The 71910-nt window shown below is 44.5% G+C and overlaps 1 protein-coding gene, 1 long non-coding RNA gene and 1 pseudogene across 3 annotated transcripts; 2 read left to right on the top strand and 1 right to left on the bottom strand.

Moving 5' to 3' along the window:
• Positions 1-12678: 12678 nt before the first annotated feature.
• Positions 12679-69086, bottom strand: ADRA1B (adrenoceptor alpha 1B). The gene is made up of 2 exons (XM_009241239.3): positions 67714-69086; positions 12679-13806 (listed from the first exon to the last, which is right to left on the bottom strand). The coding sequence occupies exons 1-2, from the start codon at positions 68660-68662 to the stop codon at positions 13199-13201; spliced, it is 1557 nt and encodes a 518-aa protein (XP_009239514.2). The 5' UTR covers positions 68663-69086; the 3' UTR covers positions 12679-13198.
• Positions 34292-35244, top strand: LOC112133424 (glyceraldehyde-3-phosphate dehydrogenase-like; annotated as a pseudogene).
• On the top strand, positions 47633-53925 carry LOC100435993 (uncharacterized). Of its 2 annotated transcripts, none has more exons than XR_008525599.2 (3): positions 47633-48006; positions 48354-48521; positions 51696-53925. It is a non-coding gene; the product is annotated as an uncharacterized LOC100435993 (long non-coding RNA). The 2 variants fall into 2 exon arrangements; XR_008525600.1 differs by lacking the exon at positions 51696-53925 and adding an exon at positions 49365-50256.
• Positions 69087-71910: the final 2824 nt, after the last annotated feature.

Raw genomic sequence — 71910 nt, 5'->3', positions numbered from 1 at the left:
GGAATCGCCACACTGACTTCCACAATGGTTGAACTAGTTTACAGTCCCACCAACAGTGTAAAAGTATTCCTATTTCTCCACATCCTCTCCAGCAAAGTGTGGATTTTATTGTGATGGGAAATCACTGGAGGGTTCCAGCAGAGGCATAGTCTCATTTACTTTACTTTTCTTTTCTTTTTCTTTTTTTTTTTTGAGATGGAGTTTTGCTCTTTTGCCTAGGCTGGAGTGATGTGGCCTGATCCTCACTGCAACCTCCCCCAACCCAGGGTTCAAGCAATTCTCCTGCCTCAGCCTCCCAAGTAGCTGGGATTGTAGACACCTGCCACCATGCCTGGCTAAATTTTTTTTTGTATTTTTAGTAGAGATGGGGTATTGCCATATTGGCCAGTTTGGTCTCGAACTCCTGACCTCAGGTGATCCATTTACCTCGGCCTCTTAAAATGCTAGGATTACAGGCATGAGCTACCACATCCGGCCTCATTTACTTTTCAAAGAGATCATTCTGGTAGCTGGGGAGGAGGTGCAAATTGACAGTTTTCTGAGGTGGAAGCACAGAGGTTAGTTAGGGGGCAACTGCAGTTGTTCAGGCTGGAGAAGATGCGGTGATGGTGGCAGTGGAGGTGGTGCAAAACGGATGGATTCTGGGTAGCTTCCAATGCTTGGTGTGGGGTTTAAGAGTCAGAGAGAAGTCAAGAATGCTCTAGGATTTTTTATTTTGTGCAATCAGGTGAACATTGGTCCATTTCCTGAGATGGGGGAGCAGCCATTGTGGGAAAGAAACAAAAGGTCAGTTTGGAACATGTTAAGTTTGAGATGCCTATGAAAAGCCTGAGCTGGTGACATAATTTGGGAGTCACCATTATGGATAAACTTAAAGTCATGGGAGTGGAGGAGGTCGCCAGGGAGTGAAGAGAAAGGCCTAAGGACTGAATCCTAGAAACCTCAACATTTAGAGATTGGGAAGAGGAGAAGGTTCTCCACTGAGAAGGAGTGGTCAGCAAGGTTGGAAGCAGTGTGAAAGAAGTCAAAAATAAAAAGCAGTGTATCAGTCACACCAAATGTTGCTGCGAGGTGCAGGAAGATGAGGCCTTGGCTCCGGCAGCATCAAGGCCCTTAATGACCTTGACAAGTAGGGTTCTCAAAGCGAAGTAAGGATGAAAGCCATCTTCAGTGGATGGCAGAAAGAACCCGGGGAGGGAAAGTGGAGTCAGGGAATATAAATGTGGAGTGCTTTAGTTAGGGGAAATACCAGAGTAGTTTGGTAGCTGGAAGGCAACATGGGTCAACAGAGGAAGAAAATGAGAGATCAGTGATGCTAGAAAAAAAAGATCTTGTCTCTCTGCCCCCAGAGACCCACCTGCAAAATTCCCCTTCTTGCAGAATCCTGTGACCCACGCGTGCCATTTTATGCAAACAGATGTTTGGGAGGACCTGTGAGTCACTAATGCCGCAGACACAATCAAACTTCAAATCCTAATTTCGGTTCGGCTGGCACCCTTGCCACATTCCCACTGCCAAGGCGGTGATGAAGATCCTTGTTCATCACTGTATCTTAAGTGCGTCTGGCTGAGAAGAGGCCCCAGTGGCATGCGGTGAGTGGGTGTTGAAGGAATACCTGTCTCTGTTACCTTAGTAATGAGAGTGAGAGACTGTGGTGCCAGAACACATGGGGTTTAAGGCTTGTAATGGGGAGAATCCTAACAGAAGGCATCTGGTGCTCTGTGACATCTCTCTGCAGGAGTTTTCTGGGTGGGGATGGGGGATGTTGGAGAGGAAAGCCTTGTCCAGGGTATTCTCTTGGACAGATCACAGCCCTGGACTGGCCGGCCCTTGGGGCTTTCTGAAGCAGCAGAGGGATCTGGTTGGGATAGGGAAGTCCTACTCACTCTGCCCTGGTGGGGAAGCCACCAGACTCTGCCTTTGGAACCCCTTTATGAGAAACCTTTGGGCTCATCCTGGGTCAGGTTGAAGGGGAAGGAAGGTGGTTACTTTCAACCCTGAATTCTGCAGCAGGTGCTTCCTCATCAATCCCTGCACTACATAAGCTTTTGAGGAGTGGCCTTCAGCAGGATTAACTGAACGTCATCTACATCAGATTGAGTCAGAGCCACGTCCTGCATGTGTGTGCACGCACGTGCAGAGCATCTTAGTAACTGCCTTTGGATAGGGACTGATGAAACATTTAGGTAGTGAGTGTCTGGATAATATTTTGTGATATTCATTCATATTTCTGCCCCCACCCATCCCTTCCCTGGATTCAATCAGGTAGCAGGCTTCGTGCCTCCCTCCTTCAGGTGAGGTGTGGTGGAGGGAGGGAAGCAGGAGAAACTTGCAAGTTTTCCTGGCTTTTGTTTTCTAAAAGCTAGAGACCAGAAAGAGGGCAGAGATAGGTGGGAGCTTGGAGAAGCAGGAGGATGAGAGGAGCATCCTCCCAGGTACAAAGGAGGATTGTCCAGGCTGGGGGTGTGCAGAACAAGGCTGGTTGGCTGCATGACTCAAATCCTGGCTCTCTGTCACCTAGAAGCCATGTTATCTTGGACTAATTACCTTAACTTTTCTAAGCCTAAAAATGAGACAATAATAATGCCTACCTCATTGATGTGTTGTTCTAACATTGTGGTTTTAGTCCCAATGTTCTGGGTTGTTGATATTAAGCTTTGGAAGTCCCCAAGACACAAAGCTGCCTACCTAAATTGGATGAGAAAAAAGTCAAACAAGAAAGCATATCTCTTCCTGGCTTTATGCCCTCTGACTCCTTTGCAAGTCAAGACCAGAAGATACCAGACCTCAAATATTTCCCATCATTTCATTAGCTCTGTCAAGACAGAATCAACATTTCTAGGGCACCTGTCAGGTGCCCAATCATTTATTATTGTTACTTTCATCACCATTATGGGGATTGGCTGGGTTCAGCTAGTTGATTCTCACTTAGGAGTTATTTACATGTCTGACAGTTGAGGCTGACTGTTGGCCGGGACCTTAGCTGGTAGGAACATTTCCATGTGGCCTCTCCATGTGGCTTGAACTTTCTCATAGAATGATAGATGGGTTCCAAGGGTGAGCATTCCAAGAAAGAAAGACAGGTGGAAACAGAATCACCTTATATGACTTTGGAAGTTCCACAGGTCACTTCTGCTGCATTACATGCAAGGCGTGGGTGATTAGGCTTCACCTCTTAATGAGAGGAGTGCCAAAGAATCTGCAGAAATATTTTAAAACCACCGGACCTTTCTAAGTATGCATCATTGGATAAGTTACTTAGCTTGTTAGAACTTCACTTGCCTCATCTGTACAGTAATGATAATAACCATAACACCTTGTTTATAGAAACAAAGTGAGAACTAAATGAGCAAATCTGTGTAAAGTCCTTAGGACAGTGCCTATCACATAGTGATGGCTCAATTAGAGTCAGTGCTTATTTTAAGAATTATCTCATTAATGTCCACCAAAGCCTTTGAGATAGGCATTTGACCCCCATTTTGCAGAGGATGAGACAGAGGCCCTGAGAGGATAAGTATCTTTCCCAGCCCAAACATCTTCCCAATTCCCAATAGGGGCTCTCCTCTGGGAATGACAGGGGACATTGGAAAATAGTTACAACTGAGTTCTTCAGTGCCTGGGATAAGTAGAAACCCTCACCTGAAATAGTGCCCCTCAAAGTATGGTTCTTACAGTGTAAAATCAAGTTAGTGGGCCGCAATTGGCACTTTTATTATTATTGTAGTTATTATTATTTTTTGTAGAGACAGGGTTTCACCATGTTGGCCAGTCTGGTCTTGAACTCCTGGCCTCAAGTGATCCACCCACCTCAGCCTCCCAAAGTTCTGGGATTATAGGCGTGAGTCACTGTGCCCAGCCCCAAATTAGCACTTTTAAAAAAGTGACATCTAGGCCGGGTGTGGTGGCTCACGTCTGTAATCCCAGCACTTTGGGAGGCCGAGGCGGGTGGATCCCGAGGTCAGGAGATCAAGACCATCCTGGCTAACACGGAGAAACCCCATCTCTACTAAAAAATAGAAAAAATTAGCTGAGCGTGGTGGTGGGTGCCTGTAGTCCCACCTGCTTGGGAGGCTGAGGCAGGAGAATGGCATGAACCCAGGAGGCGGAGCTTGCAGTGAGCCGAGATCGCGCCACTGCACTCCAGCCTGGGCGACAGAGAAAGACTCCATCTTAAAACAAACAGACAAACAAACAAACAAACAAAAAATGACATCTAATAATACAAAATGGGAACTATTAGAGTACATTTTGTAAATATGGATAACCTTCATGAAACTTTTGTTTCTTACATCTCTATCCATCAGTGGTTTTCAATTGGGGGCTATTTTACCCCCCAGGAGGCATTTGGCTGGAGACAATTTTGATCGTCACAGCTGGTGGTGGGAGATGCTGCTAGCTTCTAGTAGGTAGAGGTCAGGGATGCTGCTAAACATTCAATAATTTGCAAAAAGTGCCCACCCCTGCCCAACAAGTAATTCTCCAAATCAAAATTTCAACAGTGTCGGGATTGAGAAATCTTGATCTATGTCTATAGCTATATCTGCATATCTGTATCTCTCTATGGATACTGGGTGGTAATGTAAAATGTATTTCATCCTGTGGGTCACAGTTGGAAAGTTTGAGGGCCCCTGGCCTAGAAGTCTCTACATGAGTCCAGCTCCTGGACCTTGTTTTACCCCCAACATTTGCTCATCAGCCCCAGTTAGCATCTGCCCTTGCTCAGATGATTTGGATTTCTGATTTGTTTTCTTCCGGTTTTCTTTTATTGTGAGGTCTCCCAAAATAGTACTTATCTGAGGAGAGTTGAAGCATCTCATAATGTACCCTCGAGAGAGAATCCTCTAATACCTCTTACCCCTGGTTCAGAGAGGTTTGTGTTTTCCTGATGGCTAATGCTAAGACTCCATTTTCCCTGTTTCCTCATACTAGATAATGCTATCACTAATACTGTTGGCTATTAGTTGAGCATTTCCTATATGCCCAGTACTTCTCAATTCTATGCATTGGCTCATTTATTTCTCATAGCAACTTTCTGAAGAAGATTCTATTATTCTGCCAGTCTTACCAATCAGGAAACGGAGGCTGAGAGAGGTTAAATCACTTGTCTGGGACCACACAGCTGGCAAGAAGCAGAACCAGGATTTGAGTGCAGTTCTTTCTGACCTCAAGCCCAAGTCCTGATGACCAGGCTGTACTACTACTTGTCTGAGCTATGTTTTGGGCATCATAATCTGCGGTTGAAACACATCTGTCACATAGAAAGATCTAGTAAAAGAAAAAAATGTCTCAGTTGGGGCCAGGCAGTGTGGAGTCTTGTTCTGGCTCTCCCTCACACTAGCTATGTGACCTAAGAAAGAAATCTTTTAGAGTGTCATTTTCCTCCTCTTTTGGGTGGAGATTATTGTATCTGCTCAGCCTGTCACATGAAAACCGTAATGGGGCAACTCTATGGACATGGAACCTCTTGGGCCAGTTCTGTGGCCACCCACCCAGTCACCTTTCACAGATCTCACCTTGAAATTCCCTGCTTGAATCCTCATTGTTGGCCAGTTGTCAGGGCCCCCTAACCACCCTCCCAGTCTGGAGTCCCTCCTTCCACCTTTCTCTCTCTTTTGCTGCCCAGTGGACCCCGTGAAACAAGACCTTCCCTCTTCTATGGTAAATCTTAGGCTCTCCACACATGATGGTCCACTTACATTGGTGGGGCTCCTTCGGCTGCCTTGATCTGCCTCTGGCTTCCTTTCCCAGCCCCATCTTCTCCTCTTCCTCATCACCTCATCATGCTTTGTCTCCTCTGCTCTCCTTCTTGTCCTCTCTACTTGGCCACATCTTTTTTTTTTTTTTTTTTTTTTTGACGGAGTCTTGCTCTGTTGCCTAGGCTGGAGTACAGTGGCACCATCTCGGCTCACTGCAACCTTCTTCTCCCAGGTTCAAGTGACTCCCCTGCCTCAGCCTCCAGAGTAGCTGAGTTTACAGGCATGTGCCACCACGCCTAGCTAATTTTTTTATTTTTAGTAGAGACGGGGTTTCACCATGTTGGCCAGTCTGGTCTCGAACTCCTGACCTCGGGTGATCCGCCCACCATGGCCTCCAAAGTGCCGGGATTACAGGCGTGAGCCACCATACCCAGCCGGCCACATCTTTTAGACCCATCTCAGATGCCACTTCCTCCATGAAGCCTTTCTGATTCTGTGCAAATGGACATGAACCCTTGGATTCCCAAAGCCCTTTATTGGTATGCCTACAATGGTGCTTAATAACTTCCATTTACTGAACAAGTACCATGTGCCAGGTACTGTACTAAACATGCTACATCCCAAGTGTAACTGATCTTCATGACAACCTTTTAAGATAGGTATTATTCTCATTTCACAGAATAAGAAAACTGACCCTCTCAGAGGATAGGTGCCCAAGAAGACACAACTAATAAATGGGAAAATCAGGATTGTCAGCCAGTTCTAGCTGATTCTATGGTTCTAATACTTAACTCGTGTGTTACACAAATGTCTTTCTACCTTGTATGTAAGGTTTTTCTAAATTAATTCTTTTTTTTGGTAGAGATAGGGTCTCACTGTGTTGCCCAGGCTGGTCTCGAAGTACTGGCCTCAAGCAATCCTCTTGCCTCGGCCTCCCAAAGTGCTGAGATTACAGGTGTGAGCCACTACATCTGGCCATTTTGAACGACTGTACAATCTCCCCTTTCAGAATGAAATTTTCATGAGAGCAAAGACAGGGTTTGCTCAAGTCCTTGGCTCCAAGTTTTGTGTAGGTGTTTAAGAATAGTTTGTAGAATGAATGAATGAAAAAACAAATGAGTGAATGAAGTACTGTACAGGTGTCAGTGGTTGGTTGGGTTTCAAGTGGTGTTTGGTGACGACATAGCATGCTTCTGATAGTAGTGGCTGACACAATATTTGAGAGCATTCACTAGATTTTAGCATTTTCCTCTGCTCCCAAGCAGTTTTGTAAATCTCTTGTGAAGATGCTGTTTCTCTGAATAAGGCCATGAGCAAGGGCCAAAGCTGTTTGTCTTACTAATCCCAATGAAGTTGTCTCCAAAGATAGCTTATCCGAGGACTGTGCAATGAGGAGGGGAGAACAAAAGCTGGAGTGACAGATCCGCAGAGCTTAGCTGTTGTCTCTGGCTTAGTACAGATAATAGACAGAGCCCTAGAAAGGGCCAGGGACTTAGGGGCTAAGCCAGAATCAGACGGCAGGCCTTCAGACTCCATCCCCACTTAGGAGCACAAGGGAGAGCACTAACTATGGAAACACCAGGGTTGCCAGGCCATGAGTCCCAGATGACATTCATCAGATGCCACTTCTTACAGGAAGCCCTCCCTGACCAGAACTGCTCCATCAATTTAGAGGTAGGACCCCCTGCCATGTGCTTCCCATAGCACTCTGTTCTGCTATTATAGCATTTTCACAGTCATGGCAGGGTAGTACACATTTATTCATTCAAGAATATTTAGTGAACACCTGCAATGTGTCAGGTACTACATGAAGTGCTGAGAATACACAACAGTGAGCAAAACAGACAAATATCCCCACTCTCATGGAATATACATTTCTAGTGTGTGTGTGGGAAAACAGACAATACACATGTAAATAAGTTTAAAAAATATATGTTAGGTGGTGATAAGTACTATGGAGAAAAATTAAGTGGGAAAGGGCAATAGGGAGTGCTGGACACTGTTGGCAGTAGGGAAGTCACTTTTAAACTAGACAGTCAGAGAAATCGGATGATCACCGAGAAGGTGACATTTGAGCAAAAAGGAGAAGGAGGTGATGGAGGAAGCCACATGGAAAGAAGGGGCTCCAGGCAGAGGGGACAACAAGTGCAAAGTCCCCGAGCGGGGAGTCGTGAGGCTCCCCCTGCTCCTATCATTTGAAGAGTAGCAAACAGGGATGGTAGGAAAGAAGATCAGAGACGGAATAAGGGCAGGTCATACCTGTGTGCCCCCTCCTCACCCCAACACCCACACTGCAGTGAATTAGCTTGGACACTAAACCTCTGACTCCAGCCAAGTCGGCTGGAAGTCAGCCACTCATTGCCCAAGGGAATGGCTGTCAACGGGAAGCTGAAGAAAAAAGTGTCAAATTCTTGGCTCTTAACTTTCAAAAGGCAGGTCCAGGTATATGCTGGGAAAACTGTGGAAGGATGCAAATTCTTCCAAATCCAACCAATCTTGGGGGGCAACCTCCTTGCAAGAGCCCGGAGCACTTCACCATCACCCCCATCCCTCCAATGGGAGATGGAGCCTGACACTGGGGTCTCACCAAGTGAAGACTCCAGTGAGCCACCCTCTAGCTTTGATGCACTTGAAGGGATTGCTTGCTGACCTGTTGCCTCTCACCCAGGCTGAGTTCCCTGAGCCTGGGTCTTGGTCTCCTTCCGTGTTGTGTTCACATGTCTAACACAGGGCCAGATTCATCACTCTTGTATGTTCTCTCCGGCTTCTTCTATATATTGAGGAAGCCATAGTTGTTGAAAAGTTTATAACCTGGGTTCCATGTGTCCTTTGGGAGATTTTGGGGGGTGGGAATAATAGGTGAAGTCTGGGCTTGCTATGTTCATTTTTCTTTAGCTTTTATTACATTCTTAAAGGAACTGCTGATTCAGGAAAAGTTGAGAACTGCTGGAATGGAGGATATACAAGGTCCCCCATAGTTAATAAAAATAGTGCCTACTCTGTGCCAAGCTCTTTCATATTTTGTCTCATTTATTATTTATCCCAACCTTGTGAAGTAGGTGCTAACCGCATCCCCAATTTACAAGCAAAGTGGTTGGCCCCAAGAGGGTAAGTGCTTGACTTGGGTAGGAGAGCTGGGCCTTGAATCCAGGTGCATGCTCAGGGCCACTGTCCTGGTCCCCTCCTCCATCTCTTCTGACACAGGATGTGCTAATCCTAACACATGTATGCTTCCCTTACCTATTTTGGTTTTGTCACCTGGAATGTTCCATAACTTTTATTAAATGTTTAAATGTTATTTTTAATTTTAGTTTGGACCGATGACCTTTTTAAGTAATGTGTCTTCATGCTGTAGGACAATTTTTGTTTTTTTTTTTTTTTTGAGACAGTGAGATAACTTGTTCTGGGAGTTATCTCGGCTCACTGCAATCTCTGATTCCCAGGTTCAGGTGATTCTCCTGCCTTAGCCTTCCAAGTAGCTGGGATTACAGGTGCATGCCACCACGCCTGGCTAATTTTCATATTTTTAGTAGAGACAGGGTTTCACATGTAGGCCAGGCTGTTCTCGAACTGTTGGCCTCAAATGATCCCACCTCAGCCTCCCGAAGTGCTGGGATTACAGGTGTGAGCCACCGCACCCAGCCAACAAAATTCTTTTACTCTGTGATAAACTTATGTCTTTCTTCTTCGGGGTGGACCCTAAGTCCTAAAACCTGGAATCTGACCAAAAAAACCTGAATTGTTTTGTCTCTATATCCAGATTTTCCAAATTTCATATATCCAAGTAAATAATTGAAGAATGACTACCTCTGTTAATAGCTACTGTTCATGGGATGCTCACTGAGTGCCTGGCGTGGTGTCAACCGTTTTAGCCTCATGATCTCATTTGATCCTCCCAACGTCCCTATGAAGTAGTTAGTATTATTATCTCTATTTTATAGTTAAGGAAATGGAGGTTTAGACCCATGATGTAAGTTGCCCAATGTCACACAGCTACTAACTGGCAGAGGTGGAATTTGAGTCCAAGTCTGGAAAATTAACTAGTATTCCACTTGCCAAGCCACTGGCCTCTTGACTGGGGTTGGCAGATTTGTTCCTGTGCATGCTTCAGTGGTGACAATGACCCAGCAGTCTGGGTGGCTGGAGAGGAAAAAGTAGGGCTGCTTTGCTGCTAGTTGGGAGATCAGAACGGAGAGGACCTGTCTGCCTGAGGGGCTCTTGGTGAACTCTGGGTGGTCCCAGGGCCTGGCTACAAGGAGGTGACTTGGAAAGGCCAGCAAAATGTAGACTCTGGCTAGGGGCAGACCTGGACCCTAGCACCCTCTAGGGGATGTAAGCCACTGCTTGGCCAGTCTTCCTTCTGGAAAGAAACAGGAGGCTGCTACTGCCTCTCTGTGCTGCCTGGGTGACCTCCAAACACCAGTAATGAATGAGATCATCAGAACTGAGCAGCTCAGGAAATGCCTTTGATGCCTTATGGCTTCAAATATCCAAGGTCCAAATTATAACTTGCATCTGCCCAGTGATTTACATTTCGGTGTTTATACTATAATGATCTCATTGAATCCTTTGTGTGTCTTGGTGGGCTGTGATGATCATGTCCATTTGCTAGACCAGAAGAGGCAAGATGAACTGCCCAAGGTCATGCAGAGCCAAGACTTGAACCAAGGCCCTACTGACTCCAAATCCCATTTACTTACGCTAGACCAGTGATTTTTAAACATCATTCTGTGGAACCCCGGGGTGATTGGGGCAGGCCAGAGCAAGTGTCTCAGGAAGAGGAGGAGGCTGAGGAGGCTCTGTCTTCTTCTCTCCACTCCACTATGGGCTGATCTTATATCAGATTTCTGTGTAAGATTTGTTGGAAGATTTGTGATCCTAACAAAATGTTTTCAGAACTTCCCCAGATGATTCCTTCTTCTCTAGGAATGGAGTTGGGCCTTTTCTTTTCCTAGGGCCCCCTTTTCTCCATTTGGGCAAGAAGAGGACTGCTCTCTGTTGGAGGATGTACTTAACTACAGGATGGTTACACAGGGGAATGTAAAAGGTACTGGACAAAGAGGCAGAAGACCTGGGTTCTACAGCTTTGGTGTGACCCAGTCAAGTTATTTACCTCAGTCTCCCCATGTGTAAAATGGAGGGAGTTGGCCTAGATAATTACTAAAATCCAGTTCAGAGCATATAAACCGTGGATAGTGAGATCTTACACAGGGGTACGGCATCTAAAATTGAATGAAAATGTAATTTTTTTTTGGTATGTGCATTTTTATGGAAAGAGAGTTTATAGCCTTCATCAAAGTCTTAAGGGGGTTTGTTATACAGAATCTCTGGCTTCCTAGGATTTTTGTTTTTGTTTTTGATGGAGTCTTGCTCTTGTTGCCCAGGCTGGAGTGCAATGGTGTGATTTTGGCCTACTGCAATCTCCACCTCCTGGGTTCAAGCGGTTCTCCTGCCTCAGCCTCCCGAATAGCTGGGATTACAGGTGCCCACCATCACGCCCAGCTAATTTTTTGTATTTTTAGTAGAGATGGGGTTTCACCCTGTTGGCCAGGCTGGTCTTGAACTCCTGACCTCAGGTGATCCACCCGTCTCGGCCTCCCAAAGTGCTAAGATTACAGGCGTGAGCCACTGCACCCAGCCGATTTTCTTTTTCTTTTTCATTTTTTGACAGAACTGCTGGGCAATCTTGTTTCTCCTTTTGGGGGTATCAAGTTGTAAGAATGTTGTGAGGAAGGCATTTGCAATAAGGAAACTAGGGTAATACACGAAGATAAGCAGAACTAAAAGATGGAAGCTACAGGAAGGAGTAAGAGACTGTGAGTAACTTGACAATCTTGTTTGTGCCCCTGGATCCAGTACCTGAAACCCCTATACTTTTCAACTACATCAATCATTGGTTCTTTCTCCTTTAAGTATTTTCTCTCTCAATCACCTACAGAGTGAATGATTGATGTGCTAATATTATTGGAAGAGGTTCTTGTCATTTGCAAAATTATGAAGCTCAACTTAGAAAAGCAAAGTAGAAAGAGAAAAAGGGATGGGATGGGGGAAGAGCGTTCCTCCTAGGCTTTTCTGAATCTCTGAAGAAAAATGTTTCATATTTTGCCCAGTGTCCTTTATTCTGTTTTCAAACTAGGGGCTTTCAGAGGCAGCAAAGACCTTAGAGTCAACCCCACCATTACACGGATGGGGAACCAAGATCCAGAAAGGGAAGTAATTCTCTGCTCTTCATACAATAAATCAGTAGTAGGACTGACACTAGAACCCAAGTTATCGACTCCAAAGAATGCTCCACCTTTCTGTGTGACCTTCCTCAGTGCTTTTTTCCAGGCAGGGTCACAAGTCAGCAGAGCTTGGGAGGGTTCTTGTGACCCTGTGTGTTGCTGGGCCCCAAGGATCCATATCTTATCCAGAAACGTCTGCAGTTTGGAAGTCTTTTCAAGTTCTGTGGGCACAGGCAAACAATCAGTGGAGTGTGGGCCTGGGGATGCAAAGGCGAGGGGAAGGGAACCAGCCCCTCTCTCTGCCTGGGCTTCATCATCTTTCAGGAAACAGGCCCATTTAGGGGACTGGCCGGGGAACCCCAGCGGGGGTTGGGGTTCTAGGGATCAGGACCAAGCCAGACATTGCTCAGTGTTGGTCACAGCAGGAAGCAGCTGCAGGAGGATTCAGATTCTGCTAAGGGTCAAAAGCAGGTAAGCAGGATTTATTAGGCAAGTCCAGGGCGTCACGTTCAGCCACAGGGCCAGATTGGTGCAGCCCCGTAGGTCAGTAACCGCAAAGGCGTAAATGGGACCTAGGGGAGCCAGCACTGATTGTCCTCAGACATGGTGAGAGCGGCTCTTCTGGGGTGGAGACTGGAGGGCACGGGAAAGGAAAGCGGAGAAGGACCCTAAGACCTAGGACGGGGTCAAATCCGAAGCGGAAGGAAGAGGAAACGCAAGGCTCTGCCTGCCGCTCGTCCACAAATCACTCAAAGCCGAACAGGAGAAATGACCTTTAATGTCGACTTTGTTTCCAACCCCACCAAAGTGCCATCCTTCAGTGAAGTACAAGGAGGGGCTTGAGAGGTACGAAGTCACGACACACACAACGTCCCCGGCTGCCTCCTGGGCGCACACTCGCCCCGCCCCCACAGGGCGGCCCCACGCACACACACAAGCGGAACACACGCACACCGCACAGACACACTCACGTGCACCCACGGTTAAATACAAGTAGAGAGGGACTCGTTTATATATACACAGAGGGAGAGAGAGAGGTAAATCCCGGCGGCGTCGGGTCCCCCAGGCTCTCAGCATGCTCGGCCCGGCTCTCCGCGTGGTACCTGGCACCCATGCCCCTGCCAGAAAAGCAGCTGCCCCTCTCCCCGGCCCTCCCCCCGGTTCCCCTTGGGGCGCGCGTCTACCGGGCGTGGACGCTCCCCTCCCCCCTCCGCCCCGCCCTCCCCTCCCCCCCACGATGTTTTCCTCCCCAGGGAAAGGAAGCTGCGCACGGGGGTCCTAAAACTGCCCGGGCGCCAGGGGCATGTTGGTTTTGAAGCCCGGCTGCCCGTTGGCCACGTCGGCCGCGGCCTCGCAGCCTCCGTTGCTGGCGCCGCCGTCGGTCCCGGGGCTCTCGGGCTCGGTCAGGAGCTTGAAGGTGAAGAGCGGGCCCGAGTCGTGGCGGCCGCGGCGGCCGGGGGGCTCAGGCGCCGGCAGGCTCAGGAGGGCGCCGGGCGCCTTCCATTCGGGGAAGGCGCACAGCTCGACTGGCGGCGGCGCGCCGCGGCCCAGGTAGCCCGGGCTCGGCGAGGCCGAGGGTAGGGTCCGCTGGCTGCCGCTCAGGCAGCTGCCGCTGTCGTCCAGCGAGTCCTTGCGCGACTGCGAGCGCTCCAGCGAACCGCCGCGCGTCCACGGCCGGTAGGTGTAGGCGCAGCCGCCCAGGCGACGGCGGCGGCGGCGTCGGCGGCGGCCGCGGCACTGGCACCCGAGGATGCGCACGAAAGCGCGCTTGAACTCCTTGCTGGAGCATGGGTAGATGATGGGGTTGAGGCAGCTGTTGAAGTAGCCCAGCCAGAACACCACCTTGAACACGGCGTCGGGGGGCTTCAGGGTGGAGAACAAGGAGCCTGCAGTGGGGAGGGGGGTGGGCACGGGCAGAAAGACAGCAATTTGTGAGTAGTCAAGCTCTCGCCCCAATATGCTTCTCCTCAACATTGTCAACCCGCAGCGTTCCTGCCGCTAGGCCTTTCCCCGAGCCAGTTCCTCTGCCCGGAATACTTCCCTTTGCATTTCAAAATGAATGAATCCTACATTCATTTTTAGGGCCAGCCTCAATAACTTCGCCTTTGTCCATGAAACATTTCTTGATCTAGTTAAACAGCATCTAAGCTCCTATAATTTCCTCCTGCAGCACTTGCCACCTTCAATCTAAGTGATAACAATAATCGCCCACAATTGCACATCTCTTTTGGGTCAGGCACTGTGCTAGGTGCTTTCCCGATATTAGTTTATCCTTCACAAAACGTCATGAAGTAGATGCCGACTTATTTCCGTGGAAAACAGAAGGTGTATTAAAGACCTAAAAGTGAAAGGTAACGTTTTAAAGGTAAAAGAGAACAACATAAAAGACTATTTTTTTTGATCTAGGGGTGAAGAAAAACAATACTTCAAAAGGACGAATCATGAGGCAAGAATCTGAGAAGATATTTACAATGACCAGAACAGTCAAGGGACTGATATTTAGAGCATGTAAGGAACTCTTACAAATCAGCAAGAAAAAATGTTCGCAGTAGAAACGTGGGCAATGGAAATTAGCAGGAAATTTACAAAATAGGAAACGCAAGGGCTAATGAACATATGAAAAGATAATCAAAATATTAGGCAGTCAAATAAAATAAAAACCGCAAAGAGGCCGAGTGCAGTGGCTCATGCCTGTAATCCCAGCACTTTGGGAGACCAAGGCAGGAGGATCACTTGAGCCCAAGGGATTGAGACCAGCCTGGGTAGTACAGGGGGACCCCGTCTCTACAAAAGAATTAAAGTATTAACCAGGCATGTTGGTGCGTGCCTGTGGTCCTAGCTACTTAGGAGGTCGAGGCAGGAGGATCCCTTGAGCCCAAGAGTTCAAGGCTGCAATGAACTATGATCATGGCACTGCACTCCAGCCTGGGTGTCAGAGCAAGACCCTGTCTCTCAAAAAACAACGAAAACGAAAACCACAAAGGGACATATCTGATAGGCTGGCAAAAATTAGGAAGCTGGATAGTTCCAAGTTCACACAGGGGTGTGGGGTGTGGGGACACGAGGAGTTTTGTGCATGGCTGGTGGGGGCACAGGCTGTACACACATCCTGGAGATGACTCTGCTAGCACTTGGTCTAATTAAGTGTACATACACCTTGTGACCCAGCCATTTTGCTCCAGGACACAGATCTCAATGAATTTTCACACAAGTCCATAAGGGTTCATATATGAGGGGGCTCATGGCAATGTTGTCTGTAGTGACAGGAGGTGGGAGACAACCTGGATGTCCCTCCCTGGGAAAAGTAGAATGGGGTAGATGCATTCTTAGATACTATGCAGCATTTAGAGGCCCAGGGTGACATGTCCACATGACCACGTGGAAGGATCTGAAATACATGGTTCTTTGTGAAAAAAGTAGGAAATAGAATGAGATTTATGACATAATACCATTTAAGTAGCTCACCAAACAACCACATGCATTTTGCAAAAACACATTCAAATTAACAAAAACATATTAAAGACAGAATGCCTAGGGGTGGAGGCAGAGGGAAATGGGAATGGGAATAAAAGGAAATAAATCAATATAATAAGAGAGAGGCCTGGCATCGACTCATGATGATGAGACATTATGAATAAGAAACACGATTAACTCACCCCTCTGAATTTGAGATCCCAAAACATTTTACGGCAATATTAAATTAAAAACAATTTCCATTTTAAATATAAGTCAGCTGAAACTTGGAGAGGTTAAATGACTTGCCCCAGGTCACACAGCATGCTTGTAATATATCTGGGATTTAGACTAACTTCTATTTGAATAAAAATGTGTTTTTTTTAAAAAAAGATGCAATTAATAATACTCTGTGTAAAGATGAGAAAATATAAAAATGCAAAAAGAGAAACTATTTTAAAAGCACATATAACTCTGCAGTGACAAAATACCATATTTTGGTGTGTATACTTTCAGATTTTTCCTCTTGTATATACAAATTTAAATATCTTAAAAAACGGAATACTTTCTAGAACATTTTGTACCTTCTAACCATGTCTCTGTCCCTGCCACCTGGCTTGTGGCATATTTTGTATTCCTGACTTCTCAGACTGAGCTTCCCAAGGGCCTGGTCTGTGGGATCATCACCGAATCTATTTGTTAAAAGAAGTGCCAACACTCTTAGAGCATATCTGAATGGGAGAGATCTTAGCAACTGCCAGGTCCAACCAGTTTGCAGGTGGAGACACCAAGACCTAGAGAGTAGCTGGAAATCTCTGAGGTGGTTGGCACAGATGCCACAAGGATTCCCATCTTTGATTTTGGATTGCTCTTGAATTTCTTCTCTGTAGCATTTCACTTTCTTGATTATTTGAGATTTGGCCTGTTTCAAACCTCAAATAATCAAGAAGAAGAAATACAGGAGCCTGACTCCTAATTCTCTGCCCAGTAACTCAGTAGTGGCTGCTGGGGGGCAATGGCTGGGCTCCTGGTGCAGAAGTAAGTCAGCCAGGAGTTCAACTTAGAAAGAGGGTTATCCATACCTGGATGTAAGTGCCAAGTATAAGTACTGACCTCTTTTTAGGTTGGAGCAAATGAGGCAGTGGGGTACTTTCTAGGTTTGGTCTAGGTGAGACAAGGGAGGGCACTATCTTGTGACTTGATTTGTGACAAGACTCACACCATTAGATTTGGGTCTCACCACTGGAGCTACTCTTTTGGATTAAGACTGTACAGAAGGCCCCAGCTGAAATGCAACTATGATGTATGAACACCTGGTATTTCCTGATGCGGGGAGTTGTCTCTGTCCACAGGGATGGGCTTATTTCTGTCACTGAGTCTGAAGAACATAGGAAACTGGCCTTGACAAAATGGGAAACTGGAGAATAAATTTTGGAGAGGGCCAGACATGGTGGTTCAAGTCTGTAATCCCAGCATTTTGGGAGGCCAAGGCAGGAGGATAGCTTGAGACCAGGAGTTTGAGGCCAGCTGGGGCAACATAGTGAGATTCCTGTCTCTACAAAAAATAAAATTTGGGGAAGAAGTAGAGTGAGGGAGGTAAAGTTTCAAAGCCTTGTGCATTACACAGGGATGAGTGTGTATACAGGCAGCACATTACTTTGCATGAGGACACACAGGGCCCAGGATGGAGGCTGAAGCCATGGCCCAAGGTGGGATCCTGTAATCCCAGCACTTTGGAAGGCTAAGGTGGGCAGATCGCTTGAGACCAGGAGTTCGAGACCATCCTGGCCAACATGGCAAAACCATGGACAGGATCTAGAGCAGGAAAGCATGTTTGTTGAGGAAAAAATTGTAACTTTGTTTGGTGCCAACCCCATTGAAGGTGGTTGTGAAATAGGCAATAAATGAATTAATGGGGATGCAACCTGAGAAACTGGCTCTTTTAAAGGTTACACAAATATCAATAATGCTAATAGCTAAGATTCATCGTAGCCAGCATTTATCTTGTGTGTGTGCTCTGCAGGTCCTGTGCTAACTCTTCACACCACTAGCTTATTTAATAATTATAATCGGAAGGTACCAGTGAGGAAGGTACTATTGTTGGAACCATTTTTTTTGGATCAAGAGACCAGTATATGATAGTCATAGTTATTTAAATTTTTATGTGTTCATTCATTTGTTCATTCATTCATTCATCCGTTCCACAAACACTAAGCTCCTGCTAAGTGCTGGGCATGAGGACAAGCTGTGGGAATGCAGAGATGAGTTTGGGGTGTGGTGTTGCATCATGGCAGCTAAGAGGCCATTCAACAGAGCAAATGTAGCATTAGGAAGGGGGTATAAATTTCACTTTCCCCCTATGTCCGCGTGGCATACGTTTTTTGGTTGTTCTTCACATTCATCACACTGGAAGCACCTTTTCAGGGACAACGATGGGCTAGATTTTTGCCTCTGTTTTCTTACAATGTACCCTCCAAGGACCATGGCCTTGAGAAGTGTTCAGCCAAAGGTGAGGGGGTGATGCCAACTTTTCTCATGGGCATTTACTGCCACATTTTGGCTTTGGGCTCGTTACGCTGTTTATTCCTCTGAGAAGAAGCAGCCAGGGGCCATTCTTTGCCCTTGGCTGATTAGGCAGTGTGGTCAAGTGGCTGGAACCTAGAACTTGGGATGACACAGACCCGTATTGAAACCTCTCTTGAGTTATTGGCTGTTCAGCTTTAGAAGAGTTAATTAGCAATCTCAGCCTCAATTTTCCCATCTGTAAAATGGGGACAATATCTGTGTCATAGAGTTACTGTGAATACATGAAAATATCCATGTAAAATACTTGACACAGAGTCTGGCATCTTGAAAATAATAAATAGTGACCATTTTCTAAATATACTTTATATCCTGACCCATTCTCTTCCAGGAACTCAGCTCTGATTAGCCCCACCCAACTCAGAGGGACTTCTTTATTCTGCACCCCATAGAACTCATACAAGCAGATCATATTTTGTTATTTTATTATTTGCTTTTTCATGTTAAGCCGTCCCAGGGCTGGCTGAATCCTAGTTCATCACCCAGATTGTAAATTCCTTCTGGAAAGGAGCTATATCTTCATTTCTTTTCTTTTCCCCTCCAGATTTGTATATTTTTTTTATTTCAAAAGTAATATATACTGAATTTAAAAAATACGTATTACAAAAAATCTGTTAAGTCTAGAGTAAAAATACTCCACTTAAGCAGAAGGGATCAGAGTTAACAGTTTTATTTGGAATCCTTCCAGATTTTAAAAAATGGGGTCATACTGCACATACCTTTCCCCAAATTGCTCTCTTTGCTTAGAGTATGTAAAAGATATTTCCTTGTCAAAGTATGTGGTGCTACTTCACTTCTCTCCCCGCCCCACAAGGGCTGCATTACATCCTACTGTCTGGATAGATGGTAGTTTTATTTAATGCCTTCTCTATACGTGATTTCCAATTTTTGGTTATTACGGACTGCAGTGATGAAGTCACATGCATTCACTTTTTCATGCACATTTGAGTGTTTCTGTGCAATAAATTCCACATGAGGAATCACTGGGTCATTTCCACATTTAAGCCCTGACAGCCAAATTGCCTTTTGAATTGGTTGTACTAATTTACCCACCTATCAGCTGTGCCTGAATCTGACATTTTTCTCTACAACTCCCCAGCTCTGGGCTCTTTCAGCCTTTTTAATCCTCACTTGTTTGGTAGGTGAACACTGATCTTGCCCTCTTGTTCCATTTGCATTTCATTTTATTTTGTCCTCCTGCAAAGGAGGGCACCCTGAACAAGTCCTCAGTGACTTCTGACAGGGAGTCCCCTTTTTTTATTGGAATGGGACTCCCTGGGATAGAATCCTGGCTCTTGCCATGTGACCTTGGGCCAATTTCATACCGTCCCTAAGCCTTAGTTCCTCATCAGTAAGATGGGCTAATAATAGTACTGACCTCTCTGATTGTTGTGAGGATTAACAAGGTAAAAACATGTAGAGTCCTTATGAGCACTCTGGATCCCAGGTGTCTGTCACTCAGTCAACTCTGCATGAGTAGTAATTAACTAAATACTAATTATTGTCCCTGTAAATCCCTGACTGGGCTGGAAATCTAATTTTAGGAAACATATTTGGGACCTGTTTTACTACATGTATAATTTTGGGTGAACTGCTTTCCAATTTTGTGCCTGTTTTTCTTCTTTAATTGAGTGGTGTGAGCTGGGTGTTCTTCAGCCTTAAAATTCAGAGTTCTGGCTGGGTATGGTGGCTCACACCTGTAATCCAGCACTTTGGGAGGCTGAGGTGGGCAGATTACCTGAGGTCAAGAGTTTGAGACCAGCCTCGCCAACATGGTAAAACCCTGTCTTTACTAAACATACAAAAATTAGCCAAAATGCTCACTTGAACCCAGGAGGTGGAAGCTGCAGTGAGCTGGGATTGCTCCATTGCTCTACAGCCTGGGCTGTCTCAAAAAAAAAAAAAAATCAGAGTCCTCATGAAGTCAGAGACCAAAGCCTTGCCCATCCCTGCTGGGGCGTGCCTGCTTCCTTAGACTCTCACCACAGCGGGGCAGTGTGGGTCAGGGACTGGACCGCCAGGCTGCCACGGATTCCACAAATTTTTCGGCCCCCTCCTTCCTCCTTCTTCCTCTGCCAGCACAGTAGCTGCTGGGATTAGGGGGGTCCTGTTTGCTGCACTGGCCTGCCTTGGTGGAAACCAAGAAGCTGTCGTTAAGTAACAAGATGCTGAGCCTGTTAGGCAAGTAAGAGGATGTGTGACAGGGATCTTTTCCCCTGGGCAGCCAAACAGACCTGTCACTGGAGAAGAGTGTGGTGGGTGAAGCTGCTGGGAGAGGGGAGTAAATACAACAGGAAGTGTGGGTTGCTGGAAGGCCTGGACACTCTGTGCTGGAAGTCAGGGCTGCGCTGGGCTCTTTAACAATGCCACTAACCCCCTGTGCATGTTCCCGAGCCTGGCCCTGAGCCTGCCTCTGCTTCCCTTGCTCATGGAATGTTCCTGATGCTCCTTGCCCTGCCTCTTGGAATCATGGCTTGCCAGGCCTGGGAAGCCTCCTTCCTTAATGGAGGGTCAGTGAGGGTGAGGGGAGTGACTCACTCAAGGTCACTCACCTGGTGAATGGCAGAGTGGCCACCAAGACCTGTTCAAGTTGCCATTCATTTGCTTCAGCAAATATTTATTGAGGCAGTGGAGTTTAGTGGTTAAGGACCTGCTCAGACATCACAGGTAGGTAGATCTGGGTTCAAACCCTAGCCCTGGCATTCTCAGCTGGGTGACCTTGGAGAAGATCCTTACGTTTGGTGAGGCTTGGTTTCCTGGAAAATGGGGAGGGTAATAATTCTTTTCTGTATGGATGAGGTGAGATCAGGCTTGGTAAGTACCTGGCACATTGAAAGCACTCAATAAGTATAGCTATGATGACTGCTTTGAGTGCTGCTACTACTACAACTGCCAGCGCTGCTGTTACCACCACTACCACTGCTACCAGGATGAAGAAGGTGGTGAAGAGGCTGAGGTCTATGTGCTGTCTGGGCATTGAGACTTACCCTACTGCTCTTTCCAATACCAGCTGAATTATGGGCTCCACGTGGTTCCTGAACCTGCTAAAATTGTGGGCAACATTCCTATATTTTCTTGGTGAGGGTCCATAGCTGTCGTCATGGTCTCAAAGGGATCAGTAACCCTCAAAAGGTTGAGACTCACCCATCCCAGGTCTAAAGCTTGCTAAGCATTCATCATTCTGCCACGTGGACCACCATTTACTTAGCGCTTTTCTTTGTGTCAATTAGCTTTTGGTATCTCAATTCTTTTGAAGGAAGCTTTCTATCACTATTTTAAAACTTGCATCATTTACTATAAATAAAACATCATGGTGGAGAAAATAAGATGAAAACAAAACAATGTCTGTACCTCCTGGGTAGCTCCAGACTGTGGTGTGAATGAGGCCTGCTCCCTCTTTCTCAAAAAGGGAGATTAGCAGTGGTTGAGAGGTGCTGAAGACATTTTGGCCCTAAACTGAGAGGCACTCATTTCTGAGGAACCTAAAAGATTGAAAGAGAAGTGAACAGGGAACCACTTTGTCTCTGGAGAGCCCAGGCCCTGGCACATGTAGTAGGTGCTGAATAGATATTTGCTCAGTGATGGACTGACTGAATATGTGACTCCCAGTTTCTTGTGCTATCTCTAGATGTCATTCCAATCTTGCACACCACCCAAATCCATAGTGAATTTCACCTGCTATGTAGGTGCAGCCCTGGGAAACCACATGTGGGAAGCATTTCTATTATTCTTTTTTTTTCTGGGGTGGTGTGGTAAGGGGAGGAGGGATAAATCGAGGAACAGATGTTGCCGTGAGCCCACCCACATCACTTAGTCTTTGAGTGCCCAAGGGCGATTTAGCGGGACTGAGAAGTGCAAGGATCAGAGGCTCACACTGAGCAGGATATACACAGGGAAAAACATTTCTTGGCTGGACATGGCCCCAGCAGGTCATCCTTAAGGTGCCATTCAACAAATCTGAACAGTGAACAATGAACAGTGGAGGTCTCAACCCTCCGTGAACCTGAGGGCCACTCATCAAAACCTCAGGGCTTGTCTGTAGAATAGTAGCTACCATTTAACAAGCTCTGACTCTGTGCCAGGCGATAGGCTAAGTGCTTAATGGCTGTTGGGCCAGTTACTCCTTCAACAGCCACTGTTCCCAAGGCAGTCCCTCATGACTGTGCTCTACAAGGCACCATTCATACTGTCATTTACAACAATTCTTGATGACTGTGTCCAACCTGCATGGCTGGCCTGGGGGCCGTGATTCTTACACACAGGGGAACAGAAACTCAAATTTGATAGGTAAGTTGCCCGAGGCCACAGAGCTAGTAGGTGATAAGAGTTAGAATTCAAATCCAGGCAGCTGTGACAGAGGCTCTTAATCACCACAGTGCAGCTCACAGGAAAACAAAATATACATACTTATGCGTGTGGAGATATATATATATATATATATATATATATATATATACTTTTTGTTTATTCACTGTCAAGTCTCAACACAATGCTCATGTATAGAAAGGTCTGGGAGGGTGTGTACTGGAATGTCAACTGTGCTTATCTTTGAGTGCGGGGGAATTATGGGTGAATTTTCCTTCTCTGTGCTTTTCGGTGTTTTCCAAAATGTTCTCCATGAACACAAATTCTTTCTGTAACTGGGGAAAATCCAATGAATGTTATCTAAAAGCTAAAAAGCCAGGTGCAATGGCTCATGGCTATAATCCTAGGACTTTGGAAGGCTGAAGTAGGAGGATCGCATGAGTCCAGGAGTTTGAGAACAACCTGGGCAACATAGACATTGTTTCAAAAAAAAAAAAAAATTAAGAAAGAAAGAAAAGAAAAAGAAGAAATAAAAGCTAAAAACTAAACAGGCCAAAAAGTAAAAAAAAAAAAAAAAAAAAAAAAGCCAGGTGTGGTGGCCCCCACACCTGTGGACCAGCTACTCAGGAGGCTGAGGTGGGAGGATTGCTTGAGCTCAGGAGGTTGAGGCTGAAGTGAACTAGGATTGCATCACTGCATTCCAGCCTGGGCAACAGAGTGAGACCTTGTCTCAAAAAAAAAAAAAAAAAAAAAAAACTGAAAAACAAGCCAAAAGGTGCTATGCATATTGGGTCCTTGTTATGTGCCACCAACTTTTTTAGCTCCTGTTTCATTTAATCCCAACAACAGCTCCCTGAGCAGGGTGGGATTATCCCTATTTTATAGATGAAGAAATGGGTAGATGGCAGCACCAGTGCAAGGTCCCCTCACAGGTGAGAGACAGGTTTAAAATGAAATCAGATGATTTGAGAGATTTGAAATGAAAATGAAATCTGATGATTTGAGAGGTTTGAAACGACATCAGACGGATGGCAGCACCACTCAGACAGATGGCAGCACCAGTCTGAGGTCCCTGAGAAAGACAGTTTTTAAATGAAATCTTTTGTTATTAAGCCCCCAGCAGCCCCCTCGTTAGTTCCTGATGTGCCTGTGGTCCCCAGTCCCTATCTCCTTATTGTGGGGCATAAATGGAGGAATCTTTTTATTCTTTACCTATTCTTTTTTCTTTGAGACAGGGTCTCACTCTGTTGCCCAGGCAGGAGCACAGTGGTGCGATCTCGGCTCACTGCAACTTCCACCTCCCAGGTTCAAGTGATTCTCCTGCCTCAGCTTCCCAAGTAGCTGGGACTATGGTGCGTGCCACCACGCCCGGCTAATTTTTGTATTTTTTGGTAGAGACAGGGTTTCATCATGTTGATCAGGCTGGTCTTGAACTTCTAACCTCGCCTCGGCCTCCCAAAGCGCTGACTTTACATATTCTTAAATCCATTGGCCTTCACTCAATATTGGCTGAAGAAATGAGGCAATGAGCAGGCTCAGAGACTGCAGTGTGGTGTGGGGACCTAAAGCATCATTTATCTGGTCCACAAAATGCCAGCCATGGGTTGGGTGGTTTCTAACATCCCTCTGGGCCCTGACATTCTGGGACTCTGGGGTTATAAATTTGATTTGATTTATTTCACAGTCAGTGTCAAACAAGCCAATGACCTCAGGGGAGTCAGTGGGTGGAGAAACTGTTTTGATCCTCTTGTAAATGGAGTGGAACTCCTTTGCAGTGTGGCTCTTATTAGGGGCATTTGGCTACACCGTCAGCCAAACCACATCTCCTCAGCTGAAACAATTTGGTCCAGTAAAAACTGGAAAAATTTACAATAGTATGCTGCTTCTTTCAGCACCAGCTTTGTAAAAGAAGGTTTCCTTGGATTTGGAAATTCCTTTCAAGGTTTTTCCATTTTTATTTGCCACTTAACCCTGGAATGAGATCATAAACTTGTCCAATGAATACAATATCTTTGGGCCAATAGAGCCATGTTAAGTTTTAAAACAAATGCTGAAAACAATAATAACCAGAGCCACCTTTTGCAACAACTCCATTCTCAAACCAGTTATTAAGGTACCACATTTACAAACATTCTCTATTGTAATTCTCCAACAGCCCTGCCACTATGTATTTCATTTTGCAGAGGAGGAAATTAAGGCTTAAGAGGTTAACAAGGTCACATGCCTAGTATGTGGTGGACTGTAATTAAAATCCAATTTTAAAGTGTGGGTTTTTATTTGTTTAATAATAAGGAAAAAGAGCATTTATTCATTTCCTTAAACACTAGGGAATTTCTCCCTTAACTGGGAATGCTGAATTGTCAAAGCACTTTTTCTGAAACTAAAATGTGGCATTTATCCCTTTCAACCTTGGATTACAATTGCTTAGGTCTATATCTCATCTCCTCTGATTAGACTGTGAATGACTAGAAAAGAGAGTTCATGTCTGACTCTTCTCTCTCTGCCCAAGGCCTACCTAGCACAGTGCCTGACACGTGAAAGGCACTCAGCCAACAGGTGTTGCATGAATAATAGTGATAAAAATAATAAAACCAAAATGCATTAGCCTCTGGCTATGCAAAATGAGGTTCATGGATAAGCAGCACCTGAGTGCTGGTTAGAAATGCAGAATCTCTGATCCAGTGCATCAGAATCTGCTTTTTTTTTTTTTTTTTAAGAGCTGGGGTCTTGCTATATTGCCCAGGCTGGATCTGAACTTGCTGTGTTGCCCAGGCCAGACTGGCCTTGATTGCTGGGTTCAAGCGATCCTCCTGCTTCAGCCTCCTGAGTAGTTGGAACTACAGGCAGGTGTCCCCATGTTCGGTTCAAAATCTACTTTTTAACAAGATCCTGAGGTGAGAAGTATTGCCTTAGCCTGCATTACAATTTTACTTTTAAGAACTGTTTTTGTGTGTATCTTGGGATTCATGGGTGAGCAAAGGCTGGGCTGAGAGCCACCTCACTATGGGGTTGACTCCCTTGGCCCCAATCCTCCAGTAACTCCTCTAGTTTATAGAATAAAGTTCAAACTGCTTAGGTTAGAATATAAGACCTATTCAGTGTGGCTGCAATGGACTGATTCTCTGCAGGAGCGTTGACTTTTCTGTCCCCTTTCCCTTTGTTCACGCTGTCCACACTGGTCTGAGATGCCCTTTTCTCTCCATCCTTTCCAGGCCTGGCTCAAATTCTTTCTTCTCATAACCACTTTCCTCTGAAGTGTGAAAGCAGAAGGAAGGAATGAACAGCCTGAGAAGACCCGCTAAGATCCAGATGACTTACACACCCAACCTATTAATGTTTTCATCTTCACAATAGGCACGAGGGTGCCTCGTGTTAACGCCTTGGGTTCTGCAACTCCCAATTTACAAATGTGGAAATGGAAGCCGTGAGTGTATGGAACTCACCCAATATGACACAGATATTAAGTGGTAGAAGTATGATTGAAACGCTGATCTTCCTGGCCTCAAATTAGTTTCCATAATACGCAATATTATTTCTAAACTCTGAGAATACTTCTGGGGTGGGGAAGGCCAGAACTAGGTACTTAGGTTTTTTTGTAATTTTTTTTTTTACATTTTTAAAATTTTTATTAAAATTAATATTATTTTGCTTCTACAAATGACAACTCCCAGAAGTAATGATATCTTCACATATATTTTATCTAGCTATTAAAATGCAAGTATCTAGAAGCCAGGAATTTTTTGTCACTTTTAACTTGACAATACTGGTTAAGCAGATAATTCAGTGCCATGTAATTTCAGGGGCTCACAGGCCTGCTGAATCTCATCCACGGATGTCCAGGAAGTACACAGTCCCCAGATTAAGAGTCTCTGCTCTTCTCTCTACAGATTTCCATCATAACAGTTGAACATTTAAGGGTTTGTCTTTCTTGTTCACAAGCTCCTTAAGGCCAGGGTCAATCTTATTTGTCTTGGTTTCTCTAGCATCCAACACAGAGCTTGTGTTACAGTGAATGTGTAAAAATACTTGTTGAGCACATAACCTCCTTTTCATGTGCCTAACTCAGCATCAGGTTCATAATAGGTGCTGAATAAATGGTTGTTGCCTGTATTTGATTTCTTTCTCTTCTTTACTTACCTAAATGACATTCAAGTGCCAACACCCAGCTCAGTTTCCGTCTCCTCCCAAAACCCTTCCTGACTGCTCCAGACTTCTTCTTTTTTATTTACCATCAAAGAGAGTCCATAGTATATGGGTTAATATAAAATGCCATTGTTAGGGGGTGTGCCTCTTAACTCTTTGGGAACTGTAAAAGCTCCTTAAAGATGAGGTCTGTGTCTTGCCCTTCTAGCACAGGCCTGGGCATGCTGTCAGTGCACATTGATTACCACTGATTAACTGATTGACCCATTCCAACTTCCAGTAGGGGAGCTACCTTTTGGCTTAAGCCCAGAGTTGAAAGCAGATGGGATGAAATGGTTTCTGCAGCACTAAGGTTCCATCTTTGATGCCAGACTGAGTTTGTTCCATGCTTTGACCTCATTGGAAATAGTAATTTCCCTGCAGAACACTTTTAGAAACTGAGCATTGGTGGGACTTACCATGGAGAAGCTATAAAACTTTATAAAGGGTCATAAAAGAAGACATCTATAAATGAAGATACATAGATTGCTTTTGTATAGGAAGTCTCTATCCAAGATAACTTCAGTTTTCCCCAAATTAATCTGAAAATTCAAAACAGTCTAATTGAAATCCCAACAGGTTTTTGTTGTTGTTGTTGTTGTGTAGAGAGCTAAATAATCCAAAACCAAATTTATGGAAGAATATGGAATTTGGAAGAATAACCATGAGAAAAATATCCAGATCAATGGAAATAAAGAGGAATGGTAAGAGTGGGTATGAGGAAAATGGGTAAACTCTCAGCTCTATAAATATTAAAACCTGTCATAGAATCATAGTAATTAAAAAAAATCCTAGGGCAGGAAGCGCAGAAAAAGCCAGAAGAAAGATCAATGAAATTATGTAGTTTAGAAAGAGAACCAAATATCCATGAGAATTTTATATGCCATTTCAATGCTTGTGGGAAAAAACAGACTCTAAGTGGTGGGAAAAAACAGACTGTAAGTTGGGGCAACAGGATAGCTATTTAAGAAAGAAATAAGGCGGGATCTCTACTTTATTTCTTACATTAAAATAAACTTAGACAGATCCAATATCTTAAATATAGAAAAATTGTTAAAGTATTAGAAGAGGATATAGGTACATATTTTTATAAGTATGAAATAGGAAAGACCATTTTAAGCACAGCTAAAAGTCCAGGATCTGTAAATAAATGTATTGATGAATTTGTCTAGACATTTTTATAAGGCTGCAAACTTCAAAAACAAAAGAAGAATTGAGAGAAATATGTGTAATTCAAATGACAGTAAAGGAATGATATTTCTTTTCTTTTCTTTTTTTTTTTTTGAGATGGGGTTTTGCTCTTGTTGCCCAGGCTGGAGTGCAATGGTGTGATCTTGGCTCACTGCAACCTTCGCCTCCCGGGTTCAAGTGATTCTCTGGCCTCAAGTTGCTAGGAATCCAGGCACCTGCCACCATGCCCAGCTAATTTTTTGTATTTGTAGTAGAGATGAGGTTTCGCCATGTTGACCAGGCTTGTCTCGAACTCCTCACCTCAGGTGATCCACCCGCCTTGGCCTCCCAAAGTGCTGGGATTACAGGCATGAGCCTGGCCAAGGAATGATATTTCTAATACACAAAGCTCTTTTTCAAATAAATAAGAGAAAACACAATAGAAAACTAAATCATATGAATAAACAAATAAGAAGAGTAAGTATATAATTGACACCCAATGAATTAATGAAAAATATAATTTTTTTTTTTTTTTTTTGAGACAGAGTCTCTCACTCTATTGCCCAGATTGGAGCACAGTGGCATGATCTCAGCTCACTGCAGCCTCCACCTCCTGGGCTCAAGTGATCCTCCCACCTCAGCTTACAGAGTTGCTGAACTGCAGGTGCGCACCATGGCACCCAGCTAATTTTTGTATTTTTTTGGTAGAGACGGAGTTTCACCATGTTGCCCCAGCTGGTCTCAAACTCCTGGGCTCAAGTGATCTGCCCACTTCAGTCTTTCAAAGTGCTGGGATTATGGGAGTGAGTCACCATGCCTGGCCTGAAATTTCTTTACAAAATAAATAATGTAAATTAAAAAGCAGCAAAATAAGGCTGGGGACGGTGGCTCACACCTGTAATTCCAGCACTTTGGGAGGCCAAGGCGGGTGGATCACTTGAGGTCAGGAGTTCGAGTCCAGCCTGGCCAACATGGTGAAACCCCATCTCTACTAAAAATACAAAATTAGCTGGGCGTGGTGGTGCACGCCTGTAATCCCAACTACCTGAGAGGCTGAAGCAGGAGAATTGCTTGAACCCGGGAGGTGGAGGTGGCAGTGAGCCGAGATTGCACCATTGCACTCCAGCCTGGGTGGCAGAGCGAGACCCTGTCTCAGGAAAAAAAAAAGCAAAATATTAAAATAGTTTAGGTATATTTTTGTGGAAGATATTTTAAAACGTGCTTATGCTCAATTTGGCAAGTGTGTGGGAAAACAGACATTGTCATACATTCTGGGCAGAGATGTAAATTTTGGGTGGAAAACTGGCATTATCTAATAAAATTAAAATGAGCATGGCTTTTGATCTAAGTATTTGACATTCAGGAATTTAGCCTACGTAAGTATTCTTGAAAAAGAGCAAAGATGAAAGTATAAAAAATTGCAGTAATGCTTTCCACAAATAGGAAATAATTTAAATTTTTAACAATGGGGGATTGTGAAATAAACCATGTAGCATTTACATAATGAAAAACCATACATTTATTAAAATGGTAAGCTGTCAACAATGGGATGATGTCCATAACAAAATTAAGTAGCAAAAAAGCAAATTTCAGGAAAGAATGCTTAGAATGCTTTGGATTTCTATTAAAAAAACCTGTGTGTGTGTGTTTTGGTATATTTACAGCCAACAAAAAAATAAAATTTGGAAATCTGGGTGAGTATACACCAAACTGTTCATAGCTGTTATCTCTGGAATGTGTTTATGTGAACATTTTCACTTTGTATTTAAAATTCTTTTTGCAATGAACATTTTTGTTGTTTGTTTGCTTTGAAAAGGGTCTCCCCCTGTCATCCAGGCTGGCGTGCAGTGATGTGATCATAGCTTGCTGCAGCCTCAAACTCCTGGGCTCAAGTGATTCTCCTGCCTCAGTCTTCTGAGTAGCTGGGACTACTCAGTGTCACCAGGCCTGGCCAATTGAAAACTTTTTTGTAGAGATGGGATCTCCCCTAAATTGCCCAGGCTGGTCTCAAAACCTTGGGCTCAAGTGATCCTCCTGCCTCAGCTTCCCAAAATGCTGGGATTACACGCAGGAGCCATTATGCCTGACCTCAAATATTTCTTTGGTAATCAGAGAGAGAGAAAGAGAAAGATTGAGGGAGAGACAAAGGTCAAAAATATAGGGATGGGAAAAGAGCTAGAAGAGGGCTAGTAGCTGGTAGACCTTCAAGCTGGGTTATGGCCTTTCTGGGCTCCAGTTTCTCCATGTAAAAAACAAGGGGGTTGCATTAGCTACCAGGGCCACCTCCTTCTCTGACTCTTAGCCTTGTGTTCAGCTTTTAGAGGTAGAATGGAAATTAGGGAAAAAGGTGCAGATATTTCTCCAGCCAGAGTTTCTTTGAGCCTAGGACAAACAGGCCACACAACACTGGATCCTTCCTTCCTAAGCAGTAGATGAACCTGCCGGCTGGCAGAAAGGCACAGGTGTCTTAGGATGAAAGGCTCTACAAGAGAACAGGGACAATTTCCAGCATTGGGGAATCAGATGGTAAAACACTGAGATTGGGCCACTTAGGCCATTAGGCTCCATGCAGTCCCTTTCATCTCTCCTCTCAGCAGCTGTTCGCTGATTTCCGTGCCCTCTTCTTTCTGACTCATCCTTTTGTTCTGTCCTTTGGCTGATGGGCATCAAAACTTTTCCTGCATCCAAACTGATATGACAGGTTAAGGTTATGTCTGGACCCCTGGATGGCTCTGTGTCACCTCTCGCTTGTTTGGCTCAGTCTGGGACACATTCCTCCCTGAGGAGGCCACATCTGGGACTCATACCTTCCTTGACACCCGCAGCCCTCAGGACTTCTCCAATACAGAGTGAATGATGCTGGTACACCATCTCCAGGGTGTCTTGTCTTCTCACCAGAGCCCTGTCTTGTCTTTCTGTATCCTAAAGGCTAAGCACATTGCCTGGCATCATAAATATTGTATAATTAAATGATTAGTCTTTGTTGCTGAATGCATGCCATTCTCCAGGTTCCAGCAAGATGAACCCTTATCTTGCTTCTCAGTCTAGGTCTACCGGCATGCCATAAATGACCCTGAAATTCCAGCCCTCAAAGGCTCCTTACAGTGGGGAAACCTTCCAGGTTGCAGTACAACTTGAAGATGTCCTGTAGGACACCCAGCTGGTTGGGCTTACTGTGGCCATACAAGAATGTTTTCTGAGAATCTCAATGATAAAAGGTCTGAATGTGTTCAGTGTTATTGCCTGTGCTAGCTACATATGGTAGCCTGGATGCCAGGTGGAGAAGGCCTTCCTACTCCTTGAAAGTTAGGTGAGATTGTCTCCTGTATCCCTTTCCCATAACCCTGGAAGTTCAAAGCCCTCCCTTGGAGTCTCCCGATTCCTGTCGTAGGGCAGGGACACTACCTTCCTTGTGGCCTCTCCTGACTCATGGGCACCATTTCCCTTGGTGGCCTCCTCTGTTTGCACCACACAGAGGCAATGATTCCATAAGAGAAAAATCACTCATACCAAGTGCAATGGAGTGATTGTCCTCCTAAAATCCATTTGTTGAAGTCCTATCCTGCCATGTGATGGTATCAGGAGGTGGGGCCTTTGGGAGGTAACTAGGTCACGAGGGTGGAGCCCTCATGAATGGGATTCATACCCTTATAAAAGAGACCCCAGAGAGCTTCCTCCCCATCTTTCTCCCATGTAAGGCCACAACAGGAAGGCATCTGTCTGCAACTTGGAAGAGAGCCCTCACCAGAACCTGACCATACCAGCACCCTGATCTCGGACTTCCAGCCTCCAGAACTGTGAGGAATAAATTTCTGTTGTTGATAAGCCACCTGGTCTAAGGTACCTTGTTACAGCAGCCGGAGCTGATTCAGACACCAAGCATGGAGGAGAACTATTGATGTGGATCTCCCTGACCCCCTCCTTGTCCATTCCCATCTCTGCTCCTCTCCATTTCCCTCTCAGTTTTCTCCAGGAGTTCCAAATTCATATAAATGTCTTTTGCCACTTTTCTTATGTCTCTCTTCAGGTGAGCATTTCTGTCCTGTCTTCTGGCAGCTTTGGTGTTAGCCTTGTTGAGAGGCAGCCGGGGAGAGAGAGTTGGGAATGGTGATGGTAGAAAATGGCTTTCATTTTCTTTCTTTTTTTTTTCACCAGCTCTTTTCACATAGATAAATGCTCCATTCTCAATTTGGCATAGGTTTTGGATTATCACCCTCAGCAGGAGGTCCCCGAGCTTTGTTCCCCTTCACAGCAAGTCTCTATTGAACATCTTTTAGATGCCTGCATCTGAGCAAGGAGATTAACACAGCTTCAGGAAGCAAGGAGATTTCACTAATTATTCAGTCCTCACAAGCCTATGAGGTGGGTATAATTATTAGCCCATTTTATAGATGAAACAATGACAGCTCAGCCTGATTAAGGAATTTGCTCAAGATTACACAGTGGTAGAGACAGGCTTCAATTTGAGGCCTGACCCAGAGCTACTGGCCCTTCCACACCCCAGTACTGATTGCCACAGACTGGAGACTTGTGACTCCCTTGGAACACTCAGTGTGGGGGTGTCTAGTAGAAGATGGGGAGGTGCTGGTTACACGCAGGGATGGAGAGATGTGTGGTGGGGATAGTTTGGAAAGGAGGCATTATTTGACATTGCCACTATCTTTTTTTTATTTTTTATTTTTCTGAGACAGAGTCTTATTCTGTTGCCCAGGCTAGAGTGCAGTGGCATGATCGGCTCACTGCAACCTCCGCCTCCCAGGTTCAAGTGATTCTCCTGCCTCAGTCTCCCGAGTAGCTGCAAACTCTGCCTCCCGGGTTCAAGTGATTCTCCTGCCTCAGTCTCCCGAGTAGCTGGGATTACAAGTGTGTGCTATCACTCCCAGCTAATTTTGTATTTTTAGTAGAGATGGGGTTTTGCCATCTTGGCCAGGCTAGTCTCGAATTTCCGACCTCAGGTGATCCATCTGCCTCAGCCTCCTAAAGTGCTGGGATTACAGATGTGAGCCACCACACCGAGCTCTTGACATTGTCACTTTCAAAGAACGTTCCTATAAAAGTGATTCCATATTCACATGTTTTGAGGACATAGGAGCTGGAAGGGCAGGAAATAGCATCCCCTCTGTGTAACTGCAACAGGGCAGTTTCAGAAAGCCTGTAACGTAAGAAGGTTATTCAGCCCTTGAGAGGGGAGGCCTGGCTTCTTACACAGTGTCCTGATTACAGAGAAGGTGGAGAATGTGTGCTGATTCTCACAATAATTAGAAATGGACTCTGTCTTTATGACAAAATTCAAAGAAAAAGACAGAAGATGGTGGGGATCTGAATTTTATAACAATAACAATGACAATAAGAGTAGTTATCATGTACAGAGAGCTTATAGGTGGCAAGCACTGTAATAACCCCTAACATGCACCTCTCATTCATACCCAAAACAACTCTGTGTGGGAGATGCAATTAACTGCCCCCATTTTATAGCTGTTGAAATCGACACTTATAAGAGAAGTAATTTGCTCAAAGTCATGGAACTATCTCAGCATAACCCATGAGCTCCTGCTCTCCCATGTGCTGCTGTTTTAACCTGGTGAGGCAGGCCACTAGGAAGCCAAGGACAGTAGTTTCCCCATTATCCACAGTTTCACCATCCATGCTTTCAGTTACCTGAGGTCAACTGCAGTCCAACAATATTCCATACAATAAGATGTTTTGAGAGAGCCAGTGAGACCACATTCAGATAGCTTTTATTACAGTATGTTGTTACAATCATTCTATTTTATTATTATTCTTAATCTCATATTGTGCTTAATTTATAAATTAAGCTTTATTGTAGATATGTATGCATAGGAAAAACATAGTGTGTATAGGGTTAGGTACTATCTATGGTTTTAGGCATCCACTGGGGGTCTTGAAACATATCCCCCAAGAATAAGAAGGGCCTCCTGTACCAAAAGGCAATTTAAGAAAGGGTAGCAGATTACACAGGGGACTGAAAAGTGCAGGGGATAAGCGTTTGACTGTGAATACACTAGTTTTCAGATGACTCATTTTCCCAGCCAAATCCAGGAGAAACTGTAATAATTTAGAATTGAAAAGTCATCCTTTTGCCATCTCCAGGCCTTGTGAAAGTAAGTTCCGGGCCTCCAAGAAGGTGGAGGGAGAAGAGATGCCTAACTCACAAATCCTTCCGTGATCTGTGGACGAGCAATGCCAAGAACAAAAGTGAGAGGACAGAGCAAAGAGTGAGTTTTCAAAGGATGGAAAATGTAAGTAGGGATGAAAAGATAGAACTAAGCCCGACAATAAAAGGGCACAACAGCCCTTGTTCCCCTCACCACTCTGCTCTGTATTTCTGACTAGGATGAGGTGGTTTTGTGCACAGTGAGACCCCAAAGGTGGCTATGAGGTGGTTTTGTGCACAGTGAGACCCCAAAGGTGGGTAGCCAGGACAGGGCAGCTCAGGTTCCGGCCCGAGGAGCAGACTGCATTCTTTGCCCCTGTCTCACAGTGGTCTGGTCTATCCATCAAGACTGTGCTAAATTCTCCACTAGGGGCTCTCTGCTCCTCCCATTCGACAGACAGCTGCATCTTCTTGTGCATTGCCAGCCGCATCCCTGAGACGCCGTGGTGAAGGTGAAGGCTGGAGTCAACGGATTTGGACGTAGTGAGCACTTGCTCACCAGGGTGGCTTTTAACTCTAGTAAAGTGGATATTGTTGCCATTAATGACCCTTCATTGACCTCAACTACATGGTTTACATGTTCGAGTATGATTCCACCCATGGCAAATTCCATGGCACTGTCAAGGCTGAGAAAGGGAAGCTTGTCATCAATGGAAATCCCATCACCATCTTCCAGGAGCAAGATCCCTCCAAAATCAAATGGGGCGATGCTGGCGCTGAATATGTTGTGAAGTCCACCAGTGTCTTTCACCATGGAGAAGGCTGGGGCTGACTTGCAGGGAGGAGCTAAAAGGGTCATCATCTCTGCCCCCTCTGCTGATGCCCCCCATGTTCATGTTGGGCATGAACCACAAGAAGTATGACAACAGACTCAATATCGTCAGCTATGCCTCCTGCACCACCAACTGCTTAGTGCCCCTGGGCAAGGTCATCCATGACAACTTTGGTATTGTGGAAAGATTCCAGAACACAGTCCACGCCATCACTGCCACCCAGAAGATTGTGGATGGCCTCTCTGGGAAACTGTGGTGTGACGGCTGCGGGGCTCTCTAGAACATCACCCCTGCCTCTACTGGCACTGCCAAGGCTGTGGGCAGGGGTCATCTATAAGCTGAACAAGAAGCTCACTGACATGGGCTTCTGTGTTCCCATCACCAACGTGTCAGTCATGGACCTCACCTGCCACCTGGAAAAACCTGCCAAATATGATGACATCAAGAAGGTGGTGAAGTAAGCATCAGAGGGTCCCCCCAAGGGCATCTGGGGCAACACTGAGAACCAGGTTGTCTCCTCTGACTTCAACAGAGACACCCACTCCTCCACCTTTGATGCTGGGGCTGGCATTGCCCTCAAAGACCATTTTGTCAAGCTCATTTCCTGGTATGACAATGAATTTGGCTACAGCAACAGGGGGGTGGACCTCATGGCCCACATGACCTCCAAGGAGTAACACCCCTGGACCACCAGCCCCAGCGAGAGCATGAGAGGAAGAGCGAGGCCCTCACTGATGGGGAGTTCCTGCCACACTCAGTCCCCCACGACACTGAGACTCTTCCCTCCTCACAGTTTCCATACAGTTTCCATACAGACCCCCTGAAGAGGGAGGGGCCCAGGGAACCCCACCTTGTCATGTACTATCAATAAAGTCCCCTGTGCTCAGCCAAAAAAAGAAAAAATTCTCCACTAGGGTCACCCAAAAGGGCAGATCACTCAAGCTTGCTAATTCCTCTGTCCATCTCCTTCCTTGCAAGCTGGAACCAGATGTTTCACCCCTAATCCTGAAATGTCACTGAGCCTCAGTAGATTATTACAAAAAACTTCCCTGATGGATCATTACAAAAAACTGCCCCATTCCTCCCAGGGAGCGTGTGCTCTGGTCAAGGAGGGCTCACAGAAAGATCTGCCTGGCACAACAGCATTCAGAGCAGATGGACAGGCGAGGCCCTGGACCTCACTCTCTCTTCCCTGCTTGCCCTGATCCACTGCTTGTGACAGGAGGGGAGTGGGTAGGGTTGGTGGAGGTTTGACTTATCTGGGACGAGGCTTTGCAAGCCATAAAGGAGCAGGATGCAAGAGGAGATAATGAAAAACGCCAGCGCGTGAAGAAGTGCATTTGGCAAGAGAATCCAACACTTATTCTTCTGAGGTTGCTGAAGTGCACAAATGGAGGCAGGCTGGTGCCGGCCGGTCCATCTGCTCTGAGATCTTACTGATCTTAGTGGAGGACAGCATGACCTCAGGAGAGAGTCTCGACCTAGTACCTCCTACCACGTGGCAAATACACTGTTATAGCGCCTGGGCGTTTCATTCCAGTGTCTCCTGATCTGGTTCTTTATGTTTCAGGATTGTTTAAAAGAACAATCTGGCAAGACCAGCATTTGAAGAGCGAGTGTATTAGTCCTGCTTTTAGTTTTAGTTTTCATGTTGTTGATGCATCAATCCTCTGGCAAGCCCAGAAGTTCTTAATGGTGTTTGTGAGCCACTGAAAAATAAAAGGTTATTTGATGTGCATATGTACATTTTCTGCATAGCTGTTTCATAGCTTCCCTCAGATTTTCAAAAGCGCCCATGTACCAAAAAAAGGATAAGAGCCATTGATTTAGAGAAAATCACTGTTTTGATCAGGAACCATGTTGCATGCATGCTCTAAAAGCGTGAATGAGCTATCAGAAGATTGGGCTTCATTTTTCCCTAATGAACAATACAAATTGAGTAGTACCCCATGTTGGTGACGATGTGAATGAATGGGCATTCATACATTGAGGGTGGGAGTATAAATTGGAATATGCTTTCTGGAGGGTAATTGAGTAAGGTGATTCAAAAGCCTTACAGTTTCATGTATTTAGTTTCCCTGAAATTACAATTTTAAGAATTTGTCTTAGTGGTTAAGTGTGCTAGCTCTGCAGTCAGGCTGACTTGAATTATATTTTAACATCACTACTTATTATCTATGTCACTGTGGGTAAGTTACTTAACCTCTCTCTAGGACTCAGTTCCCTCATCTATAAAATGGAGATAATATTATTTATCCATAGGATTCTTGGAAGGGTTAAATGAGATAATACATGTAAAACACTTAGTACAGTATCTGAGACAAAATAAATACTCAATAAATGTTATTATTATTTAGATACAAGGATTTTATTGGCACATTATTTATCATAACTAAAAATTGGAAACAATCCCAAATATTCAACATAAGTGACTGGCTTAATGACACATACAATTCAACCAGTAAAAATTAACTAAGTGAATATGATTAGAAACGTGTTCATAATACGTCAAGAGACAAAGAACAGGTTACAAAATAGTACATTTGATATGCCATAGAAAAATGGCTGAATAAATATGTTTTCAACATTTCAGTGGTTATGTTTAAGGGGTGGCTTTTTATTATCTTTTTTTTGTTTTTCTGATTCTTTTAAATTTTCTACAATGAAAACACGTGTATAACTTATTGTAATAAAACGTAACTAACCCAATAAAAGTTACTTTTTGAAAACATGATGACTGATCTCTGTTGAAAAACGCTTTGTGGCTTTGAATCATCATTTCTGTGAAGGTTCCTTGCTTCATGTTGAAATGAGAGTTATATTTTCTTTCCTTGTTGAGATACCAGGAAGCTCAAATGAAAGGGTAAGCATAAAGTGCTTTGTGAAGGGCAGTGCATAGCATGTGTGAAAAGGCCCAGCTTCTTAACCTGTGGAGATTTCACAAAATAATCTGTGCTGTAATGCAGAAGGACTCCGGAGCCCTGTTGTCCGGACTTGGAGAACATGCTTCCAGCCCTGGGTCAAAGGCCTGTTACGATTAACTCCAGGGAACTGGTATGGATTGAGGATGAAGGTACAGAGACTTTCAGCTATGAAAATTGGTCTGCAGTCAGGATTCCAAGTTTAATCTCTGTGAAACCGATGGGCCGGTGTGGCCATGCTTACTAATTAGACAGCAGCAATGTAATTGATCAAATCAATTCCCTTCATGACACAAAGCCAAAGAATCCAGGGACAGCTTGAGCCTGGAAGAGCTTGCAGAAAGCCAGAGAATGTGAATCCCTCTCCCAGAGATATTAACGTGGTTAATCTAAATTTTTGTGCTAATTGCTGGCTCCTTTCTCAATAACGGATAATATGGTGATGCAATGTAGCTCCCGTGTCCCTCACATGGCCAGACCCTAGGCTGGAGAGATTTAAGTTGTGCTCATTCCTTTCCTGGATTTACAGCAAGCATTCAATGTCATCAAGCTTAAAGAGCCTTTGCTTTCTGGAAAGAAGCAAAGTCATAGCCAGGTCCCCCATTTCATTTATGAATAGCTTTAGCATTAATTTGAAAGCCAGTGTATTGAAAAAAAGAATGTAAAAGGGAAACCATGAAAAGAAATGAGGCTTATTCCAACAACCAAGTATTGAGGCCAATACTTCAATCTGTTTCGTGCAGATCAAATGAAAAAAAGTGCTATAGAGGCTGCATTGGTTGAGTGAAATAAGCATGGGATTTGGTGGCAGACAGAGCTAGTTGCAAGCTCAGCTCTGCCACTTATGAGCCGTGAGAACTTGGGTCAATTATTTTACCTTTCTGAGCCATGGTTTTCTTTTCTTTTCTTTTCTTTTTTTTTTTAAGATGGAGTTTCCCTCTGTTGCCCAGGCTAGAGTGCGGTGGTGCGATCTTGTATCATTGCAACCTCTGCCTCTCAAGTTCAAGCAATTCTCCCTGCCTCAGCCTCCGCACTAGCTGGGATTACAGGCATCCACACCACACCTGGCTAATTTTTCAATTATTTAGTAGAGATAGGGTTTCGCCATGTTGGCCAGGCTGGTCTTGAACTCCTGACCTCAGGTGATCTGCCCACCTCGGCCTCCCAAAGTGCTGGGATTATAGATGTGAGCCCCCGCACCCAGCTAACCATGGTTTTCTTATTTGTACAATGGAGACAATTATGCCATCCTCAAACGGTTGTGAAGATTAAACAAGATAACATACTGAAACACCTAGCTCAGTGCTAGGGACATCATAAGTGCTCAGTAAACATTAGTTCTCCACCAGTGTCTTGTCTTCTGGACAAAGCCCTGAAATCATGTCTTTGTTCTATGCTACAAACTCATGTGTCGTAGTCCTATACTCTATGCCATTGGATTTCCAGATGATTCTAGACAAGGTAACCTGCAGGCTTTCCAGAATCTATGCCATGTTTATGTATGAGCTCTGATTCTTAAGAGAGGGAACAATAGAATCTAAGCATATTCAATATTATACTATAATTTTAATTGTTTTCATAACATACATCACAGAATACAAAATTCAAATCATCGTGGCTGGCGGTATCAGAAATCTCTGATTGCAGAAGGCATGCAACTTTTGGTTTAGAAAAAGAGGTCATGAGATAAGCAAGACTGAGAATATGGATTTACAGAATGTCATTCTGGCAAAACACGTGACAGACACACACTTGGAATGCCAGAGATGGACTGGAAGGAGAAATGGGGAGGCTTTGCGGGTACTGATAATCTTTTCTTTCTTATTTTGGTGCTGCTTACCGGGATGTGTTCATTTTGTGAATATTGACATGGCCATCCCTTCTGATTGGTGCTCTTTACTGTATGCATGTCATACTTCAATAAAAAGTTTATTTAAAGGAAATCAGTGTCACACAGTTTGTATGCATTCAGCATGAGGTGGGATAAATCCTGGAGAAGTCTCATGTCAATTTACCAGGGAATTCTCTGTAAATCCCGGATCAGGCTTTTTCCTGGATGGTCTAGATTTTTATAGGTAAGAACAGAATGCAATCCAAAGTTACCATCATCGCTTCTGGACCACGGCCTCAGCCTCACAACTGACCTCCCTGTCTCTACCCTTAAGCCTCTACAATCCATTCTCCACTTACCCGATGAAGCCTTTAAAAACAGAAATCGGATTACATTATTTCCCTTTCCAAAACCCTCCCATGATTTTCAATAGCATTTAGAGAAAATGCTAACCTTCTATCGTGACCTACAAGGCCTCACAGGATATCCATGCTTCCTTCCTGTCTGACATCATCTGCCACCTCTCTCCTCCCTCTGTGCAGTCCAGCACTCTGGCTGCCATTTTCCATGTCACGCATGTCAAATGCATTCCTATCTCAGGGTCTTTGCATTTACTGTCCTTGCTGCCTGGAATGCTTTCTCCCAGATTCCTGCAGGGCTGGCTCCTTCTAGTTACTCAAGTTTCAGCCCATGATCTCAATGAGCAGCTTTCTCTCTTTTTTCTTTTCTTATTTATTTTTTAGACAGAGTCTCGCTCTGTTGCCCAGGCTGGAGTGCAATGGCGCAATCTGGGCTCACTGCAACCTCCACCTCCCGGGTTGAAGCAATTGTCCCACCTCAGCCTTCGTGCCACCATGCCTGGCTAATTTTTGTATTTTTGGTAGAGACAGGGTTTCATCACATTGGCCAGACTGCTCTCAAATTCCTTACCTCAAGTGATCGTCTTGGTCTCCCAAAGTGCAGGGATTATAGGCGTGAGCCACTGCACCCGGCCCTCTTTTTTCTTAAAATTAATTATTTTCTTTTTCAATCAGCCTCCTCAGGTTGAGCTCATGCTTTTTCTTGATCATCACCACCCTGCTCCTCTCTAGCACACCACTCCATCTTATTTCCTCTGTAGTACCTGCAATGATCTGATATCACATGCTTATTTAGATGTATGATTTGTCCATGCCCACCCATCAGGACTGTAAGCTTCACGGAGGCAGTGGCTTTGCCTGTTTTTTCACTCTTGTATCTGCAGTGCCTTGAAGAGTACTTGAGACAGAGAAGGTACTTAATAGATATCTGGCTGTGTGATCTTTCCAAGCCTCTCACTGTCTGAATTTCAATTTCCATATCTGTAAATTTAGGCTAATAACAAGCTTCTCCCCCCACCCCCCATCTCCCCCAGGGTTGTTGTAAAGATTGAAGGAGGTAACATATATGAGGCACTTAGCACAGTGCCTGGCACATGGTAAATGGTGGCTGTGTTCCCTGGGTGCTAATTGTAAGGCATTGTTAGTTTCTCTCATTCATTCATCATGAGCAAGCAATCATCTTTTATTAGGGGCCCTTTGACAAAATGGTAACACAGCCTGTCGAGAGACCAGGTTTCACAGCATCATTCTGATGTTTCTCTGGCTAAGTGTTAGCTTTTCTCTGTGTGATGTACAATAATTAACTAATTAACAGAGACCTTGTGCTACTTCAGATCATTCTTTAAAAGGCACTGCGGATGGAATTTGTATCTAGAATAATGAGTAGCCTGCAGGACACTGCACCATGGTCAGACAGGTAATAAACGAAAGCACAGGAGCATGACACTCTGGCCAGGAGCCAGCGGCCAGCGAGAAAGCTGATAGCCACGCTCTCCACTGTGACAAACGGGGCCATTTGTTCCTGGGGCATCCTGAGTAAATTGGTATCTTTAGAAGAGTTTTGTTAAAAAACAAAAAAACTCTGCATGAAATGTTCAGAAGGAAACAGGGCCTGCCACTTTAAGAATGTGAGTTTGTAAAGGTGAAAGTGGTCTCTGTAAGATGTGATATAAACAAATGAGCAAATCTTGGGTAAGGTACCTCATTGAATGGTAAAGAAGTATTGGTTTTAAAGGAAGAGAGAACCAAGAAGAATAAAACTGGGGAGTGAGAATGTGTGTGTATGTGTGTGTTTGTGTGTGTGTGTGTGTGAGAGAGAGAGACAGAGAGAGAGAGAGAGAATGAGAGCCAATTGTGGTAGTCAGTCAGTCACCCAGGTAACAATATACTGATTGGAAGGAAATCATCACAAAATTTTAGCTACAAAATGAGAAAATGTTTCATTGTGTTCCTTTAACATTTTATCTTTTCTTCCTATGATCTGAGGAAGAAAAGATTGGGAAAAAATCAAATGAAAAGCAAATCTCTTTCTCTCCCCAACCCCTGAAATCCCCTAAGTAGGTCACACACAGTATCCTCAATCGTCTCAGCGGAGGCTCAGCCTACAGCAAGCATAAAAGAATTTCGAGGCGTTACCTAGATAGATCTGGTTAGGGAGAGATGCTGACAGGTTACACAGGGTGGAAGTCATTAGACTAACGATCTTTAATCAGGTTGGAGCTGTGGAGTTAGGGACATTCATGTCTGGCATTCTTTCATCAGGGTCTTAAACTAGAGGAACTGGCCCCGTGGGTTTACTTTCAGCCCTAGAGAGTTCAGAGCTAAGCAAAGTTCAAGAGGTAAGTTTGTTTCTCTGGGAGAATATGAGAGCTCGATTTACAAACAGAAAAAGTACCTCATTATAGTTAGGTAGTTTATATGATTGAAACTTGTTCTGTATTATATTTCTTTTTATCCTCCACTGAGATGATCTAATTTATTTATTTTTATTTTTCATTGTTTTTTTTCTGAGACAGAGTCTTGCTCTGTCACCCAGGTTGGAGTGCAGTGGCGCAATCTCGCCTCACTGCAACCTCCGCCTCTTGAGTTCAAGTGATTCTCCTGCCTCAGCCTCCCGAGTAGCTGAGATTACAAGTGCACACCACCATGCCCGGCTAATTTTTGTATTTTTAGTAGAGATAGGGTTTCACCATGTTGGCCAGACTGGTCTCGAACTCCTGACCTCAGGTGATCCACCCACCTTGGCCTCCCAAAGATGATCTAATTTATGTTTTTATTTTAATAAAGAAAGCATTACAAATTATTAATTACATATGTAATAAATGAATACTTTTTCTTTTAAAAATTAAGAACAATTTTTTTGACTACCATCCCTAATTTCATATCCCTCCTTTATGGGGAACTATTTTCATCTTTTTGGTGTATTACCTTCCAGTTTTTTTCTATGTATTTCCATACACATACTCATAGAAAATAGAATATTTGGGATTTCAAAAATGTAACATTTCATACTATATGCAATGCTCTGAAACTTGTTTCTCCCCGCAACAATTTGTCTTTTTTGTGTGTTTGTAGAGATGAGGGTCTCACTGTGTTGCCCAGGCTGCTCTGGAACTCCTGGGCTCAAGTGTTCCTCCCGCCTTAGCCTCCCAGAATGGTGGGATTACAGGTGTGACCAGCCAACAATTTATCTTAAAGATCTTTCTTAATTAGTATCCAGATCTAATTCATTCCTTCTAACTACTGTATCACAGTCCACTGTATGAATGTGTGAGAGTTTATTTCCTTACCTGCGTATGGATAGACATTTAGGTTGTTTCCCAATTAGAACAGTACTTTTTTTTTTACAAAAAGTCATATTGAGCTATATAATTCCCATACCATAAGTTTACCCTTTTAAGTGTACAATTTAGCGGTTTTTAGTAATTCACAAAGTTGTACACCAACCCCACTATCTAATTACAGAACATTTTTATCACCCCCTAAAGAAACCCAGTACCCGGCCGGCCATGGCGGCTCTCGCCTGTAATCCCAGCACTTTGGGAGGCCGAAGCGGGCGGATCACGAGGTCAGGAGATCGAGACCATCTTGGCTAACACGGTGAAACCCCATCTCTACTAAAAATACAAAAAATTAGCCGGGCGTGGTGGCGGGCACCTGTAGTCCCAACTACTCGGGAGGCTGAGGCAGTACAATGACGTCAACCCGGGAGGCGGAGCTTGCAGTGAGCCGAGATTGCGCCACTGCACTCCAGCCTGGGCGACAGAGCGAGACTCCATTTCAAAAAAAAAAAAAAAAAAAAAAAAGAAACCTAGTAGCCATTAGCAGTCATCTCATTTCCCCTTCTCCTCAGTCTCTGTGAACACTCATCTACTTTCTCTCTCTCTGCATTTGCCTATTTTGGACATTTTGTTTTAACATAATTATATGACAAAATGTGACCTTTTGTGTTTGGCTTCTTTCCCTTAGCTTATCGGTTTCAAGATTCATCTGTGTGATAGCATGTGTCCATACTTTGTTCTCTTTCCTTTGGCCAAATAACATTCCATTGTATGGATATACCACATTTTGCATATCTGTTCTTCAGCAGATGGACATTTGAGTTATTTCCTCCTTTTGGCCATTATGAATAATGCTGCCGTGAACATCTGTGTGCAAGTTTTTGTGTGAGGACATGTTTCCAGTTCTCTCCTGTGTATACTAGGAGTGGGACTGCTGGGTCATTAGGCAACCCTTTGTTTAACTTTTGAGGAACTACCAAACTGTTTTTCAAAGCGGCTGTGCCCTTCTACATTGTCATAAATGTGAGTTTTTAGAACAAGAACAAGGAAGAACATGTTCATGGGCCAAATGGATGTGTTTATTCTTGAGACATCTCCGCCATATTTGGAGCAAGCTGAAAAACAACTCAGCACTGTCCAGCAGAACTTTCTGTGATGATGAAAACGTTCTAAATCTGTGCTGTCCAATATGGCAGTCACTAGCCACGTGCAGCTGTTTAACACTTGCAAGGTGACTCCTGTGGCCGAGGAACTGCATTTTTAATTTTAATTAATTTAAATATGATTACACTCGTGTGTCCAGTGGCTACTGTATCGGATAGCACAGTACTTGTTCTCTCCTGTATGTAAAGACTGACAGTACCCAAAAGGTCCCCATAAAGATATCGGAGAAGTGATCCACCTTCTAGTATGCACCTTGCAACTCCAAGTTAGCTCTTGTCACAGACATCACAGAGAAGAAATTCAGAGATTGTGATGCATGAAATCAGAATTGTACCACATTGAAATTCAGGTAACTCCCAACTTTTGCAGAGTTATGCTTGGAAAGCTGGCATTTCATGTATCTCTTTTAGCTCACCAGTTTAAAGAACTGTCTTTATATTGTCTTGTTTCTTTGTACAAGAGCAATTCATGCTCACTACAGAGAAGCATGAAAAGAAAATAAAAACTACCACAGATAATTGCTGCTAAAATCTTGCTCTGTGTGTGTGTGTATGTGTAAGTGTGTGTATATGCATGTGTGTGTGTATGCATGTGTGTGTGTGTGTATATACTGTTAAAGAAAACGTTATTTAATGAGCTTTCTTAAAGCACAGTAAAGAAGAATTTATTTAGAACCATTGAGATAGGTATAGGAACTACTGCAATAGGCTTTGCAGTGGGGAAGACAAACTGGGCCCAACTGTGAATACAGAACAAGCAAGTGGGAATTTATGGCCAAGGAGCAGGGTTGGGGGCAGTTGATGGAAAATTACTAAGAGAAAACATCAGGAGTAAGGGTTATTCTGGCTAAACCGAACTAACAGGGTTCTTGCTGAAGGCAGGCCGGGGTAATCACATGTCACTTGGGGGGATACTGGAGGATAAGAGGCCTGATCAGATATTGAGAGTGATTAGATATTGAGGTTGATTAGATATCGATGTGGGTGGTTCTTTCTGAACTGACTCACCATGGTTCTTCCTAAAACTGGGTTTTAAAAGAAGTGCACAGATAAGTCTAGAAGACGATTCAGGAGCTGGACTAAGGTTTGTTCAAGCAAAGTCTTTGTCAGTACACACAGAATTCAACTATATTTCAGCTTTGGTAGAAGAGCAGAAGTGACATTGGAATCAATCTTGTTCCTTCCTCACAGTTCCTCTTCACAGCTCTGATCAGATTTCATTCACTTACTGAGTTGTCCCTGTGCCAGGCCCATGCTAGGTGAGACCCAGTCTCCTGGGAGAGATGGACATCAAAAAGCCCAGTGTGACAAGGCTCTGATGGGCATGAAGTGAGGACGGAGATCGCACAGGAGAGACAGTAGCCACTGCCTGGGGAATCGTGGAAGACAGCAAAGGAGATGTTACATTTGAGCTGGAGGAATTCACAGTGCGCAGGAGAGAAGGAAGGGTGTTTCAGGCAGAGGGAATTGCACTGGCAAAGGCTTGGGGCATGATAGAGCCAGGTGTGTTCAGGGAAGGGAGACTGCTCCTGTGTGGCTGGAGGAGCAATAGCAGGGGCCACGTGTGATTACCTGCCTTACTGTCTTTTAATTCTCTTATCACCCCAATAAGTTAAGTAAAATGTCATCTCTGTCTTACAGGCAGAAAAAATGGGAGCTGAGAGAAGTTAAGTAACTTGCCTGAGGTTGCACAGCTAGTGAGGGACAGGGCTGAGATTCTGATCTGTTTGAGCACAAAGCCCTATCTTGGGAGATGGGGTAGGTTAGATTCCAATTGCGAAGAGTCTTTTCTATCACACTCAGAAGTTCAGAAGTCACCCTGGGGTAATTCAGCAGGGTACCAGCTTGAGCGGATCTGTGCTCTAGGAAGATCTTTGTGGCAGCAAAGCAAAGACAGTTTGTAAGCAGGTCAGCAATTTACCTTGGGCTGAACTATCCTCAGTGCATTGCGCGCACACACACACACACACACACACATTTTCTGTCTCTCTCTCTCTCTCTCCTTCAAAGAAAGGAGCCTCTGAGAATCCAGCACTCTTTGTTTCCCTCTTCCTTCTCAAATGAAAACCAGCAGCTCTGAGTTCTATGTTTATTCCAGATCACAGTGGAAGAAGACTAGAGGGGCTGGGGACACTGCCCCTTGCTGAGGGACCTTGGACTAATCGCTTCTCACATGGCTTCAGTTTTCTTATCTGTAAAATGAAATTCTTGGCATTTCCACCTTTACATGCCCTTTCCATCTTTAAAATTGTCTGATTCCTAAGAGTGGTGGGACCTATTAAGGGATTTCACTCTGGCCACATACTGTGACTTTTGGAAAGCTAAGATGGTTTCGGACTGGCTGCCCCCAAATTTAGATAGAGTCTCTTAGCATTTCCTGCATAAGGCCAGAGACTGGATTTTCTAGGCATTGCTGAGGACTTGAGTCTTCTTTGGTTTTCAGGCTAGGCCAATGGCCGCAAATAACCTAATTAGGACCTCGCAAGCAGCTTGCCCAGTGAAAGCTAATTTAATTAGGGTCTTATTAGTTGTTATAACTACTTTTTAATGAAGCTTTATTACATTCAACTACGCAAATCCTAAGCAATTGTATTAAATGCTGGCAAATGACCCATTAGTCTTTGATTTCACTTCTTTTTTTGCATTGTTCACATCTATCCTGAGATTCAGATGCCTGTAGTTCATTTTTCCTCTTTGAAGCCAGGTGCAGCCTTGAAGGCGTATTTTCTGTTCTAGTCTCATTACCCATTCTCTGGGATTCCCCATCCACTTACGCTAATGATATGATATTGGAGTGATATGTGGGGTGGAGAAAGGCTGGGAAATCTCTCCCCAGTGGTCTTCCATATTCCCTAACGTTTCCATCATCAATCACTCCATGGTTGGAAGACTTCGAGGATAAGGGCCCCTGGTTGAAATGCAGATGTCATTTTGGAGGCAAATGCAGAAAACCATTATTATGAATTAACATCTGAGGATTAGCTCATCATATTAGCTAATTGGTCAATACAAGATACTTCAACAGAATGGATTCTGGATGGAGTTTTGATAGTTGCTGGTGTGTAGAGGAGAATGAAAGAAAACCAAGAGTTAATTCGTTTCTGCTGTGCAATAGTCACTGGGCTAGATATGTTCACATATATTATCTCATTTAATTCTTTTAACAACCTTGATATGAATGTATTATTATCACTGATAATAAGAGAAGAAAAGAAGAGTCAGCTTCAAAATCACACAGCTAGTAAGAGGAAAAGCCTAGGAGAGCACTGAGGTGTGGGAAGCTTTGGCCTCCAGTGGGGCAGTGTCATGACCCTGGGGGGTTAACAACTTCAGAGGATTGCCTGAGGCCAGGCGAACCCCAGGACCAGTGACTGAGGGTCATTGAAGACAAACTTGACAGGGCTCACAACTTGGCCTGAGCAGTGCTGATCTCTTTTGTTCTGTTTCTTTTCATCCTCAATGGGCAGTGTGATGTCATAGTATGATGTCATCATTAAGAGACTAGAATCTGGGCCAGGCATGGTGGCTCACACCTGTAATCCCAGCACTTTGGGAGGCCGACGCGGGAGGATCATGAGGTCAGGAGTTCGAGACTAGCTTGGCCAGCACGGTGAGACCCTGTCTCTACTAAAATGCAAAAAATTAGCCAGGCACGTGGTGCGCACCTGTAGTCCCAGGTACTCGGGAGGCTGAGGCAGGAGAATTGCTTGAACCTGGCAGGCAGAGGTTGCAGTGAACCGAGATCGCACCATTGCACTCCAGCCTGAGCGACATGGCGAGACTCCTGAGACTCCGTCTCAAAAAAAAAAACAAAAAAACAAAAGAGAGGCCAGGATCTGGCATGAGGCCTACTGAGATTCACATATCCTGGTTCCAGCCTTTTTGTGCAGGTATGACCCTGGGCAAGTTGTTTAAATTCCCTAAGCTGTGGTTTTCTCATCTGGAAAGGAGATAATAGCAACTTCCTCATAATCTGCTGGGAGTTATGGATTATGTGCCAAGCATCTGACACCAGGCAAGTGCCAGCGAGCAGGGATTCCTCCACATCTGAGCTGGTGTTGGAGTGCTTCATGGCTATAGTGGGAAAGCAGGAAATACACATACAGGGAACTTGGGGTCTGTTCTTATTAGGTTGGTGGTTCTTAAACTTAAGTGTGCATCAGTAGTACCCAGAGGGCTTGGGAAAACCCAGACTGCTTGGGGTGCTCCTCCAGTTTCTGATTCAGTTGTTCTGCAGTGGGATCTAGGATTTGTCACCTATAACAAGTTTCTGGGTGATGTCAACGCTGCTGGGCTGAGGACTCCACTTGAAGACCCACTGGATAAGGCCACTCACAGTGGATGCTCTCTGACAACACAGTCAGCAGCTCCAGGACAGAGTGTTCCAAGTCCACCTGAGCCTGGGGTGAGTCAGAGAAGCAGAGCTCTGGCTGTTTTCCTCTTTCCCATCTTCTACCCTGCCTTTGTGGCTTCCTGAGTCCTTGAGAGCCAGTCCTTGTGAACAGGGGCCAAAAATGTTCTCTTAATTTTGATGCCTTATTTATTTATTTACAGCCACGCCAGTTCCTGGGCCTGCTTAGGTTGAAGGGATTTTTTTTTTGTGGTTTGAATGAACAAATTTTTTGGCTAAAAGCACTGATACAATTTGTTTTTCACCGAGAGCAAAGAGAAGTTAGGCTCCAAGTAACAACTTCTAATTAATCTATCAGTCTGAAAGTTTACATTTTTAATAGGCTTATCATTTTGATTTAACGAATGGTGTAGACATCCTCAGACATGCAGAAAAAACAGTGCTTGCTGTCCATCATTCTTTTCATCAAGAAGGTGCAACTCACTGGATACCAGTGAGATAATTTATGTAAAATTGTTTAACACAATGTCTTTCAAAGAACAAATTATAATAATTTATGTTATTGTGTTTACTGAACAAATGTTCATTGAGCCCTTATAAAGTGACAGAATGCTCGATGTCAGGTTTTCTCCACTTCAACAATGATTGACATCTTGGGCTGGGTAATTCTTTGTTGTGGGAGCTGTCCTTTGCATTGTAGGATGTTTAGCAGCATACCTGGCCTCTCCCAGTTGATGCCAGTAGCACCCCCAGTGTGACAATAAAAAATGTCTCCTGACATTGCTAAACGTCCCCTGGGGAAAAATTGCTGTTGGTTGAGAACTACTGATTTACATGAATAATCTTATTTCATCTTTGCAACACCCAACAAAATTAGCTGTTATATGTTTATTTTAGAGATGGGAGAAAAGAGGATCAGAGAGTTGAGCAATTTGCTGAAGGCCGCACAGGTAGTAAAGAAGCAGGAGTGGAGTTTGAACCCAGGACTGACAATCCAGAGCCTTAGTCTCGACCACTATTCTTGCTTCTTAAGAGTACACATTTAAGAATGTATAGAAGAGGCTAGGTGCGGTGGTTCATGCCTGTAATCCCAGCACTGTGGGAGGCTGAGGCGAGTGGATCACTTGAGATCAGGAGTTGGAGACCAGCCTGGCCAACATGGTAAAACCCTGTCTCTACTAAAAATACAAAAATTAGCTAGGTGTGGTGGTGCATGCCTGTAATCCCAGCGGCTAGGGAGGCTGAGGCCTGAGAATCGCTTGAACCCAGGAGGTGGAGATTGCAGTGAGCCAAGATTGCGCCACGGTTCTCCAGCCTGGGTGACAGAGCAAGACCCTATCTCAAAAGAAAAAAAAATTGTATAGAAGAAAGTCCACTCAATCACAGACATTGTGGTAATTGCCTTTGGGAAGGAGAGAGGTGAATGAGATGAGGGGTGGGGAGCCTTTTAGATATATTTGTAACGTTTTTATTTCTTAAAAGAAGATGTATAGCAAATTCAGCAACATGTTAAATTTGGATGGAGGACTCATGGGTGTCCCAAATTACTTTTGTACTTTTTGGAATGACTGAAATATCACAAATCTAAATATTGAAACAATTTTACAAAGAGAGAAACATGACCATAAATGTTAGGTAAAGTCATCTGATATTTTTGACCATGTGAACATCATACCTGGCACTCTAAAAAAACTTTAGCTTTTTACTCTTTTGCCCTTTTTTAACGGAGGATTTTCCAAACTATTCAGTGAGAAGGAACCTGTCTCATTTTTGTTTCCTCAAAACACATAGCCCATTCATAGAATTTGTCATGATCATAATATTAACAGGTACTTAAATATCTCCTCCGAAGTGGATGCCAGATTAGAGGCTTCATGTATATTAATAGCTGACGTTTATGAAATATTTACTAGTGTTTTGCACCCAGCTGAGTCCCTTTCATCCGTTTCTCATTTATTCCTCACTACAATTCTTTGAGGTTGATGATTTTGGTCTCGTTTTACAGATGAGTTAACTGAGGCTTAGCAAGCTGAGCAGCAGAGCCAGACAGATATGTCAGATTTCAACGTCCCTGGTTTTTTTTTTTTTTTGAGATGGAGTCTGGCTCTGTCTCCCAGACTGGAGTGCAGTGGTGCAATCTCGGCTTACTGCAACCTCCACCTCCTGGGTTCAGACGATGGATTCTCCTACCTCAGCCTCCTGAGTGGCTGGGATTACAGGTGCCTGCCACCACACCCAGCTAATTTTTGTATTTTTAGTACAGACGGGGGGTTTCACCATGTTGGCCAGACTGGTCTCAAACTCCTGACCTCAAGTGATCCGCCCGCCTCGGACTCCCAAAGTGCTTGCTGGGAGTATAGGAGTGAGCCAGTGAGCCACCACCTGGCCTTCAAGTCCCTATTCCTTCTAGTACAGCAACTCAATCAAGCAGGAGTCATGAAGAGCTAACAAGGGTGTCTCAGAGAAGAGAAGGTGCCAGCCCTCTTCCTCAAGACGAGGGGGTGGGAAGGCGGTGACAGAGGCAGGTGACAGGAAGGGCTTTCCTGGTCAGATTCTGGGAATCGCTTGCTGAGCCCAGGCCTCTGGCTTAGTGGCATTCCCAACCCTGTGGCAAGTGGGTCAAAGTTCACCCAGCCCCTGCCTTGTCCTAGTTGCTGGTTCCAACACCTCTAGATTTAGTACAGTTTAAAGATAACCCAGCTTCTCCCTCTAGATCAGTAGTTCAAGGGCAGGATTAAATTATGCCTCTGACTGACCAGGGCCCATTGGCTCCCTCTCAAAAGGGCTCCTTCCCTGGCAGAATCTGCTCAAGCAGCCAGCTCCTTGCTTCTTGAGTGGTGCTCAATTGAATTTTCTATTCGAGAGTCTGGCATCTTCCAGGGCCAATCTGAATTTTGCAACTAAAATGTGGTGCATTTGCCATGCCCTGATCTAAATATAGGCTGTACTGCATTCCCTCAATCCACACAGGCCCTCACGGTGGGGTAGGGGTGAGCTTGGATGCCTAGAGGAATCCTTCCTTATTAACTCATCCTTTGAGTGCCTCCAACTGGATTGTTTTCCTGGGGATGGCAACAGTGTTTTCTTTTATTTTGTTATGGTTTTAAATTGGGACCTCAGTCCAGGAGTCTCGAACCACTGATGTGGACCGTGGTGGGCCTGGCAGCCCACCACGTGTGAAAGATCAAATCTGTTTATACGTTGTGGCTGACTGCTTTTTTTTCTTAGCTCCTGGATAAAATACACACATTCTGAGGCTGTTGTCTGATGGATGGGTGTTGCATCCCAAGAGGGCAGCTAGCTAGCCCTGAACTCTGGAAAACTGACATCAAATTAGCTGCAAGGATTTGAAGCTTTCAAGACATCTTATCAACTCAGGAGGAAGTCACGTAGATGCCTGAAACTTCTTGTGCCTCAGGCAGTGAGAAGCTATCAGCATAAAAACTGGCTTCTTCATCAATGTTGCAACATACTTTGTGGATGTGCAAATTGCCACACCCTTCCCAGAGAGTAATTTGACAATATACATCTGAGGCCTTTCCCGGGAGTCTGCCTTTTGATCTAACCATTCAAAGTGGACTTTATCCCAATGAAATCCTAAAGGCCAAGTGCCCTAAAGATATTAAGGAAAAGAATGTTTGTATCAGAATATTTATCACAGCTAAAAACTGAAAACAAATGCACATCAAGAGGGAATGGATTATTTTAAACGTATGAAAAGATGCGTAACCTCATTCACAAAAATTCCACCTGTCAAGTTGGCAAAGATCCAAAAGTTTGATAAGAGCTCTTAGTGAATGTGTGGGCACCCTCAAATGTCAGTTACTGAAATGTAAATTGATATAATCTCTACATAAGACAATCTGGTAATATTTATAAACATGAAAACATTTACGCAGAATGGTCCACTTACAAAATTTTACAGATATATTTACTCATGTGGAAATTGGTGATGTATAAGAATACTGTTTTGTAGTAACAAAAATTTAAAATAACCTACAATGTCTTTCCATGGAGATCTATCTGAAAAAAAAGCAATACTATGGAGCTACTAAGAATGAAGCTACTGTATTTGGAAATGGAATTTCCATTGAAATTGAAAGACCTTCAAGATACATTATTCAGTGAAAAAAGCAAAATGAGGAATAGTGTTTATGTTATTTCCATTAAAAATATCACATAAATATATTTATATATGCATAGAACATATCTGGAAGGATATATAAGAAACTGGTAATAGTAGTTGCCTCCATGGAGGGGAATTGGATGACTGGGGCCAAGGAAGTGAGAGAGACAGACTCTTCACTCCATATTTGTACCTTGTAAAGTGATACCTTGTGTGTGTCTTATGTATTGGTGTAAATGGCTTGTTTACATAACTGGATTGGTTAAGTACATTACGAAATCTTCCATTATGGAATTCAGTGCAGCATTAAAAACATGGGAAAGGCTGAGCGGGGTGGCTCATGCTTGTAATCCCAGCACTTTGGGAGGCTGAGGCAGGATGATCGCCAGGAGTTTGAGACCAGCCTGGGTAACATGAGGAGACCCCATCTCGACAGAAAAATTTACAAATTAGCTGGGCGTGGTGGTGCACACCTGTGGTCCCTGCTACTTGGGAGGATGAAGTAGGTGGGGATCACTTGGGTCCAAGAGTTCAAGACTGCAATGAGCTATGATTGTGCCACTGCACTCTAGCCTGGGTGACAGAGTGATACTCCGTCTTTAAAAACAAAAAAGAAAAGAAAAAAAGGAAAAACAGAATAATGAAAAGACTCAGATTCATCGATATGATAAGAAGTCAGGATGACTTGCTGATCAGTGAAAAAAGCACTGGGTGATCCAACTTGTGTTAATACACACAACAACACACGCAGAACATTCTGCAAAGTTGCATAGGCAAGTATTAAACATGGTTATGTCGCTGGTGTTATGGTGTGAATGTTTGTGTCTCCCAAAATTAATATGTTGAAACTTAATCCCCAGTGCAGTGGTGTTGGTAAGTGGGTCATCTGGAAGGCGAGCAGGTCACCAGGGCAGAACTCTGATGAATGGGATCAGTGTACTTATAAAAAAGGCATTCGAGAGCCTGTTTGCCCCTTCTGCCATGTGAGGACACGTAGAAGTCACCATCTATGGGCAGGTCCTCACCAGACACTGAATGTGCCTGCTCCTTGATCTTGGACTTCCCAGCCTCCAGAACTGTAAGCAATAAATTCTGTCATTTACTATAAATTACCTAGTCTAAGGTATTTTGTTACAGCAGCCTGAATGGACTAAGGCAGGTGATATGATTATGGATGATTTTTCCTTTCTTTTTTATATTTTGCTGTTACATATAAATTAGCTTTTGCTACCAAGAAAGAGAAAATTCTTCTCATTTTGAAAAGAATAAAAAATCAACAATTTGACAGCATGATTTTGAACTGGGGGACTGAGCAGGGCTGTAACCAGCAGAGCAAAGGGCTGAAGTCATTTCTTCGTTTTTTTTTTTTTTTTTTTTTTTTTTTTTTTTTGAGATGGGGTCTTACTCTGTTGCCCAGGCTCGAGTGCAGTGGTGTGGTTATGGCTCATTGTACCCTTGACCTCCTGGGCTCAAGGGATCCTCCCCACTCAGCCTCCCTAGCAGCTGGGACTACAGGTCCGTGCTACCACATGAGGCTAATTTTTATTTTTTATTTGTAGAGATGGGGGTATCCCTATGTTGCCCAGACTGGTCTCGAACTCCTGGGCTCAAGTGATCCTCCTGCTTCAGCCTCTCAAGTTGCTGGGATTACAGGCATGAGTCACTGCTCCCAGCATGGGCCAAACCAATTTCTAAGTGTTCTGGGGCTGGTAATCACAGAGCGGGAGATATATTAAATATATATATATATATGTATATAAATATATATATATAAAATATATATATATATAAAATATATATATAATATATATAAAAAATATATATAATATATATATAAAATATATATATAATATATATAAAATATATATATAATATATATAAAATATATATATAATATATATAAAATATATATATAATATATATATAAAATATATATATAATATATATATAAAATATATATATAATATATATATAAAATATATATATAATATATATATAAAATATATATATTATATATGTTAAATTAGATTGACTAAGAACAACAGTCTTCTTTTTTGGCCATTGATAGTTTTTCTTCTAAAATTATAAAAATGTTTCATAGTCCCCACTATAATTCTATTGAAACCCAATTTTCTTAATTTGATGTTCTTAATCACAAATAGAGTATTTGCTTATTGCAACATGTGAAATAACACAGAGGTTATAAAAAAGCTAATAATCTATTCCTCCTCACTCCATCCTATCCCTTCAGGTAACTAAACTAATAAATAGCTTTTAAAAATTGGGTTAGACATTACTCTATAACTTGCCTTTTTTACTTAGATATCATGAGCAACCCTCCTAATAAATTAGTAGATGTAGATCTAACCTATTTGTTTTGCTTGTTTTTGAGATGGAGCCTCACTCTGTCACCCAGGCTGGAGTGCGGTGGTGTGATCTCAGCTCACTGCAACCTCCGCCTCCTGTGTACAAGCGATTGTCTGGCTAATTTTTATATTTTTAGTAGAGAAGGGGTTTTGCCATGTTGGAAGGCTTGTCTCGAACTCCTGACCTCAGGTGATCTACCTGTCTCAGCCTCCCAAAGTGTTGGGATTACAGGCATGAGCCACCGTGCCCGGCCTAACCTATGTTTTAACACCACTTTACATTTTACTATAGTTTAAATTTCTTATTACACATAATCAGGTTAAACCTAAAATACCAAATCTTCCTTGCCCCAGCAACTACATTTTTAGGAATTTATCCTGAATATGTGGGCACAGACATATATACAGAGTATTCATTCAACATTGTTTATAGTAAAAGACCAAAAATAACCTAAATGTCAATCAGCTGGGAAATTGGTAAGTAAAATAGGACACTTCGTAAAATAGATTATTATGCAGCCATGAAAACCAGCAGTAACTCTATGCATTCTGACACAGAACTATGTCTAAGATATGCTATGCTGTTGAGTAAAAAATGAAACTTTCATTGAAGTGTTTCTAGAATGACACAATGAATCAAAATAAACAGAGTGAAAACACACACATTCTGCATGCAAAAACACTCAAACATACATATACGCATGTGGATATGTATGCTTACAAATAAATAGACTATTTTGGAAAGCATACACAATCTGGTAACAATGTTTACTTCAGGGGAAAAAATACTGAGAGTGCTGGGTGTGAACGTGGGGTAGGTAAGAGCAGAATAATTTTTTCATTTTTTTTCTGATTCAAATAAGAATCTATGCATCATTAAAAAATAAACTAGTTGATTTTTTAAAATTGCTACAAGTAATCATGCAAAATAGTTACAAGGCATGATGGCATGGTCCAAGTTCCCTGTGGTCCTAAGTCTAAAAACAGGCATTCTTTACAAAACATTGTAAAGAAAAAAAGTATAGAAAATCTCATACCCTGAAGTACATCTTTGTAATGTCCCAAGGCAGGGTTTTTATTCTGGACTTAGAGGGTCCATAAACTCGGGTGAGAAAAAAACCCTCTTTTTTTTTTTTAAAAAGTACAAAAAACAAAAATACCCCAAACTAAACTTTGGCTGAAAGTTTGCATTTCCTTTGATAGAAAAGTGGGCAAGCAGCAACACTAGAGTCAACAGGATTTGTCACCAACAGAAATCAGATCTGTGATATAACATTCCATTTGTTGCAGATATCTTGAAATATTTCCACTTGTCAGTACTTCAAAATTATAGTAGTTATTTATTTGACTTGCTGCTAGATCTTGTTTATTTAATATGTTAAAGGACATTTTTTACTCTATAATAAATTTGTTTTTTCAACATTATAACTGTATTTCAATATAATTGGTTTAATTCAATATTAAATTGGTATAATTGGTTTTCTTTGAAATCCTGTCTTTTATTTGACTGTGAGAAGGGGCTTCGTCAGATTGCCAAAGGGGTCCGTGAAACAGTGAAGCCAAGGAACCTTGGTGTTAAGGTAAATGCTAAAGGGTTGGGGACAAGGAATCACAAATGGGCGCTGTGGGTAGTGTCCCTAGAAGCTGGGAGAAGGGACCCTACTGCTTCCTCTTGATGCCGGGGGCTGATTAATGGCCTGAATATATGAATCGGAGATGTAATTTTTTGTTGCTGTTCTAGTTGGTGGATCCTCCTCCTCCCCAACCAGCTGCCTCCCTGGATCTCCGCCCAGCCCAGTGCTGGTGGTGCGAGCCCTGGGGCTGACGCCTGCGAATGACAGTGAGCCCGGCTTGCCCTTGGTCCCATTTTAACCTCCTTTTGGGGCACGGCCAGGGTGCTAAGCTCAGCCTCTAAGCAATGCACATTAGCCTGGCAGGAAACTCTGTCCTGAAGAATTTCAAAAAATTCTTGTGCAAAACCAAGCCCCAAATTCATCCCAACAGTAGAGAATGCTTAGTGGGGAGCAAGACACTGTGGGCAGACACCCTTGGAAAAAGTTAAATGGGGCTCTAGGAGGAATGGGCCACTTACATGTGCTAGAACATTCTGTTTCTGAACATTTTAAACTGAACTGCTCAGTGCAACTTTTATAGCACAATTCCTGTGCTCGCACCACAGAGGGGCACTTGAGTGTTCAGAGGGTGGTCAGATGAGCTGCGGGTGAGTGTGGTCAGGAGTGTGCTGTCAATAGAGTCGTAAGAGCAGAGCCTGCCAATGTGGACAGATTCTACTGTATCCTGAGCTGACTCATGTGCTGTCATGCCAGGACGGGTGATGATGGGTAGGGTGAAGATGGCCGTCCCCCTGCACTGATTCCAGCCTTACAAGTCCTTAAAACACAGCTCACTTTCCTTTTCCTCCCCCAAATCTTTTTTCAGCCCACTCTTCTTTCTGTCTCCTCTGCATTCTGGAGACACCCATCATTCAGATGGCACCTTTTAGCTTGTGCTGAAATTGATCCATTCCTTCATTTAATCATTTATTCCCTAAGTATTTAGGGCTGGCCAGCCATGGATTCAAATCTCAGCTCAGCCACTCACTCATGTCATCACAGCAAGTAAAATAAATGAACACTATTTAAAAATTTCAAGCCCACATTTGCAAAACTCCTGCTTCCCACAAAATACACACATGGTGAGTCACATTTTTCCTTTTTAAACGGATGATGGCTTTGCTCTCTCGTCATGAATCTTTCTCTGGACTGTTGAGGCTGTTAGTGCCAGTTTCTCTTTCCTCCCCATCTCATGCTCTGGTTTGAAACTGGTGTACTATTGGATGTCTGCACTATAAACACCCTTATTCCAGGTTTTAAAACAGGGAGACATTTTTATTGTTCAAATTGAGACACTTTTGAAAATAAGAAAGGGTTATTATAATAATTATAATTATGCTTTGATAATAGGCATAAAAGGAGACCATCTCAGTGAAATGGGACATATGGTCACCCTATTAGAAAACAGTGATATATTACCAAACAGAAAGACCCAGTGTGTCTTCAGAGCATTCTCAAAGCTGGGGCACCTGTATTTTTGGTGAAATAATCTGATATTAAAGAAATTAAAGTTACCTCCATGGAAAGAATCAGAATATTGTTGGCGTTCCTTACATTTTTTTTTAGGGCTCCATGCATACGTGTGTGTGTGTGTGTGTGTGCATGTCTTAATTTATAATTTTATTATTCCCTTTTCAATACCTTAGGCCTTTAGAGGTCTCTATCTGGCTCTGCTATAAAGTCACTGGAATAGTTTCCTCTTTTCCTGCTTCTGCAGGGATCACCTCTGACCATATCCCTCTCAGAGGTGAGAGGCAGGTGACCAGGGCTAGAGGGTGAGAGAATGTAAGGGCCAATTGGCAGTGGGACAATATCCCCCAGAGGCAGGTGGAACAGCAGCCTTTTGATAAAGAATGAAGAGGCCATCCATTTGCAAGATCCTACCTTGTGTCCACACGGGTCTTGACCTAGCCAATCTCGCTTCACTGGCTTCATGACCAGGCCCAGATTGGCATTTTGGTTTTAGAATACCAGTCTATGACAGTCTCTTTGTAATGAACTTGTGGTAGTTTTGAGGAATGAGACAAGCCACTTAACCCCCCTGAGCCCATTTCCTTATTTGTTTACTTATTAATTTAATTTAATTTAATATTTTTGAGACGGAGTTTCGCTCTGTCTGCCAGGCTGAAGTGCAGGGGTGCAATCTTGGCTCACTGTAACCTCCCAGGTTCAAGTGATTCTCCTCCCTCAGCCTCCCAAGTAGCTGGGATTACAGGTGCCCGCTACCACGCCCAGCTAATTTTTGTGTTTTTAGTACAGACAGGGTTTCACCATGTTGGCCAGCCTGGTCTCGAACTCCCGACCTCAGGTGATCCACCCACCTCGGCCTCCCAAAGTGCTGGGATTACAGGTTTGAGCCACCATGGCCGGCCCCATTTCCTTATTTATAAAACGGGCAGAGCATAAATACCTATCTGGTGGGCCGTGGGAGGTTCAAATACTAGAAGAAGTCTGGTACACACTGTATGAATCCTATTGGTCATAGCTATTTTTATTGAGTTTACTATGTACACATCCCTAGGCATGAAGGACAAGAAGACAATTCGAACTTGGACCCTGCAAAGGTTTGCAGCCTGGCAGTGCTGCAAAAGTTGTGCACATCCGTCTTTATCCCCAGAGAGAAACGTGACAAGCACCATAAACCAGGGATAAAGGGAGTGATTACTGATGAGGAAAAGGGTGGGATTCAGGAAGACTTTGCGAGAAAGGTGTCAGCAGAACTGCATGTTTACAGACGAGCAGGAACTGGATATTCAGAGGGTATGAGAAACACACTGGTGGGAGAGGGAACAAATGCACAAAAAAAGAAAATGCAAAGTGTATTTGGGAAGTGGCAAATAACTTTACTTCAATTGAGTGCACTCCTAATTCTTCTGCTAGGCTCTGTACTACTCATTCATTCATTCATTCAGCTTGTGTGAGCACCCGTGTTCGGCAGAGAGTTGGTCACTGCTTAGAAGACATCCACAGTAGGTAGAGGAGAAAGAGCAGTCACGAGGTTGCTGGAGAGAGCCCTGAGGAGAGTAGCCTTAGGCTTCCCTCTTCATGGGACCCTACATGACCTGAGCAGGGGCCCTGCAGTGCCCCCACCATGGCCACACAAAGTTTTCAGAAGTAAGGTTTATTAATGCAATTGGTTATTCCCCTTATTTAAATATTATTCCCATTTCTCCTTATGTAGGTGGTAATATAGGGGCCATGGACGTTTTTGGGAACCAGCTAAGAGTTGAGTTAAGACAGATTTTGTTTGGGTTCTGTTGAATATACATATGTGGTTTACAGTCTTTTCTTTCTGTATAGCTAGGTCACCACTAGCCACAGTAACTGCAAAGTGAAAAAACGGCTTCTAGAAATACTCTCTTGCCCACGATGCCAACTCACCTGATCTTGTGGCATCAAGAGGCAGGACCAGAGGCAGATTCATGATGGAAGAGTGTCCCCATGGTGCTGGCACCACACGTAGGTGGGTGGGTGGGTGGTGAATCCGGGTCTGAAATGTATGCAGCCAGAAACTAAACTGTAAAAAAGTCCTCTAAATTTTATGTGTTTCTCCAAATTTGATAAAAATCTGAAAAATGTATGTGACATTACCAATAATAAGTTGTGAAGCTGAAAAAAGTCCTCTAAAGCATCAATAATACAAGAGAAATTTTGACTTATCTCCCTAGAGAAACGACCCAATTATTTTTATCTTCTTTATGGTCTCACCAGGATATGGGGCCTCTTGGTTGCTGAATGACGGGCAGCCACATGCTTTTTCTTTCCTCCTTCTAGAATAAACTCTGGCTTCCCCAGTTTCCTTCCTGCACTTTCTTAAATCTGGCTCAGAGCCCCACCTCTAGGAGAGCTCCAATGATGAGCCCATCTGACTGCCTGCATTAGAGTCCATGTTCTGTCACTGATCAGCTGGGTAACCTGAGGCAAATCACTCAATCTCTCTGAGCTTCTGTGTCCTCATCTGTAAAATGAGGACAATACCAGTGCCCACTTCACAATCCTGTGGAAAGGTATAAATGAGAGAATACAGAGAAAGAACCCCTAGCCAGCATGGAGAGCACAGTAAGCCTGACACTCGATGAGACCTAATAAATGGTAGCTATTAGTATTACTATTATGCAATGTGGTTAGGAAGCACAGTGACTGCAGAAACATTCTGCAGCAATGGCAGAAAGCAATTTCCAGTGCTGCCCAGAAGACATCAGTTATTTTTACTAGCCACACACACACTCAGGTAAAGGTATTTCCTGCATAACGTATCTTAATAGGCGCATCCGTGATGGCACTGCAGCTACACACACACCTGCTGGCATTTCTGTGAGCCGTTTTGCTCCAGCAGGGGTGGGTGCCTCCATGACTGGCCCCGTCATCCTGTCAGACCTGACAGGCATAGCTCTTCACACATCATTTTTCCCCTCCCTGCCCCTCTGCCCCAGATCTCCGAATCTCACATCAAAGCTGAGGCTAACTCATTCACCCAGCTCTCCTTCCTTCTTTCTTGCCCTCACTTCTTTCCTTCCTCCCTCCCGTTTTCCTTACAAATATTTGTTGTGTCTAGCCGCCATAGTGTCTTCTATGATTCCAAGACTTTAGGAGACTCAGTAAAGTTTGAAAAAAATTTCTGAAAGGGACTGACATAGGGTACTAGCTTTTAATTTTGCCAAGTAGGATATCAACACACACACACACACACACACACACACACACACACATAGACATTCACACACTATTGCCACTAATTACCATTGTTCCATCAAAGAAGTGCTATTTCAGTGTCCCCAAATAGAAAAGACAGTCTTTAGGAGAAAAAGACATTTACATGAAATACATTTAGTTTTTAAAAGAACACAGCATTTTCCTAACTTTCTGATTTGTCATAAGCCAGTAAAATCTCTGGGTGCCAGATCTCAGATAAATGTTGGAGAAGAAGTGTACTAACAATAGGAATAATATAATGAATGTTTATTGAGTGCCAAATGTGGTGTTTGATAGACTCTACCATTTACTAACTGTGTGATCTTGGGCAAGGTACTGAACCTCTCTGAACTCTAGTTCCCTCACTGTAAAGACAGGGATGACAATGCTTGCTCTGCAAAGTTTTCCAGGGGGAAAGTTTTCTAGGCACGGGGGATGACTTGTGTGGTGCTGGCTGCATAAGCGTCGCCTGGGAAACTTGTTAAAATTAAGATTCTTGGCACCACAAGGAGAGAATCTGGTGCAAGAGATCTACAATGGGGTCCAAGGATCTATGCTTTTAAAAACAGCCCCCTCCTCCAGATGTTTCTGATGAGCAGCTAGGTTTGCTGTTGCTCACAGCCCCTGGCTTTTGGGTTGGACATTCTCTCTACTCGACTTATGAGAGTGTCTGGCAGATTGTTCCTAGCATGATGTATTCAGAGGAAAATCTTGGGAGGTATCTTGTTTGCTGTGTTCAGGCTCCCTCTTCCCACTCTGTTCCCCTTCTCAACAAATGGTACCTCCATCTACTTAGAAACCCCAGGGTTATTCTGAACACATTTCCTCTCTTGTGGACTCTCTTATGCTGTCACCAGCCCATCCCCAGGTCCTTGAAGCTGTCTGCTTCTCCACCTCCACTGCCCCTGCCTAGTTTAGGTCATCATCATCTCTCACTGCCACTGCAAAGCCTCCTACCTGTCTCGTCTGAAGTGTATGCTCCACACAGTGGCTGCAGTCACTTTCAAGACATGATTCAGACAGTATCTTTCATCTGCTTCGAACACTGCTGTAGTGGCCAACGCACTTAAGATAAAAATCTAAAGTCCTTAATGTGGCCTAAAAGCTCCTGCATGGCCCGGCCTCTGCCCACGCCTCTGGCCTTGACACGCACCTGCCTCCCTTCTAATTCTCTGGGCTCTGTTAGTTCTCCACTCTCTGGCCTCAGGACTTTCAAGTGTGCCTCTCCTCCTGCCCACACTTTTCTTCCTCTATCAGCCCCCTTCACTGAATTAGCTCCTCCATACCGTTGAGGGTTCTACTTAAATGTCACTGCCTCAGGGACCTGTGATGTACTAACCCCTGTTTTAGAATTCTAGCAACATCACACTCCTTTTCTTCAAGTCACTTGTTGCAGTTTATGTTCATGTTTGTTTGTGCATGTGTGTTTTTCAATATATCTGTGTTCCCTACTAGAGCCAAATTCTATGAAATATAACTATTTTTCTCATCATTATATCGTCAGTATAATGCCTGGACACAGTACCCACTGAATAGATACATATTTATTCGGTGAATGGATGAATGATTTAAGATGTGAACCCACATCACTAGAAGGGCAAGATCCCTCCCTCTTTTTCTTTTGGTTGGGGTGACTGACAAAATGCCCAATCCTGAGAGACCTTTGTCATACACAGTACAGAAGAACATCGAGCCCTGAGCTAGAACATGGATGACCCACCCTGATATGTCATAGGTTGGTTATTTTTTCAGAAGTGAGCAGGCAGTGGAAGAAAGGCAGATTTTGCAACAGAAGCATCATTACCAGTTCTTGACAGGGTGGTTCTGCGTTTCCTGGAGTACACGTGCTATGAAAACAGGTTGCTATCAGACAGCAAAAGGGCCAGACATTTCCTTGGTGTGCTGGAACAGGTATGGGTCTGTTCTGACAGACTTGGGTTCAACTTTTGGCCCTATCACTTACTTGATGCGTGACCTTGGACAAGAAGTTTTACCTCTCTGAGCTTCAGTATATTCACCCGTAAAAAGGGAGCAGTTACTTTTGCCTGTTAGGGTAGCTGTGAGGATTAATGAGATAATGTCTGTAGGAGGCTTAGCAGAATGTCTGGTACATGGTATGTATCCAGTGATAAATACAATCTCACCAGGCTGTAAGCCTTCTTCAATCAGGGGCCATGTTTGTTTTTGGCTTGATAACCCAGTGTCCGGTGCAGTGCCTGGCATGTAGTAGATGCTTTAGGAAGTCCTTATTAGTGATTTAATACATGGTCAAATGGGTTTTACTTTAATAGGATTTCCCTCTTCCAGGAAGGATTCCCGTGTGTAAAAACTTCCCCCTTGCCAAGTACTCAAACCAATTGATTTATTTGTGGGCAACTCAAATCCCTGTGTTTTGAAATCTCAGAGCTGGAAGATTAATGTGTGTTTATGGAGGTGGCTGTGTCTTGAGTCATCTCTGAGACCCTTGTGCTTGTGGAAGGTGGAAATTCGTCAGCCCCCATTTGAATGAAAGGGCTGGAGGATCAAATCAATGTAGAGAGGAATTTCTATTTTGTTCCAGTACTATAGAGAGCAAAACTGTTTCTTTGAAATTGACCTTCATTTATTTGGAGGGGAAAGCAGTTAGTTCAATAATGGCTTCCTGGTGCCTTCCAGCATTTTAAAAGACAGAAGAAAGATTTGGAGCAAGGCAAGGTTCCAGTGTTTTCTAAACAACTCACTAAGCCCAGCTACTGGTTGGCTGCCGAGCACTTCCTGCCACCGGCCCTGCATCCCCCAGTTTCCCCCAGTGCTGCAATGCACATCCTCAATAGCTCAGCCGCTTCTTGAGACCCTGACCAGGCCTTCCCCAGGTGGGCTGGAAGTTAGTCTTCATTCTAATGCTGGGCAGCTGAAGATTCTCTGACATCTTGCAAATGGCTCATGAAGTAAGAAATACTGCTATATTCTATTCCAATTATTTCCTGTCCCTCCCTGGCCTGATTCCAGGGGCCAAATAAAGAGGTCCTTGTTTGGTGGAGTCCATTCCTGCTCCTGGGTAAGTGAGCACTGGTCCCTGGTCCAACTTGGTCTGAGGCCACAGGGAAAGGGTGGGGAGGACGTTGGGGAGGATGTCCCAGGTGGGGAGAGCGCAGGAGGAGACAAGAGGCCCTGCTCTGCAGGCAGCCCAACCCTGCTCCCAGAAATAAAAATAAAAGATGAAGGAAAACAAATGGGGCCCCTGAACAGGATCCTGTAGGGGGTACAGCTATTTTCCCTCCTTCCCAGGAGAGATCCCAACCCTTCTCTCCCACGGAGAAAACAAACACAGCTATGGAAATCTTGTGCCATCCTGGCACCTGAAAGTCTATCACCAATTGGAAGTTGCTCCTACCTGCACTTCTCCCTTTGCCAAACACAGTCCTCCCCTACATCTGCTTCCTCCCCTTATGAGTGAAAAGGTTTTCATGGAAAATTTAGAATTTGGAACCTTCTTCAGATTTCAAAGAAGTTATTGTTCTATATCATGTTACTTTTGCTTGGGTGTTATTTCAACTCAGAGGAAGTAGAAACTCACATCTCTATTTTGCTGGAATGCTCTTCCTGAATCATTAAGAAAACAGTAATTAAGTACCTTCTTTGTTTGAAGCTCTTGAGTACTTTTTGAAGCCCATCCCAAACCCAAGTCCTAGAGTCCACATTCCCCACATTATCTGTTAGGTTTTCAGGGAAGAAGGATGTTGATGGGGTCGGCTCAGGGACAAATCACTGGAAGATCTCTGGGAGATCATCGCATGATAGTCGGAAAGTTTTCATTGCAAGGAGAAGAGAAACAAGATAGCATCAGGGTGGCAAGAACCTCTCACTTTCTATTGTGTGGAAGCTCAGGACCTGAGATGCTAGGGGGACGAGGTCTCAGAAAGGCACAGACAGAAAGGAGAGAGACGATGGGGGTAATGTGAGTAAGAAGAAACTGAGGGTGGGCTTGATGACTTGAAGAGCAAGACCCAGAGAGAAGCCACATCATCTCACACTACGATGTGGCTGGGAAGGGTCTGAGATTGGTAGCATTTAAAACCCTGGCTCCCAGGGTGCTGGGGCCTGAAGGAAACTGAGAAATTTTCTGGCCAGTGATTCTCAAAGCCTGGTCTGTGGACTACCTCTTCAGAATCACCTGGTGGGCTGATTACACCTGCAGATTCCTGGAATCCTTCTGACTTACTGAATCCTATTTGCTGGGGGTTCGGCCCAGGCAGCTACCATTGTTTATTAAGTTTCACAAGTGATTCTGATAGTTCTCAAAGTTTGAGATCGCTTAATCTAATTCAGCCTCCTCGTTCTCCAGATGTGAGGCCTGAAGCCCAGAGAAGCAAAGCAGCAAGCCTAGGGCCACAGAGCTAATTTATGGCAAAGCTCAAATGGGAACTCTGTTGCTCCTGATCACCAGAGCCGTGTTCTTCCCATTTCAATATGCTGGAAGCCTCCTTACCTGTTTGGAGCTATTTCCCCTGCCCCTAAAAGCCAAAGCCTGCACCTTTGATCCATTCCTGCATCCTGCTGAGGCCTTCTCCTTCCTGAGCATGCTCTGGTCACAGCCTCTGCAGGCTGGAGGGCAGGGGCAAAGGAAGAAAGACTCAGTTCTCTTCCAAGACTTTAGTAACAGGTGTGGGATTGGCAAATGTGTAGAGAAGGAGAAAAGACACAGTTATACCGAAGGGGAGATTGGGGTTTGGTTTGTCCTGCTCATAGCTAACTTTCATTGAGCATCTGCTATATACCAGATACTGTGCTAAGTCCTTCCTATACATTAGTGCAAACTCCATGGAGCAAATATTAATCAGCCCCATTTTGTAGATGAAGAAACTGAGGCTCATACAGGAGTGGTCATTTGGCCAAGGTCACTTGGCTAATAAGAGGCCAAATCACCTCCATCAGCTCCATGTACAACCATGATCTTTGTAATGACCCAATGCAGTGTGAACTGTCATCCGTTGTAAACCGAACAAGCCTGCAAAAGAACCCTGAGACCTTGGGAGAGAAAAGCAAGCTTCCCTGCAATGGTATGTGATCACGATCTGGGGAGTAGAACTTTTTCAAACCCTTTCTGCTTAACACTAACCATTGAAAATATTTCTGAAAGGCATTAGCCTGCAGGCCTCTTTAGAAAAGATGACATGGAGAAAAGGTTAGACGGCTTTTGAAAATCTTTGTCTTTCTTTTTAAACGGAAACTCGATATCCATTTGCTTCCTTTCCGTTTGCCTTTTTCTCTTGAAAGCAGTGTGTCTTCAGAATTTATAGCTGCTTGAGGGATTTGGTTATATTTGGGTCTGACCTAAGACTCTGGTGTGATTGCAGGCATATGTGGTCCGAGGCATATAGCAGCTGTTACCTCTCCTGATATCATGGCACATGACTGTGTCATGATAACCTCCCTCCATTCATTTTCTGTAGTGTCCCCCAGGGATAGGAGAAGGAATCAAAGCAGATCAGTGCCTCAGAGGAAGGACAAGGGTTCCCCAGGCCATGTGGACAGCATGTGACAGATGCCCCCCTTTAGGTTTACCTGCTAACCAGACCTTGGCTTCTTCCTTAGAAAACAACAGGTAGCCTTTTGAACAATTCAGTTAGTAGGACCACCAAACAAAAAGAAGACGAACATGTTTTCATAAGAGGGGGAGGATGCACTGAATTCTATCTTACCAGGATTTGGTGTCTGTCAGCTGAGATGAGGGACAACTATAATTTGATTCTGGGCATTCCATAAATCACCAGAGTTAGAAATATTTTTGGGTAAAAACTAAAAATGTGTGAACCTCTAGTCATCTTCTCTTTGATATCTCAAGCTTTCAATAACTTAAAGGCTGGTTGGGGCTGTGTGGCTGTAAAATGCTCTTATTAATGGATAATGAACGTAGTATATCTGGGTGATAGCTGTCAGTGAAGAGGGGAGGGAGAGAATGCAGCCTCTGCAAAGCTCTTGAGAAGCGTGGCTTCTGCTCTAGCCCTGGAAATGCTGAATGAATGCTGCCTTTCTGTGTACGAGCTGCCTCCCTGCTTCCCAAATGCCGTGTCTGCAGTAACTACAAACTATTTTGTATGCTGCGTTAGTGATGCTGCCTTAGCCGACACATCATTACTACTGAAATAACGTCGGTGTGATATTCAAGCCCAGTGTCCTTTTTAATTATTAAACCGAGGCTGTTGAGTGAGTCATTCCCCATACCAGATTTTCCTTCCTTGGTTCTATTTCTAGAAGCTAGTACCTTAGCATGTTCTACTAACACCTGAGTTGGTTTTTAGCCAGCTCCCCAATCTGCAAACCCTTTGCAGAACAAACAATATTGTTCAATCTCCAAACACGCACAGGCTGCATAAGAAACAAAACCCACAAAAAACTTTAGAGTAAACTCATCAGTAAACCCAAGGTCCAAAAATGCCCAGTCCCCCTCCTGCTAGTCCCCAACTTACCAAGCGGTAGAGCGATGAAGAAGGGTAGCCAGCACAAGATGAACATACCGACCACAATGCCCAACGTCTTAGCTGCTTTCTTTTCCCTGGAGAACTTAAAAAGTTTGACAGCTATGGAACTCCTGGGGTTGTGGCCCTTGGCCTTGGTACTGCTAAGGGTGTCCTCGTGAAAGTTCTTGGAGTGGATCCTCAGGGTCAGCTCCTTGGAGTTGGACATCTCCTTCATGACTCCTGCCTCTAGGTTCTTGGTGGTTCTCTTGGCCACTATATAGACACGGCAGTACATGACTAGAATGACCGCCAGAGGGATGTAGAAGGAGCCCAGAGAGGAGAAGAGGGCATAGAAGGGTTCTTCGGTGACCCCGCACTCCTTGTCATCATTGGGTGCCGGCTCCTTCCACCCAAGGAGAGGCCCGATGGAGATGATGGTGGACAAGACCCAGACACTGAGCAGCGCCAAGATGGCCTTCCTCCGGGTGACCAGCGTGGGATACTGCAGAGAGTAGCGCACCCCGATGTAGCGATCGATGGAGATGGCGCACAGGCTCAGAATGGACGCTGTGCAGCACAGGACATCCACGGCTGCCCAGATGTCACAGAAGATCCGCCCCAGCACCCAGTAGCCGAGCACCTCTAGGGCCGCTGAGAAGGGCAGGACAGTGAAGCTCAACAGCAGGTCGGCCATGGCCAGGTTGACGATGAAGTAGTTGGTGGGCGTCCGCAGGTGCCGGTTGCAGGCCACAGACAAGATGACTAGGATGTTGCCCACGATGGCAAAGAGGATGAAGGCGCCCAGCACCAGGCCCACAGAGATGGCCCTGGTGATGTCCAGCTGGGGCAGTGTGGAGTTGCTCGAGGTCTGGTTGGGGCCAGTGAAGTTGGCATTTTTCAACTCTCCCCAGTGGGCAGGTGCTGATGTGTTGTGGCCGGTGTCCAGGTCGGGATTCATCTTAGAGTCCACCCTCCATAGCCAGGGGGATGATTGGGCTCGGAAGGGCTGCGGCGAAGGCTCCTCAGCTGCCCTGAAACTTTGCTTCCCCCGTGGTCTTCTTCCCAGAGGCGCCCTCCTGGCAAGGAGTCATCTCCCCCGGGCAGCCCAGCCCGGCAGCACGTCTCCTGCCTGCACCGAGCCGCTCGCTCGCCTGTCAGAGGGAGGAGGAGGAGGAGAGGGGACGAGGCGGCAGCTCCAAGTTTAATGGTCCACGTCAGGCGCGCCGGGCCGGGCTCGCGGGGGAGCGGCGGGGAGGAGGGGGCGGCAGGGCCGGGGGCGCCCGGCGGTGCCCGGCTCGCGCGGGTCTGCGGACCGAGGCGAGTCTTCCGCCCAGCGAGCGCCGAGGAGGGTCTGCTTTCAATGAGCCGCCTCTGGGCTGACTGCACGGCGGTGACATCAGGCGGGGGAGCCCGGCGCCCTGACTCCGCGCGGCACTAGGGGGCAATGCGGGTCCAGCCAAGGCGCCCGCAGCCCCGACGCCGCCACCCCGGCAAGCAGGGAGGCCAGCCGCGTCCCCCGCCGCTCCCAGGGCGCGCCCTCTGCGGGGGGCGGGGCGGGGGCAGGGGCCGTGAGGGCTGGACCTGGGAGTGGAGATCGCGGGTCACCCACCCCTAGGCGGCCCGCTGGCGTTATTTTCCCCGCTAGTCACTCTACCGTGTCAAAGGTGGGTTGGGGGCTGCTTACCTCTAATAGGGGGCTCCCGGAGTGGACCCCGGATTTAACGGAATATGCAACTTGTCCAGCACCTAAAAGAGGGAAAGAGAATTCTAGGATTAGGCAGGTGGGAGGGACTTGAGTCGGATCTGAGGCCAGCCCTCATCCTTGGTCTCGCTCCTCTCGCCCCGTGCAAACTCTTTGGCCCCAGTCAAATCTGGCTTCTCTTCATCCTCTCATTCGCTCAGGCATTCACTCATTTATTCAGCCGATTGTTACTGAGTCTCCACTCTCTGCCCTGGCTCTGGGCGCTGTGAACATAGCAACTGAACAAAATAGACGGACTCCTGCCCTCTAAGAGCGTAGCTTCTCCCGACAGAAGACAGACAGTAAACTAAATAAGCAAATGATGAGGTGTGTAATGTGATGACAGGTGTTAGGCTGAAAATAAAGTAAGGAGGGGGAAATGCATTGGGGTGTTTGTGGGGTGGATTTGAAATGTTAAGTGGGTGCTTGGGATGTCACTGAAGTGATATTTGAGGAAACATGAAGGGAATTGAGGGAGGAAGATAGCTGGCTATCTGGGAGTGGGGGTGAGGGAGGTCAGAGACCTGGGGAAGGGACGTAGAGGATCTTGGTTATTTGTTGAGTTTTTTCCTTTCTGTCTGATATGCATGTTGGACATTCAGTCACAGGGACGCACTCCCAAAGGTGGGGGAATGGTACTTAGAAGAGAAAGCATGGGCCAAGAAAGAAAGAAAAAAAAGCCAAAGAACTTTATGTTAGTTCACATTTATCCAACATTTATTTTGTCCTAGACAGTGTGCTGAGTTCTTTTTGCATTTTCTCATGACTCTCATGAGAGAAAGAATACACTCTTCACCATTTCTATTTCATGGATGAGACACCAAATTATGGGGAAGTTTAGCTGTTTGCCCAAGTTCACAAAGGCATGAAGGAGAGCTGCTGGGAACTGAACTCAACTGTGGGGTCTCTCCCAAAGTTGGGTACTCAGTTATTGTGTCATACTTTTCCCCCTGGGGCAAGGTAGGGGATGGAACCACTGTTATAGATGGAGCTGCCTTTTGAGTAGTTAATTTTGGGGCCTGAGCCACTGGTGCTGGGCAGGGACTCCCATGAATTGAGCGCTTACTGATAGCCATGCATTTACTCATTTTCTTTGACACTTTACAATTCTTTGAGAGAAGCATAACCATTGTTCATTGACCGATGAGAAACAGTGGTTCAGAGAGAGTCAGTTGATTCCTGAGGTCATAGGCTAGCAGATATATGGCAGAGCAATGGGCAGTGGCAGCTGGAGATTGAAAAGTAAAGCCTGATACCTTCTTTTACTCCAGTTCACAAGCCTGCATCTTGGGTTTCTCACCTTCTGATCTTGATACTTGTTATAACTTGATATTCATGGGTGGGGAAAACAGAAGTCACTCAGGATGCCTTACGTCTAAGCTTCTCAACCTAGAGGTAAGTTCTTAACCTCTTTTTATTTTTATTTTTTCAGAAGAGAGGCAGGTAGTTATCACACACATATCGAAGTTTTTAATTTACTCCCAGCAAAATGTAGAGACTCCACAAATGTGCAAAATACACAATTTCAGGGGGTTTCCCTCGAGTTAAGAAATCTGTGGTAGAGACAGCCCTGAAAATGGATTTTTTTGTTATAATTAAATTGCCCTAAGCTGTATTTGAAGATTTGATAATAAGAGATTCACAAGTTTATAGTGATTTAGATCTTCAGAAGCTCTCAGAACCTTGGTTTGCTTATCTTCCCGTGTTGGAGGTGGTACACTAGGGAAAGAGACTTGGCAAGCTGGTCAGGTGCAGAGCTAGTTAGCAAACTCTATTTCCCTGGCCTATAGGACAGTGCTCCTTCTGATCCTGCAGCCGCTCGTGACCTACACAGTGGGGTGTGAGACTGAAACAACTTGGCAGCCCTCTGCCGGGGTCTTTATTAAAAGGAGAGGCTGTCGTTGGTCCTGGGTGGCTCAGACTAGTCTGTCTGCAGATAGGAGCTGGCTTAGATGATCTTTGAGATCCCGTTGCTCCAGGTGGTCAGCTTCTCTTTCTGGATAAAGTGGCCCCTGAAGGCACCTGCTATCCTTTCTCTCATGCATCTTCCAGGGTAGGGGTGAGAGTGAGGTATCATGAACTCAGTTCCTACCATTCCCAATGTATCTTTAAGTCTAAGATAATGGGGCTTCTCTTGAGCTGGTTTACTTACAAGGGGAGAGGGAAGAGGAAGAGAATACCAGTAACCTGGCACGTAGCTGGCATTAGCACAAAGACAGGGGTGTAGGGGAGGGTAAGGGTGGGATGGAATAAAGAGCAAGTTCCAAATCCACATTTTGATTGTGGTGGCCCATTTCCCACTTCCCTGGGCATTAATTTCACCAGCTATTGAACAGCCAGCAACACACCATTGAATTTACTGGGGCTGTGTCTACATAATCACAGTAACCAGCTGCAATGTGAAAACTCAGCCTATCAGTCATTTTTCTGTGGTGGCAAAAGGCCAGGAGGAAAAAAAAAGAGCA

This window comes from Pongo abelii, chromosome 4 (genome assembly GCF_028885655.2).
Source record: "Pongo abelii isolate AG06213 chromosome 4, NHGRI_mPonAbe1-v2.0_pri, whole genome shotgun sequence".
NCBI classification, from domain to species: domain Eukaryota; kingdom Metazoa; phylum Chordata; class Mammalia; order Primates; family Hominidae; genus Pongo; species Pongo abelii.
This window is presented reverse-complemented; position numbering and strand designations above follow the sequence as displayed.

What these genes read in the sequence shown, in the direction of transcription:
- ADRA1B (XM_009241239.3), bottom strand. Translation starts at nt 68,662, where the DNA reads ATGAATCCCGACCTGGACACCGGCCACAACACATCAGCACCTGCCCAC. An exon ending in CTTCATCGCTCTACCGCTTG is followed by an intron (nt 13,807 to 67,713) that starts GTAAGTTGGGGA and finishes TCCCCACTGCAG; the next exon opens with GCTCCTTGTTCTCCACCCTG.